This window comes from Magnolia sinica, chromosome 7 (assembly GCF_029962835.1).
Source record: "Magnolia sinica isolate HGM2019 chromosome 7, MsV1, whole genome shotgun sequence".
In the NCBI taxonomy this organism is placed as follows: Eukaryota; Viridiplantae; Streptophyta; class Magnoliopsida; order Magnoliales; family Magnoliaceae; genus Magnolia; species Magnolia sinica.
Window position 1 is genome coordinate 92,592,079 of NC_080579.1, and position 72,089 is coordinate 92,664,167.

Consider the following 72,089-nt stretch of genomic DNA (forward strand, 5'->3'; position numbering starts at 1 on the left):
CGTACCCACCCATCTGACATATTTCATTTTAGGTCTGCAAGGGTTAAAAAATTATAATCAACGGTTGACATTCAATCAAGGAAATCTTTCTAATGACAGAAAGGATTCTCTAACTATTATAATCCAAAGATGAATGGTCCAGATCTAGCGCGTACATGCCAAAACTGCGGATATAAAGTGCCTAGCTTAGATCCGCTCTTATTCAGACGAGGGGGGGTAATTCAGTTATTTCGTCACCTGCTGGGGCTATTTCACAGACAGTCACGTAATACTCCTTTCCCTGTCAGCCAGATTATCACGTGTAGTTTCTGAGACGAAACGTTGTGACTGGCGATTCGCAGCAGTTGAAATTGAACAGTATCAGCAGTTCAGCACTCGGACGCGGATTGCGTACTATCCGTACGGCTCTAGCTACGAACGGGTAGTTCTGTGGGCAGGCCCACCGTTATGTATCTGTTTATCCATGCCGTTCATTCCTTTTCTCATATCATTTTAACGCACGAGTACAAAAATGAGACAGATCCAACGGATAAGTAGACCACATCACATATGACTCTTACCTTTAATGCAACTAGGCTTATTATTTGGTGTGGTACATTTGAGCGTTGGATCTGCCCATTTTTTTATAGGAATCTTAAAATGATACCAGAGAAGGGATGGACGGTGTGGATAAACAGGTACATCGGTGGGCTCGCCCACAGAGCTGCCCGTCCGTGGCTAGAGACAGGTGGTGGTAGGAAGCAATCCTCGTCCATCAGCAGTCAAGAGGCGGGGCCCACCAGTTGATCTTGATCCTGCCGTTGTCAAAAATCAAGAAGTTCTCTTATCAAATGGCCACATGTGCGTCTTTGAATATTGACCGTTGGTTGGGTGGGCCACCAGTGTATGGAAAGCATTCAACTTGTAATAAACGCGACCAGCTGTATGTTCATCTGACCACCCACGTGCTGAATGCCAGGGAAAGTCCACTGTGGACCACACACGATTAACCATCCTGATCTCGCACGTATGCAATGCGAATCACTTCTATCAGCACGTATTGAGCTAGTACTTTTCCATGGACAAGAGTCACAGAGAACTGGTTTTACAAGAGAAATGCGAAGTGCACTCGCTCGCGTGTATTTTCCTAGTCACACTACATGCAGCAATGGAGTTCGCTGGGGGAACGGATTGTCTGCAACCCGGGCACACATATCTATGTCCCAGGAGTTGTGTGGGGCCCATACGAATGTCCGTGACAAATCCACTCCGTCCATCGTTTTTGAAAGACCACGATAGACAGGATTCTAAAAATCAGAAAGATCCAAAACTCATGTGAGCCATACCACACGAAATCGTGGGGATTGAACGCCTGACGGTGACAGAAGTTTTGTATCGGATGATATTTGCTCCTGCAGTTTATCTGACTGGTAATAATTCTATGAACAGTTTGGATAAGAAATAAACATCATGGACAGCTCGAGGAAGGTTTCAATAGTGGATGTTGTTGTTCCCATTGTTTTTATGTTGGTGTGGCCTAATTGGGTTTTAAATCTATCTGATTTTTAGAAATCTGTCCTATTGTGGTTTTAAAAACAGATAAATGGAGTAGATTTGTCATGGACATCTCTGCCGCTCCCATTCCATAAGACTTTAGCTTTTGTGCCAATTTCAATTATCCAAGCAAGCTGTTTATACAATGATTTCACTCTCTATCAAAGATCTTAAAATAGATCATCTTGGCCGTTGACAATTTAACTCTTTTACTTTGAATATGAAAGGTAATTTTAGCCTTTCTACAATCAAATGGTTGCAATATTGATAAAATTCTTTTATCCGTTCTCCATCCAAGGTGAACCATAACACCTAAATAGGTTATTTAGGGCCTACTTGGTTTACCATACATGTAGGAATTTTTAAAAAATGAGCAATAATTATTTACCATGATAAATTCATGGATGCCATTGTTGACATAGATGGCTTTGCTAAAATTGAGTTGAATAAGAATGAGATATATAAAATTTATGCAGCTCATCATCATGAAGTATTTACTTGATCCATGCTGTCTATCTGTTTTATCAGCTCATTTTATGCATGAGAATGAAGAAAAGGAAATAAAAAAAAGGCAAACCAAAAGTACACTTTGAGCACACCACAAACTAGAGTGAGAATCTAATGCTTGTTGTTGAAAACTTCCTGTATATTTTGATTTTTCATAGTTTTTCTAACCTTATGAATAGGTTGGATGACAGATACACATCACTTTGAGGCCTACACAAATTTTTACTGTTAGTAGTTGACGTTATTATCTCTATATTGCAAATGTAGTTCACTTGAGCTCACAATTTACCTTATTTTTGGGCTCATGCTCTAAAATGACAGTAAAAATGGATGGACAATGTGGATCAAACATGTGAGTATCATTATGGGACCTACTAATGCAGTCTTGGTTATCGAGGTATGATCAGCTCTACATTTTCCCTCAAAGGTAACCATTACGAGTAATTTATATTAGAAAAATTTATATCACTTAAAAACATCAAAATGCATGTGCACTATATTTCGGTGATTTAATTAGAAAGATTTTCGATCATTGTGATTATAATGATTGGATCCTTATGCTTGATTGATTCGATGTTGTACAGATCCCACATGGGCTTAAGAAATTTGTAACTTTTTTAACTTTCAAAGAAAGCAATACACAAGGACACTTTGGTAAATTTTTCTCAAAATGCATTATAAAGTATTCTGTTTGGTGAAGGAATCTTAGGTAAATTTAAGATTTACTAAGATTTCTCTTGTAAAAATCCACAGAGGTTGAGCTTTGAGAGCTGGACTATGATGTGTGTCAACATTCATACCATGCATCTGGTTGGTCCCCATCCAAGTTATAGGGTGTCCTTAAAGCCAGTCATCTCCAAAACTTAGGTACACCACACGATTAGAAATAATGTGAAATCATGCCTAAAACATTCAAAAATAGTCACTAGGCGCACTTGAGTTTTTAAATGGACTAAAATAATGGTGTATCCTTTGAATACAAACAATGGATATGTTTGGATGTTTGAACCATATCTCAATGGCCTACAAACAATCAGGAATATTTCAATGGTTGGGCATCCACTCTCAACTATTGTCTATGGTGTGGCCCACTAAAGCCATGGACATGTATAATTTTTAGGTACGTGGCCCACCATGAAAAGATGCATGTAATTAATGGTGTGAATGTTTAACATACATCATGGAGGTTCTACCATGCAATCTCAAACACTACGGGCCTGTTTGGCCGGCTGGATTAGATGGTCTTAGGTGGGATAGAATTGCATCCGGTCCTGTGCCAATTCCACTCCATGTTTGGGAAGAGTGGAAAAGCTTGGAAGTTGGCTGGATGGAATTGTATCGGGTCCGTGCTAATATCACTTAATGTTAGTAAGTTGTTTAGGTCCCACCATGATGTGTGGGCTATATCCACACCGTCCATCCATTTTTTGAGATCATTTTAGAGCATGAACGAAAAATCCAGTAGATCTAAAGCTCAAGTGGACCCCACCATAGAAAGCAATGGGGATTGAATACTTACCGTTGAAAACTTCTTTCGGGTCACATAAGTTTTGGATCTGCCTCAATTTTAGGCCCATGCTATAAAATGAGGTTACAAAACAAATGAATGGTTTAGATATAACACATGTGTGTTATTGTCAATAGTTTCAAATGATGGTGGGTATATCCTTTCAATGTACCACCATATTACAAACTAAAAAGGGAATTAAGCTTATCCCACGGAAACAGGGACAGTCCCTGCCATGGGTAATAATGATGTTTTTTTTTAATCCCATCCCACCTAATACCGTGGGATCGGTCCGGCCAAACAGGCCCAAGGCGAAATTGATCATCTCTCAATAATCCAAACTTTTTATATGAAAAGCCTGACTTTGTATGGTGGAAATCAACAAATAAAAGGCTCTCAATTGAATCATTTCAACCTTTTGGCTGATTTGTCTCATTAGCTTTAAACATGAATTATTATCACAGCCCTTATATAATTTAAGGGTTGAATTATTTTATACAATATATATTTTTTTTTCGTCCCCCTCTAAGGGTTGCTCAATCCATTGTTTGTATTTCACTTTCACATGGGCCTGCGTCATTATTTCAGGCCATTTCAAAATTAAGATGGGCTCCACCAAGTACTTTTAGATTCCAATCCAATAATACTATTTGGACCATTAAAAATAAAAGGAGCCCAACTAAAAAAGCTAGTCCTGCGTGATGGATAGAGACAACGGTGCTGCAGGGGGCTCTATGGGGCCCATTTTGATGTATACGTTTTATCTATGCCATCTATGCGCTTTGATAAATCATTTTAGGGCACGAGCTTAAAAAGAGATAAATTGAAGGTTCACGTGGACCACACCAGAAGAAGAAATGGGGATTGAAATACTGCGGTTGAAAACTTCTGGAGGCGCATCTTAAGGTTATATAGACATGGGTGAAGGGATCTAAAACTTCCGTAGCTCCTAAGAAAAATTTTCATCGGTGGGCTTTCAATCCTCACTTCTTCTTATGGTGTGGTCCGCTTGAGCCTTCAATCTGCCTAATTTTTAGACTCATGCCCTAAATTGATATTTCAAAATGTATGGATGATGGGGATAAAACATATACATTATGGTTAGGCCCCACAGAGCCCCTCGACTCTAAGTCCTAGTGGGGTAGTACCCAAATGGCGTCCCCTAACACCTCAGTCCTTACTATGTATTCGAGGAAAACCTATCAAAAAAAGTCAAATTATGTGTACATACGTGTCTAAAAATTAATCGGATTGGTCTGATAAGAGGCTTCATGTGAAACACGTATGTCAGTTTTACACATGTGAAATGCGAGTGCACTCGAGCGAGTACACTTTTAGCATATCCTCCTTTAACTATTACTCGCACGGCCGCGCCTCTGCGGATCTCTGCTGCACTTCTGGTACGGTTTCATTCAAAAGTAAAAACCCTTCCTTTTAAGTTAAAAGGCGCGCGTCGAATCGACTCTCTCTCTCCTCTTTTTAGCTCGAGATACGTAGAATGGGCTGCAGCAGCGACAGCAGCAGCCACAGCGGCGAACTCATCAGTAGAGTCTCCACTCCAACAACCACAACAACAGCTACAACGTCCTGCCGCTGCTGTTGCCAGGAATCTCACTTAAATGAAGGCATTCATATGCTGCCGCTCGCTGCTCTCTGCAGCGTCATCTACAATCACAGCAATAGCTGCAGCAGTACTCAAACCTCTGTCACTCTCTCAAATACCCTAACAACTCCTATTCCTCTCTCTCTCTCTCGAATCTTCTCCTTCTCGTTTCATCTTCTCTCGATCGTCTGATCCCGACCGTCCGCTGACTCTTCTAGCGGCTGCTAAGGCCGATGACGACATTGCCGGCACCTACCCCCAGGTCGCCGCCGAGGTACCCGGATCTGTACGGGAAGCACCGGAAGCAGGCGGAGCTGCAGGTGTTGAACCGCGAGATCGGATTCCTGGAGGTGAGTCCATCGATCCGTCTGTCTTTCTTGGATTTCTTCTGTTTCGTTTCTTACTGTTCTGTAGTTGTGATTTCTGTTCTGGTGATGAATTTGGGAAAATGCTTTGTTTTTCTTATCTATAGGGAGTTCGGTATCGGGTTTTCTAAGAATCAAAACAGATTCAAATAGAGAATTATCCCCAATTAGCTTAATCCTGTTAAGATATGCCACATTGATGTAGTGTACTACCCTCATAGTTTGTAGCCGTCCGTCTATCTGATTTCTTTTCTTTCTTTGCTGTTTTTTCTGGTTCTGTTTCCTGTTCTGGTAGTGGGTTTGGGAGAAGGCTCTGCTTTTCAATCTATTGGGAGTTCAGGATGAGGGTTTTCTAAGAAGCAGAACAGATTAACATAGAGAATTATCCCAATTAACTAAGATTTGCCCTATCAATGAAGTGTATGGCTCTCCATTGGACGGTTTTCGTAGTTTGTACAAGTGGGGCCCATGATTTAGTGATCCAGACCATTGATCAGCTGTGCCTACTGTGGATGGACCAGATTGCCAGGTTGCATGACCCTTGGCAATAGTCTTGAGCCCCTTGTTCTCTATTGAATGCATTTCTCTTCTCAATTGTCTCTATGCTGTTGTGGGAATTTTCCTGGTATGGTCCATCCATGGTGAGGTACGACTAGTCAATGGTCTAGATCTGTGAATCATGGGTCCCACTTGTATAAACTGAAAAGCCAAGTCTACTGTACATAGCCCCTGTTTGAGGATCATATGCTTCATGTTGCGTTAGGTTTTGTAGTGGAAATCTTCTGGACACTAGGGTTTCCAGTAGTGAAATTCGCTGGAAGAGAGATGTGACTGCTACTCGCAGAGGTATTTTGAATCCAAGTTCCCCACAAGTGTCAATTCGGCCATTCATCACCTGGTCCCCACTGTTTGTGGCCTGAAAATTGGTTGGTTGGGCCATCAGGTGGGTGGCACTTGTTTGAAGAGATGCGATTTTCTAAAAGAATTTGACCAATGGTTCACATCAATTGACCAGCTGTTCGCATTTAAATGCATGTGTGGCCCACCCATTGGCTGGAACCACCTGATTTCTGGGCCACTGTACATATGTGTTGAGGTAGACATGATGAAAATCCTGGTTCTGGCACGCATGTTGCATGTTGGCACTCACAAGTAGCCTCAGCAGGGCTCTTGCTGGAAGCCTGGAATGTTGGACTGATTCAATCTCAGCTGCTGAAAGTGATTCTTTACTGGAATGTACAAGGAGTTAAGGACTGCTTCCCCCAGGTGATGGAAGCAATTCAGGTAACATGTGAAAGTATGGCACATGAGTGAGAGATGAGGATGACTGTCATCATGTAGAAGCCAGAGTAAACATGCCGTGCTCGAGGGAGCTTTACTAAGTCCACATGCATGTGCAACAAAGCTCATGTACACCGCTATGCATGTGCTAGCATGGCAGATAGGTTCAAGATCCAATCCATCCATCAGAATCGCACGGCAATATTGATGCCCTAGACCAAGAATTAGGTTGATCTACTGGTCAGATGGGCCACAGTTTGCAAAACAAATTTACAGCTCAGAAAAACTTGGCTGAAGCTTTCTAACCCATCCACCTGTTTCCAATATTGGTGCCCAGATACTGAGTGGACCAAATTTGTTTTGGGGGAAAACATGTAGAAGGTCGGACCAACCTGAAGGATGGATTGGATCTCGCACCTATGTGCCTTGCTGGCACATGTGTGGGGTCTACATGAGCTGAATTGCACACACGTGTGCTTAGCAAAGCTTCTCTCCCAGAAATCAGGTGAGAGACGCACATGTATGAGAAAAACAGAAGGTCAGATTACAGCTCAGAAAAACTTGGCTGAAGCTTTCTAACCCATCCACCTGTTTCCAATATTGGTGCCCAGATACTTAGTGGACCAGATTTGTTTTGGAGGAAAACATGTAGAAGGTTGGACCAACCTGGATGGATTGGATCTCGCACCTATGTGCCTTGCCGGCATGTGTGGTGCGTACATGGGATGAATTGCATACACGTGTGCTTAGCAAAGCTCCTCTCCCAGAAATTAGGCTTGTCCACTTATCAGGTGAGACACACATGTACCAGAAAAACAGAAGGTTAGAACAAACCCCCCGAAAAAAACAAAAAAAAAAAATGATCTATGGTCTATATTCAGCTCATAATTGTGGCCTACCTGATGAGTGGAACCTCTTGATTGTCAGGCAATAGGGTACATACATGGTGCCCACAATCTTATGAGATGTCTGCAATCCTTACACGTGGCATGTTGGCATGTGTGCTGTGAATTGCCTCTTGTGCTTCTCCTGGTGAGAGTTGCTTCAGTATTCTCCTTATAAAGATAGAAGGCATCTGCAAATTCAGTTAAATATAAGCCCTTTTGGTGATTTGTGTTATCAATTTCAGCACCACATTACCTACTCGAGCATGTAGAGAGCTAACATATTAAAATAGTGAATTTCACTCATTTCTATCTTTTCTTCCTTTTGGAAAGTAGGAACTTAAACATGGTTTCAATGCATGCAGGAGGAGTTGCAATCACTTGAAGGCCTTCAACCTGCTTCTAGATGCTGTAAAGAGTATGCTTGATAATTTACTGCTTTATTTATACAGTACCCAGTTTCCCATATCTATGTAAAAGAATTTTCCATCCCTGTTAAGCAACTATGTGTTCTCCTAACTATGGCATTATTTGAAAATTCAAGTAATTAAAATTCGTTTATCCATGAGGTTTGACACCCCCATGCACAGCACACATGCCAACCTGGCAGGTGTGTGAGACATCTGAGTTGTGAATATGTATGCCCCACTTCGAAGAACAGCTGGTGCAGAAATCAGGCCAGTCCATTCATCCAGCTGATTGACTAGTTTTTGTAAATTGCCCATTGTGACCACCTGTTGAGTGGACAAGTCTGATTTTTGCGGCAGGTTAGCTTAATGGTGGGACCTGTGCTATCCTCCTGCAGATGTTACATGCATCTAGCAGGTTGGCATGTGTACTGCGTGTGAGGCTAGCAAACCACTTTATCTGTCTTATGGAAATGATGGAACATGATTCTTTTGGCAGGGTCGATGATTTCGTTGTAACAAACCCAGATCCGTTGATACCTCTGTATGATTCTTTGACATCAACCTTTACTTTTGCAATCTTGTAACATTTTCAAATCTTTATGGTTTTCTCTGTTGAGCAGAAATCAGAAGTTCCACAGATCGTTTCGTATCTGCAAGTGGCTCCGGTACTTTCCTATTAACTTCCAAGCCTTCTTTTACTCGTCTTGCTTTTTGATACCTTTGGAAAGCAAACATTTCTGTTATAGTGCCCATGGTTCCTTTAATGTGTGGATAAAAAACTTCTTGCATATTTCTTGTATCATCATGAAGGAAATGAAATTTCTACTACTATAATGGTAAAATCTTTTCTAATTTGCATTGAAATATTTGTAATAATTTTGTTGAATGTATCTATGGCAATGTTTAATGTCGTTCTGTTATGCCACATACCATTCACACTGATACCCTTATGTATCGCCCTGTATTGGACTGTTTTGGGCAGATAAACCCGTATCGTTCATGGATGATACTGGTAGGTATCATGTGACAAGTACCAGTTTCGGACAATATTTTATACCTTGATCTAGAAGTTTCATCTTTCCATTTGCAATCTAGTTAATTCCAATGATCTTACCTCTATGCTTTCAATGTGGAATTAAAAATCCAACTGCTGTCTTGATGCGACATTCTTTTTTTTTTTTTTTTTGTTCTCTTTCATTCACTTGATTAACAGAAAAATATAACTTGATTCGTAGATCTAGTGATGGTATTCCTTACACAGTTGTTGGTGTTGGTCGAAGTATTGACCATTGAGCTGTAAGCTGTTCATAAAAAACCATGCAAAATATCAGATTTAGTTTCTTTGAACGATATAAGATCCTTTGGAATATCATGCGCATGTAGGATGTAAATATTTGAATGTATGTCTTATCATTGCTACTAACAAAGTCACATATGTTGAAAGGGTGATGATGCACAGCAACATGTTTTTTTATTTATTTTAAATTAATTAATGTATTAATTTTTATCTGAGCCAAATCTGGTCCTCTGACCTATTCGCAGTTGTGGACACTCATCAAATCCAGTCCTCACATATGTTGGGACCCTGGTTGCACAAAGTCAACAAAATGATCCATCGTGTACATGCTGGCCCACACTGAAGAGGTAACAGCCTCACCTTTGTTGCGCATGCCCTCTGCAATTACCTGTCGTGTGAAAGCCAACTGGGATCCATTTGATCAACCACTTAGTGATGTGGCTTGCACCATTTGATATGTTGGGCAAGCACAATAACTCACCTGGTGACCACCCCTTTTATTATTCTTTTTTTTTTTCTTTCTTTCTTCTGCCTCATCTCGGGCTATCATGCCTTGTATTCTGGCAATGGACTTTCTCTTTGAGGACCATGCCCACAATGACAGTGCTTCCCTTCTATCCCTCTCCCCTACATCTTTAACTACCTAATGTTCAGATGTCCAATGTGACAAGTGCCTTTCTCGTCTCTTCAAAAACAATTTCAGTTTTGCTTAAGGGGCCATTCGGTTTGGGGTGATACTTTGGTATTTGTTTTTTCAACCAAAAGAGCGGTTAATCTGATCGTTAAAAAACAAACACCTAGAAATAAATATTGCAGTATTCAAAAAACAAGTGCAAATGGAAAAACAGCTCTTGAGAAATATATATATATATATATGGGAAAAGGTACTATGCGCTCGACCTCACGATAAGCTCCTGTGTGGTCAAGCTGTGTGGGCCCCACCGTGATGCGTATCGACCATCAACACCGTGCATTTGATGGGTCCCCTTTAAATTATGGGATATCCCAAAAATCAGCCGTATACGGAACTCAGGTGGGCCATACCATCTAAAATCATGTGAAGACACTGTTAAAACATATAAAAGCACTTGGTGGGGCCCACCTGAAATTTGCATGCGTCTGAAACTTGATCTGAACCCTCATCCAAGTGGGACACACATAATGGATGGTCTGGATTTGCAAACCACATCTTGGTGGGCCCAAAAAATGGTTATGAATGTTTTAATGGTGCACGGCCCCTCTCCACTTCTGTATGTGGTGTGGCCTACACAAGTCACGGATTGACTTGATTTTTGAGACCTAGGCCCACGATGGAATGGTGCATCTGACTGATGGGGTAGATGTTCGAAATGCATCACGGTGGGGGCCCACACAGCTCGACCTCATGGGACAGACTCGTGAGGTCGAGCGCATAGTACCTTTTCCCTATATATATATATATATATATATATATATAGCTCGACCTCATGGGACAGACTCGTGAGGTCGAGCGCATAGTACCTTTTCCCTATATATATATATATATATATATATATATATATATATATATATATATATATATATATATATATATATATATATATATATATATTGCAGTTTATGATGGGATGAATATTGCAGTATTTACCCTTTTGCCCTATGGCCCCTGGGATTGGTTGATATCCTTTTATGTCCTCCTATTGGTGTCTGCAACTGGGGGCCAGCCTATAAAAAAATGGAGGGTCCAATCATTTTTCAAGTGGGTCCCATGTCTTCCACCAATGGAAATGCAAGAAATATATTGCTCCCATACTAGCAATGTTGTTTCAATTTTTTTAAGCTCAAGGTAACTGCCGCCGTTAGCCTGACAATCATGCTATTAATCTCAACTACCTTTGCTGGGCAGGATGAAATCATGCTTCAACCTCTCATGGCTATGCTGCTTCAGTGGATGCACTTTCCATCTCAAATGGCCAGCCTGCACGTGCGATCCAGCAAGATACTGCAAGTGCTGCTGCCGTCTTCCCGATTGCCGCAGTCTTCCCCATTGCTGCCGCTGCCGCTGCCGTTGCCGCTGCCACTGCCGCCCCTGCTGCTGCAGCTGCAGCTGCTTGGAGAAGTGTTGGACGTCATGTTGCATCCTTCCAAGGCTATCTTGTCCTGACTGCTCTTGCAGCTGCGAATGGTCTTGCCCGAAATGTACGAAGGTATGCTGTTGCCCAAAATGTACAAAGGTATGCTGTTGCCCAAAATGTACTCGTAACTGCTGTATCCCATGTTGTCTATGTTTCTAGATATGTGGTGATGTTCCTCTAGGTTTCTTGTTCTTTTTCATATGCCATGTTTATTATATTGAACTGTGAATTCATGCACATGTGATTGCTGAGTTCTGCAGTTCCATAAATGTGGGTCCCATGGTTTATCCGGATTGTTGATTGGTAGACCTGTTGTGGATGTGGATTGCCCCGAAAATATCTCCTGATAGGAAGATCCTAACCCTTCTATTGGATGCCTACAAATAAATAGTTATGCAAATGGCAATGGTCCACATTTAACGTTAAAAAAGCTCACCTTTTTTGATACATACACGGGGCTCAAACCCGATGTAAAAAAGACCATTAGATTGAACGGTTATGATCTTCCAACATGTAATTTCAGGCATGGACATACGAAGTGGGTGCCACTGGAACTGTCCAGATTGCTGAATCATGGGCCCCCCAAACAGTAATGGGAGTCTCAACAAACTGTAAGTCTTCTTAGGCCTCTGTAAAAGCAGTGTGCCCAAATCATTCATTATGCTAGTTTGGAACATGAGCTTTTGGGAATAAAACTGCATAAATGACAATTGATTAGGTTTTTCTGGCCATTGTTAGCAAATATTGTATGGCAAAGGAAAAAAAAAAGGCACGGAAAATTCCATTTTTGTTAGGTTTGATCCTCAAAGGGAACCATCATGGTACTTCCAGCCTCCATTGTTAACAGAATCCAATTATGTGACTGTGGCAAGCCAGGATGCCTTTCTGATCCATTACTCTTTGGTATTCTATTGAGTAGCACCTCCCTCTTTTTGGCTGGTTTTTTTTAATCATTTTTTATCAGCTTCTCAACCTCTGTGTATCACTTGCATGAAGCAGTTTTAGGATGTAATCCTCGACTCCAGTGGCACGGCACCTATAAATAGGGCTGCTAGTGAGTTCGGGTGGGGTTCTGGTGTAACCATATCTGACCTGCCTAGGGGTTAGGGTTAGGGTCTTTTCTGGTCCGGGTTTAGGTACCATATTCAACATACCGGACCTGAATATGGTGGGGTTAGGGTATCCGTTGGGTACCCGTAAGGTCTTAGGAAACACATGGAGAGATGTGCCATTAGTAAGTATTGATCATATTAATGTAATATTAATATTAAATACTAATTGGGTATCTTTTGATATCTATTAAATGGAGACAAATAATACACTGGTTAGAAGTGGGTGGGTTCAAGTTAAAGGCTCTAAAAGGGAAGGAAAAGGCCCAAAAGGATGTGGGTGGAGGTAAGTAAGAAAAGATTTAATGTACTATGCTTTAACTGAGGATATGGTCCTTGATAGAATGACATGGAGGAATAGCATTGGTGTATCCGACCCAATTAGTCATGATAAGGCTTAGATGATGATGATGATGATGATGAACATGCGTTTAGATGAGAAAAAAACTTTAATACTCACAGTGGAGTGTGATGGATGATACTCAGGCACTTAATCACTACTTAGAAATTGTACATGTGGCATGCAAGTAATTGAAAGTAAACTGTCCAAGTTATGGGTCCTAGTTTAGATAAATCATGAACCAAAATTTATGCTTATTTGATTATCTGACTATCAGGTTGGTGGCCATTTGTTGGCTGGTTAAGAATGAAAAATATCCAATGGTCTTATTTCAACAAACAAGTGTCCAATAATCAGAGATTAGGATTGTTAAATCAATCTGGTTTTGGGATTGTGAGACAGCACTGGTAGTTTCAACAAGTTGGTTTAATTTGAGTTAGTGTATGCCATACAATTTCTAAGTGCCTGTGTCTCACTTTCTAGTTGAGTCGGTTTTAAGATCTAGATCTGTGTAAACCTGTCAGTTATCTTGGGTACCTGACAACAATTCCTACTGAGGGAAAGGAAACACAATTGAAGAAAACGGAGTAAGGAGGCTATATTCATCACGGATGTGTATGGATTGTATCTCTACTATATATAATGCGAGTATCATTTGGCCAATTTTACCGCCTAAACTTTTTAGTTTAGACGGAAAATTGGATGTGTTTGGCCCTCAACCAATGGCATTCATGTCATTTCAATTCTTTGATGCGAGGAGCCCATTCCCACATCTGTGTGTAGCACACACCAACAAAGAAATATTAGGGAGCCTGTACAATCGATGCTCTATGGGGCCATTGCAATGACTGTGTTACATCCACTTTGTACTCTGTTGCATGGCTCATGTTAGGAGATTCACCCAAAAATGAGGTAGATTTAGAACTTGAGTGGGCTACAAAATTAGAAAGCGTCAGGATGGATCATTCAACATTGGTTTTGGGCACCTTTCTTCCTCTTTGCGCTGAGCACATACGTGACTGTAGCTGCACTCTATTAGATTTGCATGATTTTATTTTTTTTTTTAATTTGGACTCAGTGGCTCGTTTCTGGATCGAGCGAGTCCTTTCAGATGAGTCAGGTACAACTTAGGTGAAAAGAATAGGAAATTGGGTTTAGCCAACTTTTTAAGTTACATTATGTTTAATGTATATTTAAAATGGGGATTATATTATTTTTAATTTCACTATTTTTAATTACGATTTTTTTTTAAAGTATTAAATTATAGGTGATTGTAATATCAAAAGATTAAAACTTGGTTGATCTCATTTTTGAAAAGGTTAAGAAAACTATTATTAATAAAACATGTTAACCGAATTAAAGAAAATTTTAAAAAATGACATTTCCATTATGTTTTAATCTTCAAATGTCATAAAAATCAACAAAAAATGCTTTGAGCTTTAAATCGATGGATCTATACTCAGTTTGATTCCCTACAAAAAAAAAAGAAAAAAAAAGAAAAGAAGTTTTTTTTCTTCAAAACCCAACTTTTCCTAAATTCTGCTTAGTTCCGGCAATAGGTTGTTGTTTTCTTTGATTTCTTGCTAATGAAGTCGTCCAATGTTGTTGGAATTTTAAATATCAAATGTGGCGAAAAAAGAGATGAGAAACCGGAAGAAAATAATGAGTAGGTTTTGATACCCTCGAAGCTGATAAAGAAAACGAGTCAGGTGAGTCAACTCGGGATGACTCGTCCATTCCAAGTTAGTCTGTGGACTAGCTGGTGAGTCATCCCGTGTAAGCCCTCTGTTTCTCAACTCCAGCGTCGGTGTGACTCATTTATAGAGCTGGGACATCGAGTTGAGCCAGACCGAGTTAGGGCTGACCCAACTCAATCCGATTTTGAAATAGACCTAACTCGAACTCGACCCGACTTGGTACCAAATCCAGCATGCCTGACCTGATCTGAGTCTGAGTCTGGCCTGGACTAATCCAGATCGAGTTCGACCTGGTCACAAGTACCGAGTCAGGTCGGGTGCAGTGGGTATCCATGGGCTGAAATCACACCTCAAAATTTAGGTGCGCTGGTCGGAGGTTGTCACCCCTCCATCAGCTACAAGGCATCTCAGATCTGAAACGTTAAATCTAAGTGTGTGTGTGGTCAAGCCATGTTTTCCCTTCCCTACCATCCACGTGAATTGCACGTGCAATACTCGCTAATATAAAGTATAAACAAAGGTTACAAAGCTCAAGATATACAGAAGAAAAATATCTAAAGTCCAACCGGTTGGACTACAAGTTAGGGTCCACCCAATAGATAACTTAGAACCTTGAACCGATCCAGTGGGTTGATCCCATAACAAGGACAACCTTGTGCAAAAATCTATCGTATGGACTATGTCGGCTCATTGATTGGACCACACATGTATTTTGCTTATTTATCAATAGCTGCACTTCTTCTTTTTTTTTTTTTTTTGCATGGCCTGTCCTATTTGATGGTAGATAGGGCTGAATTCTGCAGAAGGTAATCCTCATGGAGGGGCCAACCCATTGGAAGGGTTGGATCTCATCTGCACTTAAACAGGCTGGAAGTCACCCACAAAGTGGGTGGACTGTATCTTGTGGTCCAACCACTTGGACGGACTTGAGACCACCTTGAATATAAAATTTTGACCAACACATACGCAGTCCAATCACTTTCTGGGAAAATGCTTGGCATGCTAACCAACCTTTTTGTGCATAAAATCCATACCGTTCATTTGTTTCGACAGGGTTCGTTCGGCAGCGTGGATTTGAGTAGGAAGCTTTCAATGGTAGATGTCAGATGTCATTATCCTCACTAGTTTCTTCTGGGGTGTGGTCCACTTGAGCTTTGTATATGCTTCAATTTTGGGCTCATACGGTGAAATTAGCTGGAAAAATGGATGGACAGCATGGATAAGACACATACATCATGGTGGACCCCACAGAGTTTACTTACTCAGTAAGCAAACCGCATCCCTCAGGTGGGACCCACTGTTGCCTTGTCGATCTTAACCGTCCATGTTGCAGGCGTGAGTAGGATGGTTAGGATGAATTGATCAGGTTTTTGGGTTTTGAGCACATCCAATGTGGGACCCACCTTATGATGAACAAACTTTTTTCTATTCTCCACCAGATGCTGTTTGCTGCAAATTCCCTGGTGTAAAATGCATGGTAGAGAGCATCGGTAGTAGGTAGGCGTTTCTCAGCATCAACCATTATTATAGTTATAATTACGATCCACTGCAAACATATCTAGGACTATCTTAATCTACAAATTGACATGGGTGGGCCCACCGTTTTAATGACATCCAATCCATCCATCATGTGTGCGCCCTCCTATTCTAGGTGGATCCCAAAACTGAGGTTGACCCAAATATCAGGTGGCCACACCATGTAATAAAACCCCTAAAATCATGTGTGGTGACCCGCTGATTTTTGGAATGGCCTGATCTTTTTGGATATGCATTCATCCTCGTCTGATGCATATTTTGAATAGATTAGATGACATATATTAGATGACATATAGAAAACACAGTGGGCCCCACATAATCTGAAAGTCCATGTTCCAACTGTTCCATGTGGCGTGCCCTACCTGGGTCTTGTACAAGCCTGACTCTTTTTTTTTTTTTTCAAAGAGAAAACTAGGGGACACAAATGATAGCCGGATTAGATGTTACTAAAACATCATACTAGGTGGCCCCACACATGGATTTATAATTCAAGCTTAAAAGGAGAAACATTTGTATTGGACCTGACCTCGTTATTATTTTAATTACCAAGTCATGGATGTAAGAAATCATCACATGTGACTGCTTGCACATATTAAATTCCGCCAATGGTCCAGATTTCATTGTCGGGTGAATTGAAATTTCTGGTGGTGGGCCCCACTTCAGTATTCAGATGAGACCCATGAATAGTAAACAATTAGCTCGAGTTGAGTTGGTCACATGAACATCATCCTCGAACAAGCATAGGAAACTCACCTGCCTAGAGAAACTCCAAACCATACCCATAGCTGGGAAACGCGACTCAGTTTCCAGCTGGGAACTCGGTGATAAACGATCATCTGCAAATGGAAATTGTTATGTGCACAGCTGAAATATGTAATTGAGAATATTCGCTCACCATACTTCTAAAACGTTATTCAGTTGTTTCCTCATGGGTTGATCACACCCACTTGTAGATGTGTGGCCCATCCAATAGACGGTCCTGCAAAGTGTCAGGCCCACCAATGTAGACAATGGGGCCTACTTCGACCCGTCCGGCCTACTTCGTTTCGACTCATAAGCTATCCACGTTTGGAGTGCGTACTTGTTCTACTAGAATGGCAAATGAAGAGGATATGTGTTTGGATTAATCTCAACCTTCCAAATGATAATCGGATCGACCACGTGGGCCACGTTGATCGGGCATATATGATTTGTGTTTTTCTAATGGAAAATCAGCACATGCGTAACAGCTAGTTGTGAATATAGTAGCTCCCTTCCATTACTCAAACTCATCGGCTGTCCTCCAAAGGAGAAGGAAAGCATGGGAAATTCATCCATCCTCCTCTTCCTTCTCCTCTCTCTCATCTCCACCGTACATTCACATGATCACCACTCCACATACATTGTCCACGTCTCAAAATCTCAAAAACCAGCCATCTTCATGACCCACCATCACTGGTACTCATCCACCCTCATGACCCTCCCTCAATCTCCCCACCCCACCAAAATCCTCTACACCTACGATCACGCCATCCATGGCTTTGCAGCCCGCCTCACCCCATCCCAAGCAGCCGCTCTCCAAGATCTCCCTGGAATCCTCTCCGTCCAATCAGAACGGATCCACCATCTAGACACCACGCACACTCCCAAGTTCCTAGGCCTTGCCGACGTCTCCGGCATCTGGCCCAATTCAGATTACGCCAATGACATCATCATCGGCGTCCTGGACTCCGGGATCTGGCCTGAACGGCGCAGCTTCTCTGATACCGGCCTCTCAGCTGTGCCTGCCAGCTGGAAAGGCTCATGTGAGACTGCCACCAATTTCTCCACCTCCGCCTGCAACAGAAAACTTATTGGAGCGAGAGCCTACTACGCCGGATATGAAGAATATTTACAAAAGAAGATGAACGAGACCCTCGAATCAAGATCGCCGAGGGACACCGAAGGCCATGGGACCCACACAGCATCAACGGCAGCCGGGTCTACTGTAACAAGCGCCGGGTTTTATAATCTCTCCATCGGCGAAGCGAGGGGAATAGCAACCAAGGCGAGGATTGCCGTCTATAAGATCTGTTGGCTGAGCGGTTGCTTCGATTCAGACATACTTGCAGCCATGGACGAATCGATTGCTGATGGGGTCCACATAATTTCTCTCTCCCTCAGCTTCAACATGCCAGCTGGTGACTACGATAACGACTCGATCGCCATTGGATCATTCGGCGCCGTACAGAGAGGCGTCCTCATCTCCGCTTCAGCAGGGAACGATGGGCCCACTCCTGGCAGTGTCATGAACATCGCACCGTGGATTTTCACTGTAGGCGCTTCAACGGTCGATAGAGAATTCCCCGCTAATGTTGTTCTTGGAGACGGTACAACCTACAGTGGAGTGTCGCTTTACTCCGGCGAACCGTTTGATTCCTCTGATCTCTCTCTCGTCGACGGTGGATCCTGCTTGAAGCTCAAATCATCTACGGTCCGTGGGAAGATCGTCGTCTGCAACGACGACAGTGACGGATTAATCATTAGGAAGGGAGATGTAGTCAAACGGGCTGGCGGAGTCGGGATGATCGCCGCAGATAGCTACAACGAAGTGCCGTCTGCAGAACTGCATCTCATCCCTGCTACAAATGTAGGTAAGACCGCAGGCGCCAGCATCCGGAAATACATCCAATCAAAATGGTGGCCGTGGTCTTCACCGACTGCTACCATCGTATTCAAACGAACGGTGATCAGCAATTCACCAGTATCTCCTAAGGTTGCACGGTTCTCCAGCCGTGGGCCCACCAATAAAATTCCGGAGATTCTCAAGCCGGATGTGATAGCGCCCGGCGTCAATATCTTAGCGAGCTGGACCGGGTTCACCAGCCCGACCAATCTCGAAATCGACCCGAGACGGGTTGAATTCAACATTAAATCTGGTACGTCGATGGCCTGTCCACACGTAAGTGGGCTTGGGGCTTTACTCCGAAAGGCCCACCCTCAGTGGAGCCCAGCTGCTATAAAATCCGCCCTCATGACAACTTCATACAACGTGGACAGTTCTGGCGGGAATTTTGAAGATCAAGGCACGAGAAACGAATCCACACCGTTCATTCATGGGGCCGGACATGTGGATCCCAACAAATCTCTCAATCCAGGCCTGATTTATGATATCAACACCGATGATTACGTGGCATTCCTCTGCGCCATTGGATATGGTGTTGATCGGATTGCCGTCTTCATCAAGGATAAAGCCGCCGTTAACTGCTCGGCGAAATCCATGGCTAGTCCGGGAGATCTGAACTACCCATCTTTCTCTGTGGTTTTCAAATCCAACAGAGATGTAGTTCAGCGTCGAAGGGTCGTTACTAACGTTGGTGGGGCAGGATCTGTTTATGTAGCCAACATTACAGGCCCATCAACGGTTCAGATCAACGTTTCGCCGAGTAAGCTTGTGTTTAGTGCACAAAACCAAAGCTTATCGTATGTGATCACGTTTGCTTCGATCGCTGATCCAACGGCCAGCATGGGGTTTGGTTCGATCACGTGGATTGATGGGGCCCATGTTGTCCGAAGTCCTATTGCTATTTGCTGGAGCCCAAGCTCGGTATCTTCTATTTGAATTAGAAGATGCGATTCAAGACGTCCATTTGGTGATTGGATCATCTATCAGAAATGATGTAATGGTCATTTCAATGGTCTGAGATCTGGACCCGACCAGGACCCGGTTCTTTCAGCGGGTCTATCCTAACCGGGTAGGATTATCCATGTGTTCGGTAGGATTTCTGCACCGTTGATCATCTGCTTGATCCAGAATGGCCATTGGATTATCCATGTGTTCTAACCATACTCTAAGTCTATGGTACAACTTGTTGTATGTGATCTCTATGTATACGACAACTCGGGCCTTCAATCTAAATCATGGATTCTAGACTCAACGACTGAGATCGACTCACGACTTTCCCAAGTGGGGTGTGTATTGGCCTGACTCGCGCGAGTTAGGGTGATATCGAACTGGATTGGGTAGTACTGAGTCCCAAATACAACTTGTCCCAGTCTTAAAGACCGGCGGTTCAGCACCGTAGATTGGTGGGCCATGCATGAGATTGATGGGTTAGCAGCATAGATCGGTCATGAACTAAAAGTTGCACTGATCAGACAATCGTAGCACCCTGATCAGGGACACATAGATGGACGGTTTACAAAATATAAATGGGGCCCACAATCAATGGACAAAAGTCATCTGATAGGACAGAATCGACAGATGTTACATGCTAGGTCGCTTGTATCTATACTTATAGTCTGTTCATTAGTTTTGAGTTTTGGGCCAGGTTGGGTCGGCTCATCTGGACCAGCCCATTGATAAGCTATATGGGTGGGTTGGGTTCGGTGGCTTAACACAGGGCTGACCCATTTACTTCATGGGCCATGCTTTTTAAACCAAGCCCGACCAATCTTGGTCCAAACAAACCCCATAAACGGCCGGAGAGATGGACCCATGGGCCAACATGAAGCTTTGCCTCTCCTGCTAGCACAGCAAGTCCCGCTGGCTGATCAGTTCAATATCTGGGCTTAAGCTAACTCCAGATCCAATGGGCCTATCAGCTCTACTGCTGCATGAAGATTGTTAGGCCTGTCTGATGAGGATTGGATTTTACATGCTGCATTAGGTGTAGACATTGTAATTCATCATCATCACTGTTATCCTCGCAGACTTATCTTAGCTTCATCCTATCCTAGATGTTTGGAGTGCTTTTGGTTTTAATTACAATGACCGGGTCCCATTTCTTGCAATCCAGACCATTGTTGGAGAGACCCTATCTCAAAAACTTGTTAGGGTTTATATAACTCATTATATTCTTATTAAGACATGTATATATTTATTTATTAGATTGCAGTGAGATTTTTCCATGTTTTAATATATATATAAATCTGATCATGAATAAGTACATATGTAGACATTAATATCATGTATCACGGTGAAATTTGTTAATGTTCGCCAATTAAATGCATAGTCTATGCATTTCAGACAGTAACAATAAGAATAATGCATGTCGAGGAGCTTTTGCCTAATTTATAAGGTGACTGATGTAGAAAGTGTTACGGATACATTGTTAGCATGGTTGGACCAAAAGAAGGTGGACCGTAAATTCATCATAACTTTTGATCTGGGTATCATTACGGCGTACCAGACGGAGTATCATGAGCCGAAGCAACACGAGAACTCGAGGACAAGTTCTTTTGAAGTGGAGAGGACTGATGTAGAACGAGTCGTGGACACTTTCATATCCAAAATGGACCAAAGAAGGCCCAATCAGAGGCAAAAGCCATCAAGATCGTTAGAACCTTAAAACAGATATATTTCACAAATCGAAATAAGTTACTCGACGTACCATATATGATTTTGGGGTAAGACGAGCTACTTTAGCCAACCAACCTAGCAACGCTGGGTCACCCACACCGAATTTGCGAGATTCCATCAATACGGTCAAATTACATGTTTATTTCCATTTTTACTATAAACTATAAGTTTTAGTTTGATTATAACTCTTCATCCGTTGGGCTTTAGGAGTTGTGTCCAACATGAAAAGTGCTTAGAATAATTAAGAGAATAACGTGGTTAAGCCACATAGGAAACTTACTATAAAAAGTAAATTTATTATTTATAGTAAGTTACGAATTTCTAGGAGTTTTAGTTTTAGTTTGCTTCTGATTTCTCTTTTATTACTTGGTATCCCTATTTAAAGGTTTGTTTACTCGTTTATTTCAATTAATTAATCAATTTCGAATTTATTAGAATTTATTTCTATTTTCTTGCTTTCTTTCCTCATGGATTCGAGAAGTTTCTGTGAGGAGTCCAAAGAAGCTCCGTGTATTTGAAGTAGTTATCCTTGAGGAAGACAGTGATTGACCTCATCACGTTCATCCCTGTGTCAAAAGTTGATTCCATGGAGCACCGTCCTGTCGTTAGAAGCCATTGATCCGAGAAAAAACTTCGCTTTGATACCAATTAATGTAGAGATGAATATAGTGAGGTCGATCATCGTCTTCCTCAAGGATAAGTACTCCGAATCCATGGAGCTTCATTGGACTCCTCATAGAGACTTTCGAATCCACGAGGAAAGAAAGCAAGAAAATAGAAATAAATTCTAATAAATTCAAAATTGATTAATTAATTGAAATAAACGAGTTCACACCCTTTAAATAGGGATACCAAGCAATACGAGAGAAATTAGAAGCAAACTAAAACTAAAACTCCTAGAAATTCATAACTTACTATAAATAGTAAATTTACCTTTTCCTATGTGGCTTAACCACGTTCTTCTCTTAATTATTCTAAGCACTTTTCATGTTGGACACAACTCCTAAAGCCCAACGAATGAAGAGTTATAATCAAACTAAAACTTACTATTTATAGTAAAAACGGAAATAAACATGCAATTTGACCATCGTTTTGATGGAATCTTGTAAATTTGGTGTGGGCAACCCGGCTATGCCGCGTTGGTTGGCCAAAGTAGCTCGTCCTACCCCAAAATCATACATGGTACGTTGAGTAACTCATTCCGATTTGCAAGATATGTCTGTTTTAAGGTTCTGACGGTCTTGATGGCTTTTGCCTTTGATTAGGCCTTCTTTGGTTCATCTTGGACATTAAAGTGTCCGCGACCTGCTTTACATCAGTCACATCCACTTCAAAAGAACTCGTCCTCAAGTTCTCATGTTGCTTCGGTTCATGATACTCCGTCTGGTGTGCCGTAATGATACCCGAATCAAAAGTTATGATCAATTTACGGTCCACCTTTTTTTAGTCCAACTATGTTAGGAATGTATCTGTAACACTTTCTACATCATACCCATTCTCTTGAAAAAAACTCATCCTCGAGTTACTTAAGGGTATTAGTTTATAATTCTGAGATAACTTTTAATACCAATGTTTATTAGCCCTTTTCTTGTACTTGAGATTATGCTCTTGAGTTGACACAATACATGTACTCATGCTCTCCTTGACTTGGTTAGTGTGGATTAATTCCTTCACTTCTGCTTTTAAGATCTCACATTCCTCCTGATAATATGGGCAATTAGACAGACTTATCCCTGTAACAAGATCAATGTGGTTTTGTATATCTCGTATGAGAGGCAATTTATTGGGGAGTTCATCGAGCACAATCGCTTTAAACTCCTGCAATACTGGCTTTAAATCCCCTGAGATGTTCACAGGTTTCATATATTCTTTTTTTTTTTAAAAAAACTAATGGATATATATCTTGTTTCCTCAGATTGTTAAACAAAAACATGTTCAATTGTGAGAGATTGTCGCTCCACTTTAGAAGTCTTGGGTTGGTTCTCCGCTCTCATAGAGAGGATGCCAATCTTTCTACCATCTGTAATAAATTTCAATACGTTATTCTGACATCTATGCATAGCAATAGAATCAATATTATTTTGCTATGGTCGACCAAGTAACATATGACAAACTTCCATATCGACTACGTCAAAAAGTACTTGATCCTAATAATTTTTATCCATTGAAATGAGATAGTGCATTATTCGGTTACCTCTGTTTTGTTGACTTCCTTGATCCATCCAATCGTGTACGGAGATGGATGCTTTTCTGTTTTCAGTTACAGCTATTCCACCATTATTTTTGACACGAGATTCTCACTACTGATATCGATGATCACATTACAGACTTTTCGGCTTATAGTGCACCTCGTTCGAAAGATATTGTCTCGTTGAAATTATATTTCTACCTTTGGCATGTATAACGGTTTCCTCATGATCAAAGTGATGGCCTATGATTTACCATCATCTGATGGTGCTTTACAGAAATCGGGGCTATGTCGTACAATGACCACAGGTGGTTGAGCATCACTTTGAGCTCGGGGTGGAATTAGTACATCCACAATACGGTTGAGGGTTGCTTGTAGCCCTTGCATAGTCAACTGACTCTCCCGATGGCAAGCCTCCATTTTTTTCGAAAGATAACGAATCCTTATATCACTGTCCACAGGATTTTGGTTCATACTTTTATTGTTTGTCATTGGCCCGAGGGGAGTCCTCGCTTTGATCCCAATTGACATAGGGAATGACATGAGTGAGGTCGATCACCGTCTTCCTCAAGGATAACTACTCTGAACCCATAGACCTTCTCTGGACTCCTCATAGAGACTTCTTGAATCCACGAGGAAAGAAAGCAAGAAAATAGAAATAAATTCTAATAAATTTGAAATTGATTAATTAATTGAAATAAACGAGTTCACAACCCTTTAAATAGGGATACCAAGCAATAGAAGAGAAATTAGAAGCAAACTAAAACTAAAACTCCTAAAAATTCGTAACTTATTAAATAGTAAATTTACTTTTTATAGTAAGTTTCCTATGTGGTTTAACCACGTTATTCTCCTAATTATTCTAAGCATTTTTCATGTTAGACACAACTCTTAAAGTCCAACGGATGAAGAGTTATAATCAAACTAAAATTTACAATTTATAGTAAAAACGGAAATAAACATACAATTTGACCATCGATTTGATAGAATCTCGTAAATTTGGCTTGGGCAACTCGGCTATGCCGGGTTGGTTGGCTTAGGTACCTCGTCCTATCCCCAAAATCATATATGGTACGTCGAGTAACTCATTCCGATTTGCGAGATATGCCTGTTAGGTTCTTACGGTCTTGATGACTTCTGCCTCTGATCGGGCCTTCTCTGGTCCATCTTGAACATAAAAGTGTCTGTGACCCACTCTACTTCAATGACTTAGATGAGATTTCATCCAAATTACACAATTGGCTTCATACTCAATTAGATAATGTAAGCTTAGATATTGTAGTGGGAATGGATCATTAATTGATTATATAACTCTCGTGTAATGATTATGTAAAGAATGAATGCTTGATCATTCCCCATGTATGAATTGAATTATACGTGTTGCGAGACAAATAACATACAAGCAATGGATCGACAATACCAGTCGAATCACTATGCAAATTGCTAGTATTATAGGTGACTTTTGTGTTCTCAACAACATGTATACATATTTAGCTGAGTCAGAAGATGCTGGAAAGTGGCTAAATTAAGACCATATCATGAAAATGAGTTAGAGAAAAATCATAGATGATCACATAATGATAATGATATACATGATACTTATCTAATGTGCTAGATTGATTGGATGGTAGGATTTTATTGTGAACCTTTTTTTAATAATTATATATTAATATTTTTAATGTGTTTTGTCAGTCAAGTTTGCAAAGATTAAATTTACTTGATTTCAAAAGTAATTAGGTACATGCCATTATTGAAATAAAATGTGTTCAGTTAAGTACAATAAAATTAATAATTTATATGGGAAAATTAATAGTTTAGATCAAGTAGTTAGGGATTGGATTGAATCTTTTTTTTAATCTACTCAAGGTTATTAATGGGCAGGGTTCGGGCCTACCAAAATTAAAATTTTTAATATGCCCAACTCGAAATAGTTAGAAATCCGACTAGGGCCAAGGCCAACCCCACGCACACGGCTCTGACAACCATAGATCCACTTATGGATTTGATGTAATGTCATCTAATAGGGAGAATTATAAAATTATGGCATTGAATAATTCAATTGGAGAATATAAATTGAGTTTTCTTATTAAGAGATTATTAGGAGATAAGATGATAACTCAGTACAGCTCATTCCCACCATAACATAAAAGATGTCCAAGTTTATCTCTAATTGGATTTATTATTATTATTATTTTAAAGCTAAAAGCCTATGAATATAGGTGCACGGTTCCATTGAGTTATAGGACTATCATTATGTGGGCCCCAGTTTGATCGATGAAAATTTTAGGCCATCAGATTGAATCTGTCATCCCTGTAGCCTAGTCCAGACCTTAAAAACTTATCCTGGTCTTAAGTGAGTTCCATTGGTGGACCCTAATTGTTGATCCAACGGTCCTGTATCAGTTTAACTCACCTTTCTTTCTTTTTTCTTTTTCACACCCGCACACACACCCCGATACACTCATGCCATGGTGGGATTTCACCACCTACGGATACTCGAACCCTTGACTGGGTGTCGAGACTCCTGGGAGTACCACCCGGGCAAGAGTAAGGATCCAGTTTAACTCACCCTTGATTTAGTGGGTAGCAATCACCACTTGTGGCCATGACCATTGTACTGCCTCTTTTTGAGCTTTGGTGGGCGCTGATGATGAAGACCGTGGATTGGTTTGATCATCATCGAACCCAAGATCAACGTTGACACGGAAATGAACGCGATGAAGTCGATCACCGTCTTCCTCAAGGATAATTACTCTGAATCCATGGAGCTTCTCTAGACTACTCACTGAGAATTCTCGGATTCAAGAGGAAAAAGCATGAAAAATAAAAATAAATTCTTAAAAAATATGTAATTTGATTAATGGATGAAATAAAGAAGTTTTAGAATTCACAACTTATTATAAATAGTAAGTTCGTGCACAAGGTTTTCGGCCAAAAATATTTAGGGTCCTATTTGGCTTCACCAAGCTGTTCCCGTGATTATTCTAAGCACTTCTCATGTTGGGCGTAGCTCCATGGATGAAGAGTTATAATGACCATCGATCTTGTGCAACCCGGCATAGCAGACTAGCAGGGTTGGGTGGCTAAATTCGCTCTTTTTACTTCAAAATCATATATTTTACGCCCGATAACTCATTCCGGATTGTAAAATACCCTCAATTTAAGGTCCGACGGTCCAGATCACTTTTATCTTCGACCGAGCCTTTTCTGATCCATCTTTGCCATGAAATTGTCCCCGACCTGCTCCACATCAAACGTGTATGGTCGTATCTTCTGCCTTTGTAAAAACCGAGTTCATCATGAATCTAAGATCTGTCCAATCCAATCATCTTTGGGGTACGATTAACAGGGTCCGTCCAATTCAGAACGTACTCCTGAGGATTTGTCAATCCAACCGTAGATCAATCTTCTATCCATCCGTTCGAAAAATAAAATTTCCTTGTTTTCGTTTGACAGGAGGCAGAACCTGTCGGAATTTTGATCAACGGTTCATACTCATCAGCCAACTGTTATGGCCAGTACTTGAACATCCTATGGAAGATAACCTGTGCATTAGAGACATCTTTCTCTTATTCTACGAACAATGGCTGCTGATGGTTGCATGGCCAGTGATTTATGTGGTCCGTTCATCAGGTGCCACATCATCATACCTATAGACTCTTGCTCGCTGGATATGGACTGTTGCCATGTCGATCTTAACCGTCCATTTTGCAAGCGTGTAAAGAACGGTTAGGATAAATTAATCAGGTTTTTGGGTTGTGAACCCATCCAACGTGGGACCCACCTCATGGTGAATAAACCTTTTCTATTCTCCACCACATGCTCCTTCCTGACTAATTCAGTAATTCCCATGAGGAAATGCATTGGAGTGGGGACCCGTAGTAGGTGGGCCTTTGTCAACGTTACCATTATTATAATTCTCATTATTATTATTATTATTATTATTATTTTACACACGCACACACACCCCACACACGCACGCCGTGGGATTTTATTATAATCCTCATTATGAGGCCACATCCAAAACAAACATGTCTAGGATTACCTTATCTACATATCGACATGTGGGGCCCACCGTGATATTTTAATGGGATTCGGATTCCGTAGTGACCCTTCCAATACCGAGGTGGCTACTGGTCGGTGCTCTGTGGGCACCAACATGATTCTTGTGTTTTATCCCTACCGTTCATCCATTTTTCCAGATTATTTTAGGGCAAGAGACCAAAAATGAGACAGATTCAAATCTTAAGTGGACCACACCATAAGAAATAGTAGTGATTGAACGCGCACCATTGGAATCCTCACTGTAATGTTTATTTTGCCATACCTATTGATTAGGTTACACAGACCTGAATGACGGGAAAACACAAATATCAGCTCGCTTCAAAACTTATATGGCCCCCAAGAAGTTTTTAATGGTGGGTTTTCAGTCACAACTTTTTCTGTGGTGTGGTTCATCTGAGATTTGGATCTACCTTATTTTTGGTATCATGTCCTAAAATGACCTGCAAAAATGGATGGACGGCACAGATAAAACACATGTATCACGGTGGGCCCCACAGAGAACCAACCATCACCAACCACCTCGGTAGTGGAGGGGTCACTACCGAATCCCAGTCCATTTCAATCAATGACATCCATCGCATTCATAATGTATGGCTATCCATTCATTCGATGTGACCTTTAAAGTGGACCATTTGGAAAGAAATCCAAATAAGAACGGACCTCTCCCACTTATACTATCAAGTGGCGGGGTCCACCACCTTCTAGGTTTGATACTCTGTAGCTTATCGGGGAAAAAGAAAAAAGAAATAAAAAGGGGACATGATTGAAGCTGGGTCGTTTCTAACCTCGCCATCTCGTCCTCATCTTTGAAAAAAAGTGAATATGATGAAACTGTTTCATGCATTGCCAGAGAGTGTGATGGCTCATTCCCAGATTGAAATTGAAATATCCAAAACGTGTGGGCCCACTTTCGAAAAATATATACAATTGGATTCCACAGTGAACCCTCGGTGGTGGACCATGATGTATGTGTTTTATCCACGCTGTCGATCCATTTTACCATCTCATTTTAGGACATCATCTTAAAAGTGATGCAGATGATCCAAAGCTTGAGTGAACCCCACTACAGGAAATAACGGGATTGAATGCCTATGGTTGAAAACTTCTTGGGAGCCATAGAACTTTTGGATAGATTGATTTAATTTTTTTTATATTGCACGGTATCAACAGGTTGGATGGCAAATAAACATTGGGGTGGGGCCTAGGAATGTTTCAAAAACTATCTCCATGCTTCATTGTATGTTCACGCATTTCATCTACTTTATCATCTCATTTTAGGACACGATCCCAAACCTTAAAATGATCCAAATCTCAGGTGGACCACACTATTAGGAACAATAATGAATGACCATTAAAAACTTAACAAAAGTTTATCTTTGTATTTTCCCTTCATCCAAGTCTTCTTGATCGTTGTTAACATCCAACAGAAATATTACAAAAACCTTACGATGGGCCCTTCGAAAATTTTAATGGTGAGCCAGTCAATCACCATTGTTTCCTCTAGTGTGGTCCACACGAGCTTTGAATCTGCTTAATTTTTCGGACCACTTTTGACGCGACAATCACATTGTTTTTAATATGAAATTCTCATCGCTCATCATTCCTGACATCGATGATCACATTACAGACTTTTTAGTATATAGTGTACCTTGTTTGAAAGATGTTGTGCCATTGTAAATTTATTTCTACCTTTAGCATGTATAATAGATTCCTCATGTTCACAGTGGTGGCATGTAATTCACTATTATCGCTGAGTGCTGTGTGAAAATCGGGGTTGTTTCGCACAGCGACCATAGGCGGTTGAGCATCGCCTTGGGCTCGGGGCAGAATTAACGCATCTGCAATACGGTTGAGGGTTGCTTATAGCCCTTACACAATCAACTGACTCTTCCAATAGAAAGCTTCCATTCTTTCCGAAAGATAACGACTCCATGTATCACCGTCCACAGGTCAATAACCGTCTTCTTTAAGAATAACTGCTCCAAATCCAATGAGCTTATCTCGACTCCTTACAGAGACTTTTCCAATCCATGAGGAAAAAATAAGAAAATAGAAATAATATTCATGAAAATTTATAAATTGATTGATATATGAAATAAACGAGTCTACAACCCTTTAAATAAGGGTACCAAGACATGGAAGAAGTTTAGGAATTAAACTACAACAAAAACTCCCTAAAATTCATAACTTACTATGAATAGTAACTTATTATAAATAATAAATTTACTATTTACAGTAAGTGTCCTATGTGGCTTAACCACACTATTCTCCAAACTTTTCTAAACACTTTTCATGTTAGATACAACTCTTAAAGCCTAACAGATGAAAAGTTATAATCAAATAAAAACTTATTAAAAATAGTAAAAACAGAAATAAACAAGAAATTTAACCGTCAATCTGATGAGAATCTCGCAAATTTGGCGTGGACAGGTTGGTTGTAGCTCATCCTACCCCAAAATTATATATGATACGTCGAGTAAATCATTTCGGTTTGCGGGGTATTGTTGAGGGTCAAATATTGCATATCAGACCCTGTTATTGCCTGAATTTTCAAACATAGTATTGTTTAACGGCCTGATTTAATCATGTTTGTGATGCAGGGCGTATTCACGAGCTTGGACTAAAAAAATGTACTAAAAGCATGGATTTAACAATCTGAAGTCACCAAGGCAAGCGACGGACCCTAGGAGACCAAGATCGACAGATTTGCACACCAGGGATCCAAGAAAATCGAGGAATTAAAGCTCAAGTGGCCTGAAAAGTATCCAGAATGCAAGACCATAGGGTTCCCACCATCTGATCAGTTCGAAACTCCATACGTGGCCTGAGGACCAAAAAATAACCGTACACGTCAAATTTTAGCCATTGGATCCCTCTGCAAGTGGCCCAACGCTCAAAGCAGCCCATAAACCATTGATTTTGGGCCCACCTGAGATCTGGATATGCCTAAAATTTGGTCTCAACCCATTATCTGAGGAGACAAAACGGATGAACGGGGCGGATTTCCAGGATCCATTATCATGGACTCCAAACGAGTTGGACGTACGTATAGTGTAAAAGCACATGAGCTGCATTGGACCAACCGGTCTGGTCAAACCCGACTGCGACCTGTCTCCCTCTCTCTTCTGCGAAAAAAACGGACAGCGTCTTTACGCTGTCCGTCCGTTTTTCGTTAGTGGGCCCCACACAGCAGTTATTCGAAGGATCCGAGCCGTTCATGAGACTCACACTGCCAATCTTACTCAGGCCTAGGTGGATAAAAATTAAAAAGACTCCGAAGATCCATTTTTTATCATTAAAACGGACAATAGATGGTGGAAGAGAAACATCGGTGGACCACACCAAAACTCGACAAAAACCAGCCCTTCCTGACTGAAATTTCGAGGGGAAACAAGTGGGCGGCGTGGATTTCCCAAAACGAAAGCTATGTGGGCCCCACCATCAGCCAGCGTAAGTGCGTAACGCACTCTGTTTCGCAACCGGACGCCGTTCGGTTTTCACGGCGAGTTGTGCGCTCGTGGGGGCGATCGGACTGCTAATCTGAGCCGTTCATCATGTTGGTCTGCCAAAAATCTCCCAGAGGACGTTGTCCTTTTGGAAGGAAAGCAAAGAAGAAGAAGAGTGGAAGGCTCCGAATTTGGCTGCTGTGCGTAAAGAACGCTTCCGCAGCTAACTCGTTCGCGGACTCCAGCCTTCCGCACCGACCTCCTGGCTCTATATGAGGAAAAAGAAAAAGAGAGAGGAGGGAGGCACGGTTGGAATGGGAGCAAAAGGAGCGGAGGAGTTCTTTTTGGCTTGGGTACGATTGAAGCAAAAGCAGGAGGGCTGAACGTGGAGCTGGTTTTCTCTCTTTCCTTCTTGTTCTTTTCTTTCCCTTTTTATTTTTATTTTGTTGTTTTATTTAGCCCATTCATGTGTAGCTAAACCTTTTAGCTAGGGCTAGGAGGTGAAGCTTGTATTGAGATGGGAGACTTTATTTGTTGATTTAATTATTTAATTGTGAATTAAACTTGATTGTGGTTTAATTATTAAAGGAATATTTTCTCAGTCTTTAATGGTCTGTTGTGACTGAAATTACAATGGGTTTGCAATGGCTTTGAATATTTCTTTTTCTCTTTTGATGTTTATGACGTCAAGAGGCCCTGTTGTTCACCATCGTCTCCTGGGCATGGTTGGATGATAGTACCCTTCCTAACTTTCATGCACTGTTGATTGGTTGGTAATTAGTTTAATCTTGTTGTTTGCTTTGTCGCCTGGGCATGGTTAGATGATGGAATCCATTCTAATTCATATACCTTTCATCTCTTGAAAACCAGATCAAGTAAGTTCAATTTAATCCCATAATCCTTGATGCAGGCATAAGATCTCCCTGATCTCTACAAGTGGATCCTTTGAATCCCTAGTTTCCCTTCCTTGAATTGTTTAAAGTTTTAGATAATTATTCCACAATTATTTCTGAAATTCTATTTGATTTAGATTACATCTTAGGCTAGTTTTATTTCTATCTAGTTACAGGAAACGTACAAGTTTCAGTCCCTGTGGATTCGACCTCGGTCTTACCGAGTTTATTACTACATCACAACCCTATACTTGGGGAGTGAACAGATATGCCTATTTTAAGGTTCTGACGGTCCTGATGACTTCTGCCTCTAATCAAGCCTTCTCCGATCCATCTTGGACATAAAAGTGTCTGCAACCCGCAACCCCCTCGACATCAACTTCCTAAAATAGGCTAGAGAAACAGATGTATGGCATCCATATACAACAAATGATCAAGGTGGGGCCCATAGTAAAGGTAAACACCCGTTAAACTATTACCCTGGGAATACATAATTGGCCTCTTGCACTCCATTTCTGTATAAAGCGACGTTACAAGTGTAAAGACTCTTCAACCATTCGGTCAGGTAGCTGGACGTAGCTGTTGAAGACTTAAGGCCTATTTAGCACAAGGAAAATCAGAACATAAATTTCAAAGATTTGGATTCTTCTGAAAATTCCAAAGACCAGTAATTGAGATTAAAGTCACGAATCTAGAAATAGATTGCATCCTGCCCCTCTCTGGACGTATTAAATGGGATGAGCTATGTGGGGCCTATCTTGATGTAGGGGTTTTATCTAAACCATCCATCATTTTTTTTAAATATTATTTTAGAATATGAATCTAAAACTTTAGTAGGTCTAATGCCCATGAAGACTGCACCATAAGGAGTGGTGATAATCAAAATCACTATTGAAACTCCTAAGAACCCACCTTTATGTTTATTTGCCATGAGACTTTTTTTTGTTTTTTTGTTGGATTAGCTTGTTAGTACACACCCATGTCAGTACACACACTCCATGTTAGCCACCCCAGCTAGGGATCGATATCATGACCTCAAGTGTTGAAACGAGGTTTCTCCACTCAGTCTGCCAGTTGAGCTATGGATCTGGATGTTATTTGCCATGAGACTTGTTCATAGATCGTACAGTCTTAGATGAAGTGAAAACACAAATATTATATTGATCTCTACTCTGCTCTCACAAGAAAATTTTAATGGTGGGGATTCAATTCCCACCGTGTGGTCCACTTGAGACTTAAATCTGCATCATTTATTGTCATATTCTAAAATGATCTGAAAATTTGGATGGAAGATGCTTATACATCCCAGTGGCCCCACGTAGCTTTACCTGATATTCAGGCTTATACATCACAGTGGCCCCACAGAGCTTTACCTGGATTGCGTGGGGCCCACCCTGATGTATGTGTTTCATCCATTCCGTTCACCCATTTTTACAAATCATTTTAGGGCTTGATCCCAGAAATGAGAGGATGAGATGTAGCTTACTATTTATTGGATTTTTTTCGCTCACATCTTAAAATGACACAAGAAAATGATGGATGGCATGGATAAATTACATATACATGATTGTTAGCCCCCACACAAATGTACCTTTTAGTGGCTAGAGACCGGTTGGGTAGGAGGCAATCCGCATCCCTACCCTGACTAGGTTTTATTTACTCAATCCATCCATTTTTCTATATCATTTTAATATATTAACCCAAAAATAATGCAGATTCAAGTCTCAAGTAGACCACACAGTGGGGATTGAACTCCCACCATTAAAAACTTCACGTGAGCCCCATAAGATTTGGATTAATCTTAGTGTGTTTTTCTTTTATCAATGTCTATATGAACTCATGAATAGATTAGATGGCAAATAAACATCACAATAGCCCCTTAAGAATATTTCAATCCTAATAAATTTTAGCCTCTAGATTTGCAAAATCTTTAGCTGTTATTGCTTTTAAGAAAATCTCTTATCCGATAGATTTGCCAAGTCTTTAGCCTGTTTGGGAGACAAATTTGCACCAAATCATGAATTTTTTAAGTACATGGATTCAAGAAATTCAAGAATTTAGCAAATCCCTAACAAAATACAAACAAATAATGGTGAAAGTTCATGAATTTCACAAATTATTACCCGAAGTGCTGCACCTCAGATAGAAAAAAGATGTGATGTTGTGGTATGAGGACTGCGAAAACTACAGAACACTCTTCTTTTCATGAAATTGATCATAACCACAGGTACTAAAGACCAATGATCCATGTTATTGATTAGGTGGGTCCCATCGCGTATATGGAATCTAAAAGGTCTCCCATACGAATGGGGCGATTTTTTGATAAATGATGACATACAACGTTGCATCTCCTTTAAAATAGTGGGCCACACCATGAATATCACCAGGAGCAAAATTCTAAACAACCCATTCATTGGGTAGGGCCACAAACACACGTTGAGTCAGTATCAGTTGTTCAGTGATTTTGATGGTGTAGATCATGTGATCAATGGACCATCCGAATTTTTCTCTTGGGTTATCTTTACTATGCATCCCACCATTTCCTTGGCTCAGATGTTATGAACTAGTGACAAGTTGGCAGGAAACAAATGATTGTGCATGTTGGATGGGAACCTATTTTTTTTTTTTTAATAAAATTTTTAATAATCCATAAAGGTTAAAAGATAAAAAAATGATGAGGAAGACAAGGATAAAAGAAAAAAGTCAAGAGGGAAAAGGACAGCTTGCCTAAGGAAAATGTAATTTATTTGCCTTTGGCTTTCTCTCATACAAATCATACAATTTCTTAAGTAGAGAATATATCATGGATTCATTCGACACATGATGGAACACCGTATCATCTAACTATCGCTGAATTGTTCCGATAACCTTCCTATTTAACCTCTTACATTTGTCTTTTGTCATGGTTTCAAACTTTTCTCCTTAAATTAGTATATACAAGTCTTTATAATAAATCACATTTAATTTTCACATTGGACTTGTATATTTATCAATTGCTTTTATTAAGACTAATCATGCTTATTGTAGAAAATTCCATCTTGATTTATATAAACAAAGCCCTAATAAACAATCAAAGCTTTGATACCCCTTGTGTTGGGATGATGCATCCCGAACTCTTTCCTTCTAACACACATGGTGCATTGTTTTACAAACTTAACTACAAAATCATAACAAGCTTAAAATTTTCTTTAAAAAAAAAATAAAAAATAGAAGATAAAGAGAGAAAGTATTTCACACTGATTTTACGTAGAAAACATTCTTATCCGAGAAGGGAAAACGACGGCCGGTGAAGAATAATCCCTTGTACAATGTTTAAATATCATAAGCTTTCTCTTAAGCCTCACTCGATGATCTTCTTCCCTTGTATATAAAATCCCTATTTCTAGAGTCGCTCTCTTGATGCAAGAGAAAAAATAACTCTCTTAATTTTCTTCTCCTCCCCTCTCCTCTCTCTCTCTCTCTCTCTCTCTCTCTCTCTCTCACACACACACACACACCTCTTTCTACGACTCTTTCACTCTTCTTAGGTAGGAACCTTCTACACATGTAAACACACACACATATGTAGTGTTGGGAGAAGAATCCCTTCTCAACCATACACACAACAAAATGATCAAAAGAAAAATGAGAAAAATGCAAACCACCCTATAAACATTTATGGGTTCCTTTTCAATATGTCCATGGATTTAATCAATTCACTGCGTTCAAAGTAAAAAAGCAAATAAGCAACTTTTAATACAATAATCTCTCTCTTTCTCTTGAGAAAATATTTACTACCTTGAAATGTACTAGGGCTTACATAAAAACACAATGTGAAATTATGAAATTGCCTTGATCTCAAGGGTTCCTAACATATAAAGAAACATATGCATCTACAAACAGACACATATAAAAACACATTAGACACATGACTAAAATAATTCACCCATCTAAAGATGACCAACTAACACATAGAGGTGGGCTTCGAGTCGAGTCGGACCGAATTGGGTCCAACTCGAATCGATCCGAGTCTTTTAGCACATAATCCGAACCCGATTCAATCCGGGACCGAGTCTGGGTCTACGGACTCGATCCGATCCAGTGCGGTACTGGCATGACCGACTCGGTTAAGGGAACCGAATCGGATCGGGTTAGGCACAGTTTAGATCAAAGTTTCTATTATTTTTTTATAGTGTGGTCCACTTGATCTTTAGATCTGTCTTATTTTTCGGCTAAGGCCTTAAGACGAGCCCGCCAAATGGATGAACGGTTTGGATATAACATATACTTCATGATGGGACCCACATAACTTACTTATGTCAGTATGGAAGCATGTACAGAAGACACCCGCCAGTTCACTTCTCGTTGAAAATTGAGTGGCGTTACGGGTTACCCTCCATTCAAATATTAATAGTCATTTTTGGGTCCACCAAGTGTGGTTCACAAATTCAGACCATCCATTATGTGTGTCCCACTTGAATGACGGTTCATACCAAGTTTCAGATGCATTCAAGTTTTATGTGGGCCCCACATGTGATTTTATATGTTTTAGTAATGTCTTCACATGATTTTAGATGGTATGGCCCACCTAAGTTTGGTATACGGTTGATTTTTGGGATATCCCATAAATTAAAGGGAACCCATCAAATGCACGGTGTTGATGTTAAACACACATCACGGTGGGGCCCACACAGCTCGACCTCAGGAGAAGTTCTCCTGAGCTTGACCGCGACTAATTAGTTACTCTCTTGCCAGCCACGCAAGCTCGGTGCTCAATGCACCCCGCGCCATACTGCCTGAGAGGAGTGGCGTGATTCGTTACTTCCTTGCCACGTTGGTAGCTAGTGCTCTGTGGACTCATTATGACATATTTATTTCGTCCATCTATTTTTCTAGATCATTTTATAGAAAAAAATGAGATATATCCTAATCTCAAGTGGACAATATTATATGAAACAATGTTAAATAAATATTGTGCGGATCAAATCGAATCGGATCGGATCAGGTCCAATCGGATCGGATTCCGGATTGGATCGGTCCGCATTGATGATTGATCCAAACCTAACTCGAGGTACGGTCGGATTTTGGTGGGCCTACTCGATCCGGTTTGATACAAGCCATTGGTTCGGATCGAATCGGGTCGGATCTGGTCTAATCATGTCGGATCTACCAGATCAGGTCATATATGCCCAGCTCTACTCACACATGAGGAAAGAGCCGTGTAATAGCTCTTTTGCTACTTACAGTTGACTGTTACGGTTAACCACTTTGATTTTCATATCCATTTGAAAACCACCATTTATACAGCTATCCATTCGGTTTTACGTTCAAAATGAGCCATCCAGAAACAGTACCCACTAAATAGACGTTCTGGATCCACGTTCTCACATTGTGATCCCATTCTCATATATATATTTGTAGAGAAACTTTGATCATTTAGTGGTGTGATGGTTCATTTTCAAATTAATGGTCTGGATCATGGGACCAACTATAGATGGGTCTTAATCCAAAATGAAAATATCTCGGATATGATTCCGTATTTAGGACTGTTTTACTTGAATATACTGGTGAATTCATAATATGCTGTTTTTCTCAAGATTTTGAAGACTTTTACTGAAGTGACCTCTTATAAAATGCAGAAAGTTCTTTATATATTTTTGACTTTTCGATTTCCAGGAAATGTCCAGGCATTGGACCCCTCCACATACGGACCGGGTGTGGATTTCCAACTCACGCGCTGCTGGACGGTGCTCTGTGTAACCCACCATCCAAGGTGGGTCCGCATGATGGACGACCCACATTAGAGGTGAGGCCCACGAGATGGACAGTCTACATCAAAGGTAGCTCTACATAATAGGCGGTAGATATTGAGGGTGAGCCCATGATGGACAATAATATTGACAGTGGACCTCATATAATGGGTGGTGGATATTGAAAGTGAGCCCTATATAATAGACAATAATATTGATGGTGGGTCCCATGTGATGGGTGACCAACATCAAAGGTAGGCCCTACACAATGGACGGTCCACATTAAAGTTTAGGCCTTAAAAATGAATAGCCCACATCTAAGGTGTGATGGATGATCTACATCATAGATTGGCCCCATGTAATGGATGATGGATGTGAGGGGGGCCAAACAAACTTGAGGGTTAAATTATAATTATCTTGGAAACCAAACATGCTTTTCAACTTCTAGATTGAATCCAGGATAAGCTACTTGGGGCGCAAGCAGCTTATCTAATCTAAACACCTTAGAGGCCTGTTTGATTTGTAAGTACGGGTGTAAATAGCCTGAAAATGGATAATTATTACCGTTTCACATGTTTGAATATTCGTGAAAATTTCTGTCTTGAAAACCAGTTCAAAAGAAGTAATTTAAATTTTTGGACCCCAACTTGATATATATGACATATCTATTCTATCCATCCATTTTACCACAACATCTTGAGACATGAGATGAAAAATGAGGTAGATCCAATACTCAACTGGCCCATACCAAAAGAAACAGTGGCCCCAAGAAGTTTTTAACGGTAAGTATTTGATTCACATTTTTCTGTGGCATGGTCCACTTGAGCTTTGGATATGCCTCATTTTTTGGCTTATATCATAAATTCATCTGACATAATGGATTAACGGTGTGGATATATGATATACATCATGGTGGGACACAAATATTTTACCATATTCTCCATTTTTACATCGAAAAAGTAAGCCGTTAAACCAAATATGGGAAAGAATGGGAAAGAATGCGGCAATTACATAGGGAAATAAGTATTACCATTTGGGGGGTATTTTCCCAGAGAATTGGAAAATCAAACATGCCCTAAATGTTCACCAATTAGATATTAAGCTAATCAAATAAATAACATTTGGTAAATGGCACATCCAGATTGAGACAAAATTTAAAGTACGCATTTTGAATTGCTTGTACTCCATTTGTGCAATTTCAAATTTATTTACCGGCGCTAGTCCAACGACCAAGCTCTGCCAATGCATTAAAGTTTTTCACTTTATTTTATGTTGATGCATGGCTTTATTGAAAAACACGTGGGTATGCTGTGAAAGATCACATGTTGATTCATCACTTTATTAAAACACTGTGTCCGGTAAAAGATGGGGCTATGCCGCGACAGATCACATGTTAATGCATCATTTTATTGAAATATCATCATCATGTGGAAAAAAAATGGGCTACACAGTGAAAGATCACATGGAGAAAAAATTACAACAATCTACTCTTTGGGTGGACCCCACACTATTTAGGACATGTAAAGGATGACTCAATGGGACACCACAACCTGATAAATTAAAGAGGGAAGGGCGTGAATTGAACAAAAAGGCCTGTATACATTATAACTTTTAGTTACCATAACTTTGTCCAGTATCAAATACATGAGTATAATATATAGTTAATGTTATGGGTAAAAATGAACTGACCAGGACGACTCAAGATGGGAGGATAGATTCCATCAGAAAGTTTGCTAAACCATGACTCACTCGACCTCAAAGTCGACCTGGATTCAACCAGCATCAACTGCTGCTTCAATTCAAGTCCGATCTCAACCTCGGTCTGACCAACGTTAGTCTGACCGATGTCAGTTTGACTGACTCCGCCCTCAGCCCGTCCGGTCTAAACCTCGATCTGTTCGATCTCGAGCTTGACCTCAATTTCGGTTTGCTTAAGAGTAACGTCAAGTTCAACCTTATGCCCTGACCTAGTTGATCGCCCACTGCCTAGGAATCTACTAGAAAGTCCTCCTCTAGATTTTCTCCAGGGAGCTTGGAAGAACAACCGCATATCCACAAAATTAGCTTCCTACTATGATATGGTATCAAATGTCAAATTCATTGCTATACTCGACACCACCTCCAAGGGGCCTATATATACATGCCCATTCTGCCAAGAAAGGTACGCAAAATCTCTCACCCAAAACCTCTAAATACTACCAGACTCAAATTCCTAGCCTAACTTTGGCATCAGAGAGTCTCCTACTTTGGTCAGGGTTTCCTTTGTCTTATTCCTGTGCAAGTACTTGAAGGTCTATAAAAAGTAAACTAGATTTTTACATCAACAATTAGAAAGCTATCAACCAGCTTCACGTCTTGGCTAATCAATCAAGGTTCAACAAACATTTAAAGAAGTTTAATAAAATTCAATACCATAGATTAAATTTTAATCTAAAATCAAATTTTGTTAACTTCAATAAATTATGTTTTTGTATTTTTAGGATTTTAATATCTATATTTAAATTCTTTGTTTCAAATATATAAGGATTGTTTTAGAAAACTATTATTTTTGAAAAATTGTCTATTTTAAGCTAGATTAAAAACCTAAGATAAGATTACCTTCTTTCTTTTCACCATGCACCCGCTAAACCATTGGTTTTAGGTTGATTTTAACCGTTCTATTTGATGTTCAAAGTGGACCATCTAGAAATAGTACCCAAGAAATGGACATTCTGGACCCATTAGAGTTGGGCTGGGTTGGAAGTTCAGGTTAAGCAAATACAGGTCAGGTTGGGTTGGGTTTGAGTTGAGAACAATCATGTATTAGAGTTGGGCTGAGCCCATTTAGAGTCAAGTAGGGAGGAATTCTGGTTGGATTAGGGTCAGGAAGTTTGAGTTGAATTGGAGTTCAGGTTGGTTTGGGGTACCCATTGAGTCTCTTTTAGGTATGTCAATTTCCTGTAAAAGCCTTTCTAGGAAGTTCCTATGTTGGCATGCTAAGTGGGCCCCACCGTGATGTTTTTGAGAAATTCACCCTGTCCATCCTTTTTGCAAGCTCATTTTAGTACATGCAACCGAAAATAAGGTGGATCCAAAACTCATGGGCCGCACAAGAGAGAAAATTGGGGAAGAAGTTTCCGACCATTGAAACCTTCTCCACCTCGGCATTTATATGCCGTTGAAGCTATTTATGAGGTCATTCCCATTGTGATGAAGCGAAATCATGAAAAACTTAGCATTATATGATACTTTTGTGGCCATAAAAATGTTTCAATGGTGGTCACTAAATCCTCATTGTTTCCTCTCATGCAGACCACTTGAGTTTTGGATCCACCTCATTTTCACTCTTATATTCTAAAATGAGGTTGCAAAATGGATAGATGGGGTGGATTTCTCACAAACATCACTGTAGGCTGGAACTTCTTGCAAAAGACTTTCCTAGGAAATCCATGTACCTTCTTTAAGGTCAAGTCGCCCGAGTTGGCCTCAACCTATCGAGTTGTGCCTCAACCAACCATCTGTTGTTGGATTTAGTCACACGTTAGCATTGCAACTGAGGAAGATGATGCCTTGAAAATGAAATATCTTGGAGCCATTGCGGGGCTCATTTAGAACTTTGGATCTGCCTTTTTTAGCCAATGTCCTTAAATGGGTTGGAAAAACATATGGACAGAGTGGATTTATCAGAAACATAAAGGTGGGCCCTACGCATGATAGCACCGGGTTGAGGGTTGCATGACAATCAACATCAATAAAAAACAGATTCTGAAGGGTGGTTTGGTATTTAATTGTTGTAAATGTCTTAAATTTGTAAACAAAAGGGTCTGTAGATGTTGTCGACAAAATGCTTGATGCCATTGAGCAGTTAATACTCGATGCTATAGAACCGGTGCTCAATGCGATCGAAAAAAATCTGAAAAATTCATGTTTAGTTACTGGAACATTTTGGTGTTTTACTCGATGACATCGATGGTGTTCGATACCATCGACAGATTGTCAATGCTATCGAAGTCCCGTCGAGCGTGCGCAGAATTACGTAAATACGGGATTTTTTTCCTATTTCGATTGTGATTCTCATGGAAGCTTATATAATGGGTAGCTTATATAATTGGTGTAATCAAGATTTGGGAGATAGAGTGGGCTTTCTAATTCGTTCATATGATTTTAAGGGCATAACTTTGACTTATTCAAATTAGTAATCTCTATCTCTTGTAATTTTCTACTTTCATATTGCATTACCGTCGTTTTGTGCCGTGATTTTTTTCCGCAAGAGTTTTTTCATGTAAAATTTGATTTGTTTGTGTTTCAACATGATTGTGCGATTGGAGTACTTTGCTTGATTCATTTCTGTGTGCTTCCGTGGTTCCCCAGCTTTAAGTCCATAAAAGGGAGGGTTGCAGGACTAAAGGTGGGCCCACAATGATGTTTGTGACAAATCCACCCTATCCATCCGATTTGCTACCTCATTTTAGGGGCATGGGACAAAAGCAAGCTCAAGTGGGCACACAACAGGGAAGATTGGGAATTGAACACCAACCATTGGAACATTCGTTAGGCCACATATTTAATTATGTAATTTTCTTTTTGGTGACAAATCTACCTCATTCATATGTTTTTCCAATTATTTTTATTATTTTTATTTTTATTTTTTTGTGACAAATCCACCTCATTCATATGTTTTTCCAATTTATTATAGGTAATGGACCCAAAAATTGAAGCAGGTTCGAAGCTCAAGTATACCATAAAATGGTAAATGGTGGAGAGAACGTCTTGCTATATCTTGGGCTCATTTTGAAGCTGGGATATATCAAAACACTAAAATAAAAGAGAGATGTATATGTGAAAACATTAAGAGAGAGAGAGAGAGAGAGAGAGAGAGAGGGAATTTTTCTACATTTCTTTGGTGTGTAGCAAAAGAGAGAGGCAGCATATGTTATAAACACAAAATTAAAAATAAAGAACCTGATCATCTACTTGCCAGAAACAGGAAAATCATACTTTCCTGCGTGGTGATTGGTCCAAGCCATTATTGACATTGTTAGCACTACGGCTTTAAATGCAAATGTATGATAATCTAGTCCAATTAGATTGCAACAAGCAGGTTATTTCTGCTTGTAACAAGCAGAGAACCCGGATTCAAAAATAAGAAGGGATTTTCCATGTGGCCTTCAAGGCCATGGACCCATGGACCCAAAATCTCCAGCTTTTAAAGTATTTCACAGGACTGCCTGCCTATTTTATATACATCCTATACCCACAGTTAACTGTACAAAAGTGAAAATGAGAAAGATGACAACGAATAGGAGGTACATCTCAAGCTCAAGTGGGCCACACAACAGGAAAGAGTGGGAATGTATCTCCACGGTTGAAATATCTTGGCCCCAACGTGGGGCCCATTTTGAGCTTTGGATCGGCCTCTATTTTAGCCCATGCATGCTTTAAATAAGCTGCAAAAATATATCCGCCAGGTAGATTTCTCATAAAAATAAAAGTGGTCCCATGTATGGTTGCCGTGTTTGCACGGCAATCAACATCAATAAAATGAGTCCAGCAAGGTGGCTGGACATTTAAGTTCAAGAGGTGAGGGTTGCCCTGCTATAGGTGAGGCCATCATGATGTTTGAATCTATCCTGTCCATCAGATTTTTCAAATCGGTTTAGGAGGTGAGACAAAAAATGAGGCTGAGGCAGATACACAGCCTAGGTGAGAGATACAAACTGAAAAGATTGGGCATTGAATGCCCCTGTTGAAACAATGGTAGGCCATAGATTTTATTATTATTATTTTTAATGAAAAAATCATTTTTTTTCCAACTTATTATAAAAAATGATCTAAAAAATGAAGTAAATTCAAAGCCGAAGTGGGCCCAAACGAAACAGTGGAGAAAGAACACCCAACATTGAAATATTTATACCGTGGTGACCATTTTGAGTTTTGTTTCTGCTTTTCATCCCATGCTTTAAAATTAGAAGAATCGTATAGATAATGTGGAATTCTCACATATATAAAGGTGGCCCACGTGATGTTGAGGGTTGACAGGACTAGTTTCCTTTTATGATTACTCAGCACAACCGTCCACCCTCTAAATAATGATAGAATGGACAACGTGTTACACATTGGTTGAGTGTATATGATTTTTTTATTTCTCATTTTTTAGTGAGAAAGCAGCACATGCCTAGAGGATAGTCGCGAATATAATACCCACCTTCCATTGTTGAGCTCATCATCTCAACTCCGAAGAAGCTACGAAAATCACGGGAAATTCACATCTTCCTTTTCCTTCTCCTTCCTCTTCTTCTCTATTTTGCAGGATTAAAATCCTCCCCGATTTGCAATCCTCCCCGTGTGTTTGGCACCCTTGAGTGTGAATCAACTTTAATCCAAGAATACTTATCCATGGTATATTTACAGGGATTTGAATTTAATTACTAAATCAACTTTAATATATCTAATTAGGGAGAAATGTAATTTTTGATACAATGGTTGTGATAAGCCCGTTGAAATATATCCTTTGCCTGAAAATGATGAAATTCAAAGTCTTGGATGGGCCACAAGCACAAGATCATGTCTGAGTGACTAACCAACAATTTTTAACCGTTGATTTACATGGACAATGTTTAGACGGTGCTGGACAATATTTGGACAGTGTTGATATACATGGACAATGTTTGGACAGTGTTGATCATTATTAGTAAGTCATGTGCCCAATAGAATGATAGTGTATAGTGACACACATGAAACTATTCAAATGATTTTACATGTAAGCAAGCTCTCATTGTCAACTCCAAACCCTCTCAAAGAGAGGATTGGAAACCCCATAAATTTGAAACCCCTAGTTACTTTATGCTGTCAAACAACCAGGGGATTTGAAACCCCCTCCAATCCATGGTGCCAAACAACCTTATAAACTCTCCACACCTATTGCTGTGTTTCATTAATAGACACGGGAGTTCAACACGCCCTATTGGGTTTCAGTATCTTATAAAGTGTGCAAGAGTTTGTAGAGTGGGTGTGCATGAGTGCGTGGGAGGGTGAGTGCATACATGTAGGTGTGTGTGTGTGTATCGAGAGGTGTAAAATTAAAATTTTTTTAATATAATTATAAAATATTTCTAATTAATTTTTAAATTATTTAATTTTTTTTATATCTTATTATAAAACATCATGTGATTAACTTTAATTAAAGTTGAACATTAAAGAAAACTGTCAACTATTAAAATTAACCAGCTGCCCAAATGATACAACTTCACTAACACCAACCTAAGCAGAAGTCCACACTGAGAGTTTCTTACGAGCTTATAACACCCACCAATACAGATGTGGCCCATCCAATAGATGATCCTGCGAAGTGTCAGGCCTACAAATGTAGACAGTGGGGCCCACATGATGATTCCACAACAAGATCTACAGTATCGATGGCTTTGATCAATATTAGCTTAAAAATCTCATTGATCATGTAATCCTTAGTTCTTACCCGAGTGTGATTGCTGACCATACTCGAGAAAGTAATTCGACTCAGATTGACTCGGAAATAATGCCCACCCGAGTCGACTCGGTCTAATTTCGAGTCGACTCATAAGTTCTACATTTGGGGTGGGAATAATTATTCCATGGTAACGACAAATGAAGGGTGACGTGTACGACTGTTTGGATGAATCTCAACCCTCCAAATCATGATGAGATCGACCACGTGCGCCACGTTGATTTGGGGTTTTTTTTTTTCTGTATTTTTTAATCTCTGCTTTTTCTGCCAGATGTGAATATAAAGCTGCATTGCATCACTCGACTCATCAGCTCTACTCCAAAGGAGAAGGAAATCATGGGAAATTCCTCCATCTTCCTCTTCCTTCTCCTCTCTCTCATCTCCACCGTACATTCACATGATCACCACTCCACATACATTGTCCACGTCTCAAAATCTCAAAAACCAGCCATCTTCATGACCCACCATCACTGGTACTCATCCACCCTCATGACCCTCCCTCAATCTCCCCACCCCACCAAAATCCTCTACACCTACGATCACGCCATCCATGGCTTTGCAGCCCGCCTCACCCCATCCCAAGCAGCCGCTCTCCAAGATCTCCCTGGAATCCTCTCCGTCCAATCAGAACAGATCCACCACCTAGACACCACGCACACTCCCACATTCCTAGGCCTCGCCGACATCTCCGGCCTCTGGCCTAATTCCGATTACGCAGATGATATCATCATCGGTCTCCTCGACACTGGGATCTGGCCTGAACGGCGCAGCTTCTCCGACGCCGGACTCACACCCGTACCCGACAGCTGGAAAGGCTTATGTCAGACCGGCCCTGATTTCCCCGCCACCGCCTGCAACCGAAAGCTTATCGGGGCAAAAGCCTACTACGCCGGCTATGAAGAGTATTTAGAAGGGAAGATGGACGAGACCGTCGAATCAAGATCACCGAGAGACACCAAAGGCCATGGGACCCACACAGCATCGACAGCTGCAGGAGCTGCTGTAACAGGTGCCGGATTTTATAATCTCTCCGTCGGCGAAGCGAGAGGAATGGCGACCAAAGCGAGGATTGCTGCCTATAAGATCTGTTGGCTAGAAGGTTGCTTCGATTCGGATATACTCGCGGCCATGGATCAAGCTGTCTCCGATGGCGTCCACGTAATTTCTCTCTCCGTCAGCTTGGATTTTCCTGCTCAAAGCTATGATAAAGAGGCGATTGCCATTGGATCATTCGGCGCCGTACAGAGAGGCGTCCTTGTCTCCGCCTCAGCTGGAAACGACGGTCCCATTCCTAGCAGTGTCATGAACATCGCACCGTGGATTCTCACAGTCGGCGCTTCAACGGTCGATAGAGAATTCCCCGCCGATGTTGTTCTTGGAGACGGTACAACCTACAGCGGGGTGTCGCTTTACGGCGGAGATCCGCTCGGTTCCTCTAATCTCCCTCTCATCAACGGTGCTTCATGTATGAGATTCACACCATCTACAGTCAAAGGGAAGATCGTCTTCTGCAGCGACGATGGTGATGGAAAAGTCATCGAGAAGGGTGTTAAAGTCCAACAGGCTGGCGGAGCTGGGATGATCATGGTCGACAGCTACAACGAACTCCCGACTGCAGAAAAGCACGTTCTTCCTGCGACCAATGTAGGCAAGACCGCAGGCGCCAGCATCCGGAAATACATCAGATCCGAAAAGTCGCCGACCGCTACCATCGTATTCAAAGGAACGGTGATCAGCACCTCACCAGCCTCTCCGAAGGTTGCACGGTTCTCCAGCCGCGGGCCCACCAAAATCGTGCCGGAGATTCTCAAACCGGATGTGATCGCGCCCGGCGTCAACATCTTAGCTAGCTGGACCGGGTTCACTAGCCCGACCGGTCAGGAAATCGACACGAGACGGGTTGAATTCAGCATCGAATCTGGTACATCGATGGCCTGTCCTCATGTAAGTGGGTTAGCCGCGTTGGTACGGAAAGCCCGTCCTCAATGGACCCCAGCTGCTATAAAATCCGCCCTCATGACAACTTCATACAACGTGGACAATTCCGGCAAGAATTTTGAAGATCTTGGCACGGGCGCCGAATCTACACCGTTCATTCATGGGGCCGGACATGTGGACCCTAACAAAGCCCTCAATCCAGGCTTGATTTACGACATCACCCCCGATGATTACGTGGCATTCCTCTGTGCCATTGGATATGGACCTAATCAGATCTCTCTTTTCGTCAAGGACAAAGCCACCACCGACTGCTCGGCGAAATCCATGGCCAGTCCTGGAGATCTGAACTACCCATCTTTCTCTGTGGTTTTCAAATCCAACAGAGATGTAGTTCAGCGTCGAAGGGTTGTTACTAACGTTGGTGTGGCAGGATCTGTTTATGTGGCTAACATTACAGGCCCATCAACGGTTCAGATCAGCGTTTCGCCGAGTAAGCTTGTGTTTAGTGCACAAAACCAAAGCTTATCATATGTGATCACGTTTGCTTCGATCGCCGATCCAACGGCCAGCACGGGGTTTGGTTCGATCACGTGGATTGATGGGGCCCATGTTGTACGGAGTCCCATTGCAATTACCTGGAGCCCAAGCTCGGTATCTTCTATTTGAATTAGAAGATGCAATCCAAGACGTCCATATCGGAATGATGTATTGGTGTTTTCAATGGTTTAAGAACCGGACCCGACTGGACCCGCTTTTTTCAGCGGGTCTATCGTAACCGGGTCCAACTGGTGGTTCAAAAAGTCTGACCCGCGAAACCTATGTGTAGCATAAATAAAAAAATGGGAGGTATTGAGAGACTCGTTTTTAAGTTTTATCTGTGTTTGTGATTTTCAAACTACGAGTGTAGACTATTTCCATTTGTCACGTGTTCGATATGGGGCTGTTCAGCACCGTAGATCGGCCATGGCCCACAGCAAAGGGCTCATCTGGCAGTAGTAACCGTGTGATTTGTGACCTATAAAGGTCCACGTTGGATGAACGTTAAACGTGAAAAATGCGGCGAAAAAATGAGAAACCCGAAGAAAATGAGTACGGTTTTGATACCCTTAAGCTGATAAAGAAAACCAGTCGTGTGAGTCGACTCGGGGTGACTGGTACGGACTGATTGAGTCCAGCCACTGGCTGGCAAGTGACGACTGGAAGTATGGTTATGACTGGTTTGAGATGGTTAGTGAGGAAGAATTTTTAAAAGACTTTTTTAATTAAATTGTATTTGTTTTTAAATTAATAGTAGTACAGATTTTGAGTGAAGAAGAAATTACATTATATATACCTAATTTTAAAGTTACCAATCCTGAGCTTATACTCTAATCCAATTGGCTAGCCCTGCCCCAAACCTCAGCTCATTGATGCCCCTACTTCAGACACTCATGGGTGGTGTCGCCAACACCATGCCAAGCGGCGGTGTGTGTTTTCATGTGTTGGCCTATGTGAGGCCCAATATGATGTATTTGTCTTATATCTGCTGTCCATTAGTTTTTCCCCCTTCATTTTAGTGAATGAACACAAATCTCCTAAAATGATTTGGCAAAATGGACGAAGGGTGTTGATAAACCCATACATCATGGTGGGACCCTCGGAGCCTCAACTTGTATGGAGGGGGGGACACCACAGGCTCTTTTCTGACTAGTCCCATGTGGGGAATGCTTGGGAGCGTGCACCGGTATTTGACAGGCCTTTGTCCGGATAACCTTTATTATAATTGTGATTATGAAGCCCGATCTAAAATACATTTCTAAGATTAGCTTAATCTACAAATTGACATGTGGGGCTTAGGTTGCGATATTTTAATAACATCCAATCCATTCATCATGTGTGTCCCGCTCTTATTCTATTTGGATCCCAAATCAGAGGTTGACCCAAAGATCAAGTGGCTACAACATGTAAAATCACGCCTAAAACCTCTAAAATCACGTGTGGTGGTTCATCTGAGTTTTGTAACGGCCTGAATTTTTGGATAATATCCATTCCTCATAGACTAATGATCCAGAAGGTTTTCAATGGTGGGGATCCCATTCCACCTGAATCTTGTATAAGCCTTATTTTTTATTTTTTTATTTTTATTCTTTTCGGGTCCAAGGAGAATACTAGGGGCCACAAAGATGGCCGGACTGGATGTTACTAAAACCCCATGGTGGGACCCACGTTTCGATTTATACTTTAAACTTGGAGAAACATTGGAATTGGACCTGGCCCACTATTTTAACTACAAGCTACGGATGTAAGGAATCATCACATGTGACTGGCTGTGCATACTAAATTCCGCCAAGTGCCGGGATTTCATTGTCGGGTGAATTGAAAGTTCTGGTGTTGGGCCCCACTTCATTATCAGATGAGTCCCGTGAATAATAAATAATTAGGTGGAGTTGAGTGGGTCACATGGTCATCATCCTCGAACTAGCAAAGGAATCTCACCGGCCTAGAATAACTCCAAATCATGCCCACCTATGCATTGTGGTTGAAAATCCACGAGCTCCTGTCTCCCCATTTCTGGAAAACTCGACTCGATTCGACTCAGTTTCCCAACTCACTGAGTCGAAAATTTTCAACTTGGTGTTTTGACTAACGTTTGCACAAGGAAATTGCTGCGTGCGAGCACAACTGCATTGAGAATGTGGCCGATGCCATAGTTACTAAAACTCACTGGATCTACCTGAAATTGGACAAAGTCAACTTCACTCATTGGGAAACTTGATCTTGGGTCTGGGTTGATCCAGAATCAGGATGACTCGTTAAGGTTCTATAAGGTCGACTTCATTGAAGCTTCCCATAAGGTTGAGCTGTGCACCCCACTCTGGTGTGTGATGGACATTCATACTAAAAATCATCGGAATCCAGAACTCAGGTGGGCCGCAGCATTTGAAATCACGCGAAATCATGCCTAAAAGCACTTGGTAGGGACTACTTTAGCTTTGCAATGGATATCCGTCTAGAATTTCAGGCACACACAGGCAGTGTAGAAGAACCATTATTATGATTTTACCAAGATTGTTTAAGTACATGATTTGATGGTTTAGGACCAATATGGTAATTCATAATCATTAAAACTTTACATTATGTTACAATGAAAATTTCTCATCCAAACATACATATTAATGTATTTTTTTTTAATGATTTAACATTAAAGTAATGTAAAAATACTATTATTACAATTTTACTATGATAAACCCAACATAGGAAATATCAGTGCAAATTATATTTTCAAGAGACAGATTGAAATTTATATTCTTTACATTTTACAGTACGTTACTTATGTAATTTACCATCTAAGTAAGTTTTATAAAAGATAGTCAACTGCTAAATTGGACTATTGGCCTGAATGTGGCAGCTTCACCGACGTTAGACTGAGCAATAGTGTATACAGATGACTGGAGATCTCATCCATGCATGCCATTTTGCCTTGCTTGGGTGTACTGTGAGATCTAACCGTTTATCAGACAGGCCACGCTGGAAGCATGTCATGGTCCATTATTCAGTCATTTCCTTATGGGTTGATCACACCCACCGGTAGAGGTGTGGTCCATCCAATAGACAGTCCTGCAAAGTGTCAGGCTCACTAATGTAGACAAGCGGGTCTACTTGATGAACCCCGTTTGATTTTATGATGAGGTCTACAGTATGGATAGCTTTGATCAATATAGCTTAAAAATCTCATTGATCATATAATCTTAAGTTCTTGCCTGAGTCTACATACTGGCCATACTTAAGAAAGTAATTTGACTCGTCTTGACTTGGAAATTGGACTCGGGTGAGTTGACGGCATAGTTTCGAGTTGACTCATAAGTTCTATGCATTTCAGGACCGCATAATTGTTCTATGATAACAGCAGACGGAGAGGACGTGTCCGAGTGTTTGGATGAATCTCAACCCTCCAAATGATGATCGGATCAACCACATGGCCCACGTACGTTAACCCCGCATGCTTGAATTTTTCTTTTTTGCATTTTCATTTTTCTAATGGAAAAGCAGCACATGCTTATAGGCCGGTTGTGAGTATAATAGCTCACTTCTATTACTCAAAACTGACGCAGGGATGGACGTGACAAGGTTTATCAACGGATTCCTCAAGGGGATAATTACTTGAAATCCACTGAGCTTACTCACATAAATTTCACGGATCCCAGAAGAAAAATAGAAACAAATTCTAATAAATTCGAAAATAAATTTATTGATGATAAAAATGAATTTACAATTCTTTAAATAGTGATACAAACTTAGGAATAAGTTTCACAATCAAACTCCAACTCAAACTCCCCAAAAAAATGTGAGTTACTATAAATAGCAAATTTACTATTTATTTATAGATATAAATAATAAAAACGAAATTAAAATAGATTTTTAACCATTGATCTAATGGAATCTCATAAATTTGACATGGCAACCCAGTAGCCAGGTTGGGTGGCTAAAGTAGCTTCTCCTACCTAAAATCATATACGTACGTGGAATAACTCATTCAGGTTTTCGAGATATACCTGTTTTAAGGTTCCGGTGGAACTAATCAATTCCATCTCCCATCGGGCCTCCTCTAGTCCATCTTACACATGAAAGTGTCCGTGACCTGCTCTACATCAAAAACTCATTACTGCTACTCATCCAGCCTCATGACCCTTCCTCAATCCCCCACCCCACCAAAATCCTCTACACCTATGATCACGCCGTCCATGGCTTTGTGGTCCACCTCACCCCATCGCAGGCAGTCACTCTCCGAGAGTTCCCTGGGATCCTCTCCGTCCAATTAGAACAGATCCACCACCTGGGCACCACCCACACTCCCAAGTTCCGTGGCCGCCTACGTGTCCAGCATCTGGCCTAATTCCTGCACTCTGGGATCTGGTCTGAACAGGAGAAGACGGATGAGATGATTGAATCAAGATCGGGAGGAACACCAAAGGCCATCTAAAGCTACACATGCGTTAGTGGGCCAGCACCATAGATAGGTCATGAACCAAAAGTTACATTCATGGGCCAGCACCATCAACAAAGACCCACAATCAATGGATGATATGCACGTATCTATACTTAGTCTATTAATTTGTTTTGAGTTTTTGGCCAGCTTGTGTCAGGTCACCTAGCCTAGTCCACTATATAAGTGGGTTGGGTTCGGCAGCTCAACCTGATGATGGCCCATTTACTTCAGTGGTAACACTTTCTAACGACCCACTCCCCAATTTATCTTAGTCCAAAAACGCTTCAGAAACGGGCCGAGCTCCATAGGCCACCCTGAAGATTTGCCTCCACTACTAGCTCAACAGGCCCGTTCGCCTATCAATTATCTAGGCCAAAGCCAATCCCTGGCCCAGTTCTTTGATTAAAGACTAGGTCTACTTTTCACACGGTGTTGATCAATGTATAGGTATGCACAAATAAAATAATGCACATCAAGATGCATATATATATATATTAGATGTAGGTTTGTCCTGTTTTATGAGATGATTAGGATGAGATCTCATACAGATCGGCACAATCGGCTCCATACTCGTTCAAATCGAGTAAGATTGATCTTTAGTTGATTGAATGGATGTTGTGTGATGATCACATGGACAATGAATACCTGCTAAGTGTAAGCTTGATCTTTAGTTGATCGAATGTATGTTACGTGAAGATCACATGGACAATGGATACATGATCATTCACAATGTGTGAATCAAGGTAGGCGTGAAGCGAAATCGATTCTAGTCCGGTCATTGTATAAGTTGCTAATAGTGTAAGTAGCTTTTGTGTCCTTATTACACTCTACTACATGTAAGGTCACAATGAGGAGACACTACTTCAGTTTGCATTCTTAAGGTCATGTTTACATATTTGGTTGGATTAAAAACATGTTGGCAAAGTGGTCAAGTTAAGATCAAATCACGGAGATGGATTGGGGGGAAGATCATAAATGATCACATTGTAGTGATGACACACAGAAGACAGATCTAAGGTGTAGAATCAAATGGATGGTCATATTTTATTGTGGACCATATATATATATATATATATATATATATATATATATATATATATATATATATAGTGAGTTTTAATCAGTCAAGTTTGCAAAGATAAAATCTACTTGATTCGAAGAGTATGTAAGTCTGTGTCATGATTGGAATATTGGAATTTTTATGCCTACATAAATGGAATTAAAAATGTTTGATTGAGTCCGACAAAATAATGGCCCAAAACATAGGGTTGGAGGTCCATGTTTTTATAGTAGTTTCTTTTCTTCTTCTTTTTTCCAAGATGGAGGTCCTAGCCCTAGAAAAATTCATTTCCTCCTATGAATTTAGAATAAAAATTATATATATATATATATATATATATATATATATATATATAGTTTTCCAGTATATAATTTCCCATTGTATAATTTTACACTGTAACTTCATTGATATAGTCTCACATTAACACTTCATGGTTTCTCTCATTTATAACTATGACACAAGGCTAAGATGCTTTATGAGATATAGTAAAAGTCAATTTTACATTTGAATCTTATTAATACTCAATAGTGACAAATATTCATCAAGATTGTTAAAATATCATGGTAATCATATGAGGATTTAATCAAATGATATAGTTTCTGCCAATTATAGAGGGCTCCATATGATAAAATTTGTAAGATTTTTAAAATACCATAACATCCACGAAATTTTGATTATCATGATATCTTTGGGATCTCGACGGTTCTATTTTTATTTCATATCAACTTATCGTTATTTCTACTCAAATTTTAATTAATAATTCAAATAAATCATTTAATGTCTATTTTAAACTTTTTTAAATTATTTATTATTTTATTATGAATATTTTAATTATTTTATTTTCTACAAAATTTTCCTAATAATATCGAGAGAAACAAAATTTTAAAATTCACTAAGAAATTTTTGAGAACAAAATTTATCACTATAGAAGGTTCATGTGCATAGTGCATGTCATCCATTTAGTTCCATAATACCTTCATTCATCAATTGAAGCTTGCCTAATCCCAATGCATTGCAATATGATATGTTCTGACTTTAGCCTTTGAATGTATGGTGAAAAGGTAACAAAGAAAGCTCTCAATTGGATTATTTCAACCCATTGGCAATTTTAGTTTTTTTTTTTTTTTCCTTTAAAATGAATGTTCAACATAACTTTGGATCATCAATGGGTTGAAATGTTTTATTTTTTTTTATTATTTTTTTTCATTCCTAAGGTGGGAAAAGATACCTACTAAATAAACCGTTTGTGGCCTAAATCCAAAAGCTAGACTCTTGACTTATCTCAGAGCCAGTTTGGATGGTAAGGAAAAAAAAAAAGGATGACTCTTCTTATGATGAGATGTTTCACCATGGGGGTTCCTTACTCATCCTAAGTGGTAGACTCACAAGAGTTTCAACACGAAATCATGGGTTCAAGAACTGACGCAGGGATGAACGTGATGAGGTCGATCACCGTCTTTCTCAAGGATAACTACTCCGAATCCATGGAGCTTATCTGGACTCCTCACAGAGACTTCTCAAATCCACGAGGAAAGAAAGTAAGAAAATAGAAATAAATTCAAATTTCAATTGATCAATGAAATAAATGAGTTTACAACCCTTTAAATAGGGATACCAAGCAATAGGAGAGAAATCAAAAGCAAATTATAACTAAAACTCCTAGAAATTCGTAACTTACTATAAATAGTAGATTCACTTTTATAGTAAGTGTTATATATGGCTTAACCATGTTATTCTCCTAATTATTCTAAGCACTTTTCATGTTGGACACAACTCCTAAAGCCCAACGGATGAAGAGTTTTAATCAAACTAAAACTTACTATTTATAGTAAAAACGGAACTAAACATGGAATTTGACCGTCGATATGATGGAATCTCACAAATTTGGCATGGGTAACCTCGCATAGCCATGTTGGTTGGCTAAAGTAGCTCGTCCTACCCCAAAATCATATATGGTACGTTGAGTAACTCATTCCGATTTGCGAGATCTACGTATTTTAGCATTCTGATGGTCTTAATGGCTTCTGCCTCTGATCAGGCCTTCTTTGGCCCATCTTGAACATGAAAGTATCCATGACCCACTCTACACCAGTACCCTCCACTTCAAAAGAACTTGTCTTTGAGTTCTCATGCTACTTTGATTCACGATACTTCGTCTGGTGCGCCGTAATGATACCCGGATCAAAAGTTATGATCAATTTACGGTCCACATTCTTTTGGTCCAACTATGCTAGGAATGTATCTGTAACGCTTTCTACATCAGACTCCTCTTAGAAAAAACTCATCATCGAGTTACTCAAGAGATTTAGGTCATGATTCCGAGATAACTTTTTGATGCCAATGTTTATTAGTCATTTTCTTGTACTTGACATTAGGCTCTTGAGTTGACACAATACATGTACTTATGCTCTTCTTGACTTGGCTAGTATGGATCAATTCCTTCACTTCTACCTTCAAGATCTTACATTCCTTCTGATAATGTGGGCAATTAGGCAGACTTATCCCTGTAACAAGATCAATGTGGTTTTGTATATCTTGTATGAGAGGCAATTTATTGCGGAGTTCATCAAGCACAATCGCCTTGAACTCCTACAACACTGGTTTCAAAGCCTTTGGGATGTTCACATGCTCCATATATTCTATCTTTTCAACTAATGCGTATATATCTCTTGTTTCCTCAGATTGTTTAACAAAAGCATGTTCAGTCGTGAGAGATTGTTCCTCCACTTTATAAGTCTTGGGTTGGTTCTCTGCTCTCATAGGGAGGAGGCTAATCTTTCTACCATCTTTAGTAAATTTAAATATGTTATCTTGACGTTTATGCGTAGCAATAACCTTAATATTATTTTGTCATGGTCGACCAAGTAACATGTGACAAATTTCCATATCGATTACGTCACAAAGTACTTAATCCTTATAATTTTTACCAATTGAAAACAAAATAATACATTGTTCAGTTACTTCTGTTTTGTTAACCTCCTTGATCCATCCAATCGTGTACGAAGATCAATATTTTTCTCTTTTCAATTGTAGTTTTTTCACCATTATTTTCGACACGAGATTCTTACTGCTTCTGACATTGATGATCACATTACAGACTTTTATGCTTACAGTGCACCTCGTTCGAAAGATGTTATCTCGCTGTAATTCTATTTCTACCTTTGGCACGTATAACAGCTTCCTTATAATCAAAGTGGTGGCTTGCGATTTATCATCATCTGATGATGCTTTGCAGAAATCGAGGTTGTGTTGTACAGCAACCACAGGCAGTTGAGCATCACTTTGAGCTCGAGGCAAAATTAGCGCATCTGCAATACAGTTGAGAATTGCCTGCAGCCCTTGCATAGTCAACCGACTCTCCCAGTGGAAAGCTTCCATTCTTTCGGAAAGATAACGAATCCTTCGATTACCGTCTACGGGATTTTTGTTTATACCTTTATTGTTTGTCATCGGCCCGAGGGGAGTCCTTGCTTTGATACCAATTGACATAAGGATGAACGTGATGAGGTCAATCATCGTCTTCCTCAAGGATAACTACTCCAAATTCACGGAACTTCTCTGGACTCCTCATAGAGACTTCTCGAATCCACGATGAAAGAAAGCAAGAAAATAGAAATAAATTCTAATAAATTCAAATTTTAATTGATCAGTAAAATAAATGAATTCCCAACCCTTTAAATAGGGATACCAAGCAATAAAAGAGAAATCAAAAGCAAACTATAACTAAAACTCCTAAAAATTCATAACTTACTATAAATAGTAAATTTACTTTTATAGTAAGTCTCCTATGTGGCTTAACAATGTTATTCTTCTAATTATTCTAAGAACTTTTCATGTTGGACACAACTCCTAAAGCCCAACGGATGAGGAGTTTTAATTAAACTAAAACTTACTATTTATAATAAAAATGAAACTAAACATAGAATTCGACCATCGATATGATGGAATCTCGCAAATTCGGCGTGGGCAACCCGGCATAAAGTAGCTTGTCCTACCCCAAAATCATATATGGTACATCGAGTAACTCATTCCGATTTATGAGATATGCCTGTTTTAAGGTTCTAATAGTCTTGATGGCTTCTGCCTTTGATCGGGCCTTCTCTGGCCCATCTTGGACATCAAAGTGTCCGCGACCCGCTCTACATCAAGAACCCATTGTGGTGTGTCGATGTGTGTGGGGGTGTGAGTGCATACGTTAAAAACATAGAAAGACGTTTTGTAACAACCCTTGTATGTCTCATTCTCCCAACAACTTCGACATGAGAAGAGAGATTCCTACTCTTAACTCAAAGAGATAAAACAAAAAATAAATAAATAAATTTCTACCTTGGAAGAAAGAAAGAGTCGGGGGGGGAGAGAGAGAGAGAGAGAGAGAGAGAGAGAAGGAACCCTTAAGGTCAAACTAAACATGTTGGTAATCTAATTCTTCCACTTGGTTTATTGTAAATATATGCTAATATACACAATGGACAGTTTGGATTAGTTAAACGTCCATCATAGGCTTTTACATTGTTTCAAGAGAATGATTTAAATGCAATGCATGATAGTTTTTGCTTTTGCGCTGGGAATTATTCATTGATTTATGAACATAGATGATTCGATTCATACGATCCATCAGGTTTCTGAGATCGAAACATGCAATGATTTCAAGTATCAGATAAATCCGATCATCTGGTGGACTATGTTGATCGATAATAATTCCATTGTCCTTTCTTTTATTCTTAGTAATATTGGATATTTTTATCAAATCTGTACAAGGAACAATTCTGATCAACCATTCGATCATTGCATGGATGTCTTTGAGATATTTAGAGGAATGATACAATTCTCTATGCAAGTACTTTTGTGACTGAGCACAGAGAATCATACTGGGCTATCCTGATGCGTATGATTAGATCGATACCGATCATTGTATTTTTAAGAACTAGAGAGGTTGAGACCTGAAATTTTAGTTTGATTGGACCATCATATGGGCCACACCGATCTAATTAATATTCTAAATTTATCATGTATTATTGATCATGCTGAATCACCAAATGTGCGATCTTATCTAGTTGGTTTGTCCGATTGTTGGGAATGAACTACATTGAAATCATAAACAATCATATTGATCTGACAATCTGGTGGGTTGCACTAATTAGACGATATTATTATTAAAAATATGTAGTTTTTAATAAAGAGAACGATGGATGGTTCAAATCGAGTTGATCAACGATCATCTCTTCTGATTAATCAAGAAAAGGTTGATAATTGGTTTGGATTAATGCATGAAGCATAATTGAACCTTAAATCATTAAATAAGAAAGATCCCCAATTTTATTATTCGAATTGCCAAAAACAAATCGAATCTGACTTCTGTCGATTCGACTTTCGATTCGATCAAAAGGGTCAAAAACTATCCAAAGACTAAAACTTTAAATTTCTGTTTTTGTCAATTCGATTGATAGGTGGTCGATTCGATCGATAGACCATCAATTGGAGTCAATTCAATCAATAATGTTATTGATCCGATCGATGGACACCCTAAACAGATATGTTTGATCTCGGGATTGGGAATCCGAATCTATGTACCATTAAAATTTTACATTCGATTAAATTAAGCACATCAAAGACCATTTATAGGTCACTGAAAAGTGGTCAGCCACTTTGATGAGATCAAGTGGGCCCTACATTAACCTATGATGCTTACAAACCCTATGTTAATTCGAATGGATTCGATTGATCAACATATGACCCATTGTGTGGACCCCACTGTTGGGACTTGATCAATCAAAGGTGGGCCCCACCATGTGAATTAATACAATCAACAAATGATTTCGTTATATGATTGTAATAGGTATTTCTAATTTAATCCAATTTGAGCATTTTATGGAATCATTTTCACCGAATTGGAGTAATCCTAACATATTTCCTCCATTAAAATTAAACTAGATTGATTATTATTTGTCTAACTTGTTGAATATATAGTTAAATGAATGATTTAGTTAATGTGAATCTGTCGGTGTATGTTCACATGTAAATTGGTTAATGCATGTTCAAATGTATAAATGCTTGACTTATTATGTTTTGTACACTGATTATCATTTATATATATACACGTTGGAAAGCATATGGTATTATGAACCATCAAAGAATGGAGAAGCATAAATATCATCTATTTCATAACATATCCATAGTTGATCCTGTGGGACCTTCCTGGAAGAAATGTCGATCCTAATTGAATTGCTATTAGGTGCGGAACATATCCATGCATATCGAAAGGTGGAAGCCTACCCAAGTGGTGGATGCGAGTTGATGATTATCGAACCCAAGCAAATGGATGATCATCTCATATGATGCATTCATGCATATGCATTTTATGTTTTTCATGTTATTTTAATTTTGATATAGATGAACCATGTTGGGTTGTTTCGCTAGGTCTAGCCAGCTTATATTTTATTAATGGAAAAATTGTACAAATAAAGTGAGATGTAGCCTTATTTGACGGAAGAGGAATTGGCCGCTTGGACCGTTCTTAACTATCTATTTTCAATCTCATTTGTTATGATTAGTTTGATTGATACATGTTATATGTTGGTATTGATCTTTAGATTTTAAGCATCGGTTATGGATATATTTACTTGGCCGCATTGATTAATGAAGGTTGAAAATTTATAAGTATTAGTATTTAATTTTTATGTGTAAATGACAATAGATGAACTTATATGAAACTTAGAATGTATATAACCCTTGACTCTGTATAAACTGCACAATTGGCTGATTTAAGTACACTTAATATACGAGCAGTTGCGATCGGTGACGCATGTCTAAGGTTGTACTGTTTTGCCCTGGTTTAATAATAAAGTATTAGATTTTAAAATTCGATTATTTTCAAATACTTTAATCAAATTTTTATGTTCAAATAAAAGGTAGCTTTTGCCATAGCTTTATTTTAATTTTCACTTATTATTTAAATAAGACACGAAATGAAATCTTTGGAAATCCACGTGCGGGAGAAATAATTATTATTTTTCAATTGAATTTTATTTTATTTCCTTTTCCCAGATTCGTAGGGATATATAGGAATATCTTTGTCTACATACATGCAAGATCCAGACCGCCTATCAGGCGCGCTAACCCCTGCTCTGTCCTGAGGCTAAAATCAGACCGATCAAAAATTCAGGTTGACCAAACCATTGGGAATAGTTTAACATCTCACCTTGAACTTCTAAGTTAACAGATGTGGCCCACATGAGTTTCGGAATAGCTTGATTTTTAGAGAATTCCTTCATCATGGTGAGGCACATCGGATGAATGGATAGGATGGCATATAAACCCACGGTGGGTCCCACATACAATAATGGTGGGTGTCCCCATCGCAACTATTACCTTTGGTGCGGCCTACGTTAGTCCTTGGACGTCTGGATCGGTGCTACGGTGCAGATGAGATAGCGCACCGATAGAAGGGTTGGATCTCATGCATGTTCCCCCACGTGCCGCACGGTTAGTGGCAGGCAGCCACGTATACCAAAACGAGTCACGTGACTCACGTGCTCCTTTTATATGGATTTTTCTTTTCTTCTTGGATGGATATCGCGTGTCCGCGAGAATGGTTTGCCCACACGCCTACGCAATAAAGCTCGTGTACATGCCATACATGGGCCATCATGGAACTACATATATTAGATCCAATCCATCCATCAGAATGAAATCACTATATTTATTTTCCAGTACAAGATTCAGATTGATCCACTTCTTACGTGGGCCAACGTTTCTAAAAAACAATGTAGGGCTCTGAAAAAACTTGACTGAAGTTTTCTAGCCAATCCACCGGTACCAGACTTTATTTTGAGAACACATAGATGGTCGGACCATACCTGATGAATGGATTACATCTCACAAGCATGTTCTGTACTGGCACCTGTGTCGCGTGTACACGAGCTTATTGCACATGCGTGTGCGCTTAGCAAAGATCGTAACTAGGAATCGAAGAAAGAAAACTTTGATACTCTCGGCAGATGTGATGGATGATACACAGGCATTTTGAAAATTATTTCAAATGGCATACGTGGCATGCAAGAAAATCAAAATAGAATATCCAAATTATGGGTTCGAATTTAGATGTATCATGGGCAAAAAGAAAAAAAAATTACGCTTATTTTTATTACCATCAGATTGATGGACCTTTGTTGGACGGTTAAAATTGAAAAAGATATAATGGTCCTGTTTCAACAAAAAGTGTCCACGAATCAGAAAGGATCTTTCGAACAAGCTTAGAGACATTGGTGCTACAATTCTGTCGGTTTCGTATGAGCTAATGTATGCCACGTGTACCATTTCCAAGTGCCTGCCTATCAAGCGTGATACGCAGCCCGCGTATCATACAAATCTGTAACTCTAGAGAAATTGACCACTGTAAATGCAGCTTTTTACCCAGTTTCTTTTTGGAGACCCCGAAAACTTACCTCCCCAAGTTAGACGTTGGACGTACGGTCTAACATTTGAAAACCAAAATACCCCTACTTTCCTTTCGGAAGCGGATTGTCTGCTGTGCGAAGACGAGCGTTGATGCTCGGACGCGGGAAACGGATTGGCTACTCCCCCGCCACCTGCCAGTGCTCTGTGGGCCCCACCATGATATATGTGCTTCATCCATGTCGTCCATATATTTTTCTAGATCATTTTATTGCATGAGAGAAAAAATGAGGTATATCCCACTCTTAAGTGGACCACATTACAGGAAACAGTGTTAAATGAATTCGGACCATTAAAAACTTTTTGAGGGCATAAAAGTTTTGGTTCAAGCTGGTCTTTGCTTTTTCCCTTCATCTAGGTCTGTATGACTTAATCAATATGTCAAATAAACAGTACAATGGGCCTTAGGAGTATTTTAATGGTAGATATCCAATCACTATTGTTTTCACATGGTGTGGTCGACTTGAAATTTATATTCTTATTATTTTTTAGATAAAGTCTTAAAATTCTATAAAAATGAATGAACAGAATGGATAAAGAAAATACATCACGGTGGGTCCCACAATGCACCTACCATCAACGACGGGGCTGGTGGCAGGGGAGTAGCCAATCCGTTTCCGGACGGGGATTAGATACTGACAGGTTGAGAAACAAGCAGGCTACTGAAGTGACGTCACCAAGCTCTGGGCCTCACTATAACGTATGTGTTATATTTGCACTGTTCATTTATTTTTAGATATTATTTTAGAGTATAAGCCAAAGAATCAGGCAAATAAAAATTAATAAACTTACCAAAGAAAACAGTGGAGATAGTGATTCCACCATTGAAATTATCATAAGGCCTATCGTAATGCTTATTTGAAATCCAACTTGTTCAAAAGTTAAAAAAAACATGAAATAAGAAAAAACACAAATACCAGCTTGACGTAAAACTTTGCAGCCTTTAGAAGTTTTTAATGGTGGGCATTACTGTCGCACTGTTTTCTGTGCTGGGTCCCATGGAGATTTGGATTTCACTGGTTCTTTAGATATTGCCTTAAAATGATCTTTCCAAATCGATGAAAGGTGTGGATATCAAACATACATCATGGTGGGGCCCACGAGCGTCAGCGCTTGTCTTCGCACACCAGCCAATTCACTTACGAAAGGAAAGCAGAGGTATTTTGTTCCTCCAATGATCGTCCGTACGTCCAAAGTGAAGGTGAGTTTTGGACCCTCCGAAAAAAGAAACAGGGTAAAATGTTGCGTCTACAGTTGTCAATTTTTCGAAATTCTAAGAGGGGACATTTGCGGACGCGGATTAGCTGCTCTCAGTTTGAGCAGGGAGACTGCCACCGAAGTGACGTCATCGAGTCCTGTAGATCCCACCATAATATATGTGTTGTATCCACGCTGTCCATACATTTGGAAAGATTATTTTAGAACATGAGTCAAAGAATGAGGGAGGTACAAAGCTTAAGTGGACCTGCTACAGAAAATAGTGGAGAGAGTGACATCCACCGTTCAAACCTTCCTAAGGTCCACCATCATGCTTATTGGATTCCCAACCCGTTAATAAGTTAAAACAGACAATAAAAATAGAAAAACATACATATCAGCTTGATCGAGTAATTCTGCGCCATCAGACTTCTCTTTTTTTCTTTTTTTTTTAACGGTGAGTGTTATTCTCTCTACTGTTTTCTGTGATAGGTCATTGTAGCTTTGAATCGGACTCATTCTTTTGCTCATAGCTTAAAATATTCTCTCCAAATGGATGAATAGCGTGGATACAAAACATACATCACCATGATGGACCCACGTAACTTGCTGACGTCACTTCAGTGGCCAGTCTGGCTATTCAACTGGGCAGTAGCTAATCCGCGTCAGATGTTTGCGTGGTGCATGCACGTCTTGGATACTGACACGTGGGACCCCGGTATTACAGATAGTTATTCTCGCCTGTTATGGCCCACCGTAGATAGAATATTGCCCTATTGCTCTCCTCGATTGGATAACCTTAACTTTTGCATTTCTGGCCTAGAAATTAATGCTTACGAAAGGGAATGCAACAACTGTCCAAATTAAACAGAAGATAAGTGTGCCAAGATGTGTCACTATAATCTACCAATCTGGAGAATCATTAGAATATATGGTCCATCCATGATGTGACTCAACAGACCAACGGCCTGGATTAATGAAAATTGGACCAGTTATTATAATAGAAAACCCATCGTACACGGTGCAAAGACCTATGTCGTATACTATCATGTAAATTCCACGTTTCGGAAATAAAAAACTCATGATAGAAATAGTCCAGCGTTTTATATCCATTTCGGGGACGTGGATTGCGTCCTAATTTTCCACGACATTTTATATCCATCCCTCTACTTTTCCATGGCATTTTATGGAATGGGATAAAAAATTAGAAAAACTCGAGGCTCAAGTAGACCGCACTATAAAACGAGTGGTGGTGGTGATGCTCAACTGTTGAAACTTTTCTAAGGCTCATCATGGTAATGTTTATTTATCATCCAATTTATCCAACCATACAACCTATATTCATAAATTTACATTGACTTAGTATTAAGTAAAAACACAAGTATCAAAAACTTTTGTAGCCCTAAAGAGTTTTCAACATTAAGAGTTTAATCCCATTTGTATGGGTTCACCCGTGTCTTCGATTTGCCTAGCTTTTGGAGCTATATCCTGAAATAATACTGATAAATGAATATGACGCTGGGATGAACATTATGAAGTTGACACCGTCTTCCTCAAGGATAACTATTCTCCACTTAGGCTCTCTAAACTCCTTACAGGGATTTTTTGAATTTACTAGGAAAACGCAAGAAAAATAGAAATAAATTCTATAAAATTTATAATTTGATTGATGAATTGACTAATGTACCTCCTTACACTATTAATAAAGAAAAAAAATTAAAATTCATAATTATCAAAAATAGCAAAATCTTAACTCCAATAAAAATACTAATTCCAATAAAACTCTTCTAAATCCTAATTTCTAAAAATAAAAATTAAGAAATAAAATCTAAAATTTTAAAAATAAAAAATAAAAAATATTTTAAAAAATTATAATTATTAAAAATAATAAACTTTTCCCAAAAATTCATTTTTAAGCCGAAAGCGTGCATTTACTGAAGAAACGGACAGATGCAACCCATAACGTTGGTCGGTTCACCTCGAAAGGTCCATTTTAGTAAAGATTGATAGGTTGTGCGCTTTGCAATAATAGCCAGATCAAAAGTTACAATCAATTTACAATCCACCTTCTTTTGGTCCAACCATGCGAGGAGCGTATCTGTGACATGTTCTATATTAGAATAAATGATGTGATTAAAAGCCATACATCATGGTTGTTGTGTACTAACAAGCTATATATATATATAAAAGCCATACATCACGGTGACCACTTACAGCCCCTGCCCATTCCAGCTAGAGACGAGTGGGGAAGGACACAATCGAGCAAAGACAAGATGTGAATTGCGTTCTATTCCCACCTATCTATGGTTGGGATTGGGCAAGAGCTATCTATAGCCAGCATGGTTGGGAATGTGCAAGAGCTATCTGTAGCCGGCATGATGTATGGGCTTTATCCACACTACCGAGTGACATTTTATGAAATGGGACTAAAAATTAAGAAATTTGGATGCTTTAGTGGACTATACTATTGGAAGGAGTGGTGGTGATGATATTCACTATTGAAACTTTCCTAAACCCAACCGTGATGTTTATTTACCAAGTTATTTATAGAAGTTACGTTGACTTGGAAGAAGGGAAAACATAAATATGGTTCAATTCAAAACTTCCATGTCACCTAAGAAGTTTTCAATGATAAGAGTTTAATCCCCATCATGTGATGCACGTGTACTTGATGTCTCAATTTTAGACCTATATCCTAAAATGATACGGATAAATGGATGGATGGTGTGGATAAAAGCCACACATCACACTAACCACTAAGAGTTCCTGCTCATTCCCAGCTGGAGACTGGTGAGGTATGATGCAATCGTGTTGAGACAGGGTGCAGATTGCATCCTACTCCCGGCTCCCGCTGATCTCCAGCTAGGAACAGGCATGAGCTCTTTGTGCCCCCCATCATATATGGGTTTTATCTATACTGTCCATCTCCTTCTACATGACAGTTTATGGAATGGGACCAAAAATTAGGAAAATCTAAGTCTCAAGTGGTCTGCACTATGGGAAGCAATGGTGGTGGTGATGCTCACTATCAAAACTTCTTAAGACCCATGGTGATATTTATTTACCATCCAACCAATTCATAAATTTACATTGACTTGGATGATGGGAAAACACAACTATCATCTTGATTCAAAACTTTTGTGAATCTTAAGAAGTTTTAAATGGTAAGAGTTTAATCCCCATTATGTGGTTCACCTATGTCTTTGATCTGCCTCCTTTTGGACTAATATCTGAAATGATAGGGATAAACGGATGAACGGTATGGATGAAAGCCATACACCCGTCCCCAGCTGGAAGCGGGCGGGGCAGCGGAAGACCTGAACGAAGAAGATTCAGTGGATTCACAAACCTTGATGAAATTGCTTTAATATTCATGCCGTTCATCCGTTTCTTTAGCTCATTTTAAAGCATGAAGTAAAATGACTATAGTTTCTTGTTTGTGTGGTCCATTTGAGATGTAGATCTGTTTCATTTTTGGGCTCATGCCTGAAATGAGCTGAAAAACCGGATGAATGGAATGGATATAAAAGATATACATCAAGCTGACTCCCACAGTTAGAGATCCACTGAGCTGAGTAGTCTCCTGATCGCGTCCGGAATTGCAGCGTGTCTCACGTGGGTTCAGAAACCAGAAAAATATTAAATACTCTGGCAGAGTGTGGTCGGTGATACGCGGGCAAAAAATAATAACTACTTATACCGGCTATGCAGGACATATTCAATTGCATTGGCAAAACCTAACCTTCTTTCCAAGGCAAAACTCTGCGGACCCCATTATAATATAATATAATATATATACATATATATATATATATATATACATATATATATATATATATATATATATATATAATCTACGCCCACCGCTGAACCCCCTCTAATAGTCTAGTTGAGATTTGGACGTGATACATATCTGAGTTCATGGCTAAAATGATCTTTAAAAAAAATAAATGGACGGCCTGGATATAAGGCATACATCATGATGCGGCTACGTAGTTTTGCCACATAGACACTACCGACTTCGCGCAAGGAGACACGCTGTCAACGTCTAGCAGGAAATTTCAAAGTGGTGATTGTGTAATTTTCAGAATTCAAACAGGGAGCGGATCAGCCGTTGGTGTTACCCTTACCGTGTGGGGCCTACCTTGATGAATTTGTTTCAAATCTAGGCCACCCGTACGTTTCTACATATAATTTAAGACATTATCCCAAAAATTAAACCGATCCAAATCTAGAGTGGACCATAACAATGAAAAAGTGGTAAATGATCATTAAAAGCTTTTCGTAGGCTACAAAAGTTTTGGATCAAGATAATTTTTGTATTTTAGCTTCATCCATTTCTGTTTGACATTATCAACGGTTGGATGACAAATAAACATTACAAATCTTATTATAGTGGGCCTTGGGAAGTTTTTAATGGTGAACCCCCAATCATCACTGTTTCTTGTGGTGTGGTCCACCTGAGATTTATATGTAATCAGTCTTTTGTAAAACCTCCTAAAATGATCTGGGAAAACGAATGGACGGAGTGGATATACAACATATAATCAAGGTGGGCCCAACAGTAAGGGTAACACCCATCAAACTGTTACCCGACAAACACCTAATCCGCGCCCAAACAAACACGCCCTTGAAACTTGAATTCTTTTTATGTTTACCCATTTGCCTACTTATTCGAAGACAACGTTATTTTCGGTGCACATGAACCAATGCATAGATTGAAATAACATCACCTCAATCCAAAACGTTCATCCAGTGGGTGGGGAGTTGATTAGAAGTGACGAACATGATTGGTTGGATATCAACCGCCTCTTCATTGCAATGAATGCTCCCACGTATGGAGAAAAGTTAGACATTTTTATATTTTTAATACTTATGCAAGGGTAGTTTAGTAATTCAGATATAATGGGATTTTTAATTCTTTAAATTATATACCCTATTAGGGATAGACATGTAGAATAATTTAAACCGTACATTTATAAATAATCCATATAAAATAGTGATCAGTCATCATCATGTTTTTGTGCAAGAAAAATGAATCATCATTCATCAAGCCCACTCGGGGGTACATTAATTGTGCCTCCTATCTCCACGTCACTCAATTATAGCAAGACATAGATAAAGGCTTTCATAGGAAGTTCCTACACTAGAAACCTAAGTAGGGCCTACCATGATTTTTTGAGAAATCCATCTAGCTCATTCGTTTTTAAAGGTCAGCTTAGGACATAAGACAAAAAATGAGTTGAATCCAATAGTCAAGTGAGCCGAAAATGAGAGAATTAAACATCCATAATTGAAATATTCATGGGGCCACCGTAGTTTTGAATTTGGATAATATTTGTGTTATCAGCTCACCCCAATAAACATAAACAGTATGGATGGCATTTAAACATAACTGTGGAACTAGAGAGGTTTCAATGGTAAGAATTTTCATATCCACATTTTATTTTAGTGCGGCTAACTTAAGTCTTGGATGCTACTCACTTTTTGTCTCAAAATCTTAAAATGAGCTTATAAAACGGATGGATGAAATAGATTTCTCACAAATATTACGGTGGGGCCCACCTAAGTTCTCAGCACTGGAACTATCTTTGAAAGGCTTTCATAGGAAATTCATATGTGGCATACCACTGTTTCGGTCCATATCTCATTTTCCTCAATTTAAAGATAGGCCATTCATTCATCAAGCCCACTTGAGGTGCATGGAATCTGATTAGCCGTACTTGCATACTATTTTATATGGCCTATTTATAAATGGGCTGTTCATATCAATCTACCTATCTAGTCCAGGATTAAAAATCTCATCATTTACAAAGTACTAAAATACCCTCCCATAAGCATTACATAAATAAAAAGATGCCTAACGCAGGAAGATGTCGATTAGAACTGCAATGAGAAGAGCATTTATTTATTCATCATAAGGGGAGCGACTCCAACCACTCATGTTTCATCACGTCAAGGCCATCGAAGCATTCGGTATCTAATCCGCTCGCCATAAAATAATAATAATAATAAGGACTATTAACAGAATATTATCAGCATTCAATAAATAAATGGCCATTTTTCTTCCAATAAATTTGATTTTGGGCATGTACATCCTACTCGGTGGGTCTCACAAATTGGGCGTTTTGATTTATCATGCTAGTAGTCCAGCATCAGTGAAAACTTTTATACCATGAGAGATTGTGATAGATGATACGCAGGCAGTTAGAAATTACTAAGAATCTGCTTAAACGGCATTCAGGTAATTCATTATCATGAACAGAAAACAGAAGAGCACTTGATTATCTGACAATTGGATCAGTGCACAAATACTGGACGGTTTAAAAATAAAAAAAAATCGAGGTTAGGATTGTTCAACCCATCTAATTTTGTGAACCGGACTTATTAACATCCGTTCACACAATTTAGTTGGTTCACTTTTAGTAAATTAATGCCACGTGTAACATTTATGAGTACCTGCGTATCATGCCCCACACTCTGCCAGAGTACCAAATAACTATCTGTCCCTTCATCAATAATTGCATTTTAATAAGAGAAGAACTTGGATACTCTAGCAGTACAACACAGGCACTCGGAGATTACGTAGAAATTGCATATATTTAATAAAATTAAGTAGATTAAACGGTCCAAATTATATTAATCAGTCTAGATGGATTATTGACAAAAATTAAATTTTATTTGGTTATATTACTATCGGATTATTTGTACATTTATCGGACGGTTAAAATGAAACATATCTAACGGTCCTATTTCCACAAACAAGTGTCCACCAATCACAGGTTAGAAATGTTCATCCAAGCAGATATTGGAATTTTACTTTCAGAAATATTGGAAAGCACAATATTGTCAGTTTTTTCATCAGTTAATAAATGCCAACTGTACAATTTCTGGGTGCCTGTGTATCAAGCGTCATACGCAGCCTGAGCATCGTATAACTCTTTTCAATCAAGAGGTCCCTCGTCAACACGAGCAGATTAGGAAAGGCCCGGTCACACCAAAGACAGTGCGACCCTTACCTTGGGGCCTATCTTCATGTATTTATTCTATATCCTCTCCGTCCATCCGTTTTTTCAGATCATTTTAGTAGATAATCCAAAAAATAAAGCAGATTCAATAATCATTTAAACCATATCTTAGGAAACAGTGGTGATTGGGTATTAATGGGCTACAGAAGCTTTGTATCAAGCTTATATTTGTTTTTTCTCTTCATCCAGGTTTATTAATCTTATCAAAAGGTTGTATGGAAAATAAAAATTACTTAAAAATTACGGTGAGCCCTAGGAAGTATTTAATGGTAGGACGTTCACTCACCACTGTTCATATATTTTGGTCCACATGAAAATTTTCATCTTTTCAATTTTTATCATCATAGTCTAAGATTATCTTTGAAAATAGATGGAAGGTGTGGATATTTAATAGATACATTAAAGTGGGCCCCAAAGTAAGGGACGGACCGCCTTGTGTATGGCCGGGACCGCACCTAATCTGATCCCCCCGTCAGCGTGGATGGGAGGATACCTAGATGATAGGCAATACGGATAAAAATACTCTTAGTCTTCGAGAAAACTACGAGAATGCCGTTCCTTGCATATAGCCACATTCCCGGGAAGATTCCGGTCTGGGCCCATCTCATTCGCCAATGGGGTCAGCTATGTAAATAAACAGGGAACCCGAAGTGACTTCGCACGAGTACTTGGCCAAATATAATCTTCAAGACTACTATGCTAGTTAACCACCATTTTGAGAATTATGTTAACTCATCCTTATACCATTCGGTACTCATGTACCAATATATCCAGACCATCCAAATCTTGGGGAACATTGTGAGATGGATCATAAACCTAAAACCATTCTCATCGAGCAATCTTAGCCACCCGACTGAATTTCTGCATCCTCAATGGATGGTATTGCATTTTTCTGTATTTTTGAGTTATACTCCATCAGGAATTAGTTTAGAAATTTGAACCATATAGATTTTGGACCGTCTAGATTTTGGTCGAACTATGCCATGTACACGGTTGATGAGTCACCATCATTTTTTAAATGGTAGTAAACTACCATATTAATCAAAGCCAATGCCAATAGGAAGGCTTTTGGCTTGTAGTCCGCGGATCACCAAAGTGAAAATTAGATCGCTAATTGGGATTTGTTTATGCATGATCTGGATCGTTAAAGATGTAATTTCTACCATGATCAGACCATTGAAAATTACTCCAAAGTAATTCTATTGATTTTATCCATTGATAGTTATAGTAAAACTAAAACTTACTATTTATAGTAAAAACGGAACTAAACATGGAATTCGACCGTCGATATAATGGAATCTCGCAAATTTGGCATGGGTAGCCTGGCATAGCCATGTTGGTTGGCTAAAGTAGCTCGTCCTACCCCAAAATCATATATGGTACGTCAAGTAACTCATTCCGATTTGCGAGATATGCCTACTTTAAGGTTATGATGGTCTTGATGGCTTCTGCCTCTGATCGAGCCTTCTTTAGTCCATCTTGGACTTGAAGGTGTTCATGACCCACTCTACATCAGTACCTTCCACTTCAAAAGAACTCGTCTTTGAGTTCTCATGCTACTTTGGTTCATGATACTTCGTCTGGTGCACCATAATGATACCCGGATCAAAAGTTATGATCAGTTTACGGTCCACCTTCTTTTGGTCCAACCATGCTAGGAATGTATCTGTAATGCTTTCTACATCAGACCCCTCCTCTTATAAAAAACTCATCATCGAGTTACTCAAGGGACTTAGTTCATAATTCCGAGATAACTTTTGATGCCGATGTTTATTAGTCATTTTCTTGCACTTGACATTAGGCTCTTGAGTTGACACAACATATATACTCATGCTCTCTTTAACTTGGCTAGTATGGATTAATTCCTTCACTTCTACCTTGAAGATCTTACATTTCTTCTGATAATGGGGGCAATTAGGCAAATTTATCCCTGTAAAAAGATCAATGTGGTTTTGTATATCTCGTATGGGAGACAATTTATTGCGGAGTTTATCGAGCACAATCGCCTTGAATTCCTGCAACACTGGCTTCATAGCCTTTGAGATGTTCACATGCTCCATATATTCTTTCTTTTCAACTAATGCATATATATCTTTTATTTCCTCAGATTGTTTAACAAAAGCATGTTGTCACGCCCCAAACTCGGAAACCGGACTCACA

General features: G+C 39.7%; 3 protein-coding genes across 6 annotated transcripts; all 3 read left to right on the forward strand.

The window, feature by feature from the left end:
* The first annotated feature begins 4,984 nt into the window (after positions 1–4,984).
* Positions 4,985–11,681, forward strand: LOC131251723 (guanine nucleotide-binding protein subunit gamma 4-like). Of its 4 annotated transcripts, XM_058252633.1 has the most exons (6): positions 4,996–5,500; positions 8,046–8,098; positions 8,587–8,631; positions 8,711–8,755; positions 9,633–9,734; positions 11,273–11,681. In XM_058252633.1, exons 1-6 carry the CDS (start codon positions 5,384–5,386, stop codon positions 11,658–11,660), a joined length of 750 nt encoding a protein of 249 aa, XP_058108616.1. In that variant the 5' UTR covers positions 4,996–5,383; the 3' UTR covers positions 11,661–11,681. The 4 variants fall into 4 exon arrangements, with proteins under 4 accessions (XP_058108619.1, XP_058108618.1, XP_058108617.1 ...); XM_058252635.1 differs by lacking the exon at positions 9,633–9,734 and having other exon boundaries at positions 4,988–5,500; XM_058252634.1 differs by lacking the exon at positions 8,587–8,631 and having other exon boundaries at positions 4,993–5,500.
* Positions 11,682–17,314: 5,633 nt separating this feature from the next.
* Positions 17,315–19,989, forward strand: LOC131251725 (subtilisin-like protease SBT1.4). Its single transcript, XM_058252637.1, has one exon. The coding sequence runs from the start codon at positions 17,484–17,486 to the stop codon at positions 19,761–19,763; it is 2,280 nt and encodes a 759-aa protein (XP_058108620.1). The 5' UTR covers positions 17,315–17,483; the 3' UTR covers positions 19,764–19,989.
* A 25,597-nt stretch (positions 19,990–45,586) lies between these two features.
* On the forward strand, positions 45,587–48,098 carry LOC131251726 (subtilisin-like protease SBT1.4). Its single transcript, XM_058252638.1, has one exon. The coding sequence runs from the start codon at positions 45,623–45,625 to the stop codon at positions 47,888–47,890; it is 2,268 nt and encodes a 755-aa protein (XP_058108621.1). The 5' UTR covers positions 45,587–45,622; the 3' UTR covers positions 47,891–48,098.
* The last annotated feature ends 23,991 nt before the right edge of the window (positions 48,099–72,089 follow it).

What these genes read in the sequence shown, in the direction of transcription:
- LOC131251725 (XM_058252637.1), top strand. Translation starts at nt 17,484, where the DNA reads ATGGGAAATTCATCCATCCTCCTCTTCCTTCTCCTCTCTCTCATCTCC.
- LOC131251726 (XM_058252638.1), top strand. Translation starts at nt 45,623, where the DNA reads ATGGGAAATTCCTCCATCTTCCTCTTCCTTCTCCTCTCTCTCATCTCC.
- LOC131251723 (XM_058252633.1), top strand. Translation starts at nt 5,384, where the DNA reads ATGACGACATTGCCGGCACCTACCCCCAGGTCGCCGCCGAGGTACCCG. An exon ending in CGTATCTGCAAGTGGCTCCG is followed by an intron (nt 8,756 to 9,632) that starts GTACTTTCCTAT and finishes ACCTATTCGCAG; the next exon opens with TTGTGGACACTCATCAAATC. An exon ending in TGCTGGCCCACACTGAAGAG is followed by an intron (nt 9,735 to 11,272) that starts GTAACAGCCTCA and finishes TTTGCTGGGCAG; the next exon opens with GATGAAATCATGCTTCAACC.